The sequence below is a fragment of the Neopelma chrysocephalum genome, unplaced genomic scaffold (assembly GCF_003984885.1).
Source record: "Neopelma chrysocephalum unplaced genomic scaffold, ASM398488v2 Primary Assembly neopelma1_66, whole genome shotgun sequence".
Lineage (NCBI taxonomy): Eukaryota > Metazoa > Chordata > Aves > Passeriformes > Pipridae > Neopelma > Neopelma chrysocephalum.
In genome coordinates, this window is record NW_020897725.1 from 3,297,434 (window position 1) to 3,369,522 (window position 72,089).

The 72,089-nt window shown below is 40.3% G+C and overlaps 1 protein-coding gene and 1 long non-coding RNA gene across 2 annotated transcripts in view; both read right to left on the bottom strand.

The window, feature by feature from the left end:
- Window positions 1-24,156: 24,156 nt before the first annotated feature.
- Window positions 24,157-46,662, bottom strand: RAD21 (RAD21 cohesin complex component). The gene is made up of 14 exons (XM_027684370.1): window positions 46,529-46,662; window positions 40,380-40,553; window positions 38,870-38,999; window positions 36,640-36,739; window positions 35,566-35,672; window positions 34,481-34,684; window positions 33,902-34,027; window positions 33,585-33,707; window positions 31,719-31,942; window positions 31,241-31,400; window positions 30,725-30,876; window positions 29,088-29,237; window positions 28,545-28,628; window positions 24,157-25,938 (listed from the first exon to the last, which is right to left on the bottom strand). The coding sequence occupies exons 2-14, from the start codon at window positions 40,521-40,523 to the stop codon at window positions 25,747-25,749; spliced, it is 1,896 nt and encodes a 631-aa protein (XP_027540171.1). The 5' UTR covers window positions 40,524-40,553; window positions 46,529-46,662; the 3' UTR covers window positions 24,157-25,746.
- Window positions 46,663-65,397: 18,735 nt separating this feature from the next.
- The window catches only part of LOC113968111, a 13,056-nt gene continuing 6,364 nt past the window's right edge, over window positions 65,398-72,089 (bottom strand). Inside the window, exons 2-3 of the long non-coding RNA XR_003534377.1 lie at window positions 65,659-65,729; window positions 65,398-65,479 (exon numbers count right to left, since the gene is read on the bottom strand). This is a non-coding gene — a long non-coding RNA (uncharacterized LOC113968111). The remainder of the gene's footprint in view (window positions 65,480-65,658; window positions 65,730-72,089) is intronic.

Below are 72,089 nucleotides of genomic sequence, written 5' to 3' on the forward strand. Positions count from 1 at the left end.
CAGAGTCTCATCTACCAGCAGCAGAAGACATTTATCTAGACTGCCTGCCAATTCAATTGGCTGGATTTGTATGTTGGTGTGATCCAGTATTGCACCATAAATCACTCCCTGAGCATCTGTTAATGACACTAAATAGATGAGTTAATTAGAAGCTTCTGGAACCTGGGATGTTTATGAATCATTAAAGTAAATATGAATATGGTATGACTTGAAGAATAAATAAATGCTAGTGGGGAAAATAGGATGTCCAGAGCAGTCCTGCTCATTTGTTTTCAGCTACATTGATACACTGTGAACGACTTCTGCATCAGCTTTAGAGTGTTCCAGGAGTTTCTTGAACATGTTCTGTCAGAGACAAGATGAAGAACGTCGGAACAATACCATGATTTATACTCATTGCAGCTTTCAGATAGAAGTTTCACAAGCAGCTACTGTATATTTCATACCTCTGTGTGGGCGTAATATCTCACACAGGGAGCAGCCAGAGATACAGAAGTGAACAAATAAGAGCCCCAGCAGGTGTTATCATTTACAATTTAAGGGAGAAAGATTGCAGTGTTCAGAGAGAGAATGACAGAAAGCAAAAGCTTTTGTACGCAGAGAGTCAGTAGTGAGAGAGAGACTGCACCTTGTGATTTAGGAATGGCCTAACTAATGCCAGGAGAGGGGCTTGTGATGTATTTCTGATAATTATTATGTCTGTGCACTCCAAGCCCCAGATTTGTCTCAGAGAGCTCAGCTGTCTGCCCACAGAGGCAGTCATTTTGTAGAAGTTGCTACAGCTTGTTATGGAAGAGGCAGGCTGGGCTCTCTCAGGGGGACTTTATTTTCTGATTTCTTCTCCTGCGGTTGAGAGGGAGAGCATGCAGCTGTGCTCTGTGTATGGATACAGGGAAACAATGAAGCTGTTAACAAGAGTCCAATTAAAAACTACCCAGAGTCAAGAGCTGGAAGGAAGAAAAGAGTCAGTAGTCAATGGGATTTAAAGAAATCAAGGAAGAAAGAAAAATATATATAAGGGTTTCTGAGTATTAACTGGAGGAAAGAATTGGTCAGCAGCAAAAGGTGAACCAGAAATGGCTCAGCAGTCAAGGAGAGTAGGAAACAAAATAATAAACCATAAGCAAATAAAAAAAAAAATCATTCCAATTCCGTTAAGAAAACCTCATTGCTCTTTGTGACTCAGTTTCTGCCTTTTTAAAACAGGGAGCTGGATGGACTAAACCACTCACAGATCTTGTGTTGATAGTCCAAGAGTTCCTGCAGAATGTAGGTCTCATGATGACAAACACTCTGTGTCTTTATGATTTTTCAATATCACACACTTTGCAGCACTGGCAGGTTTGCAGCCAAATCATTCTGCTGTAGATCTTGCCTAATATTGCATGTGGCTCACTGCCCAGCACACAGATATTACATCCAGGAGCAACCAACTCATGCCATTATTGATAGGGTGAATCCATGCAGTTAATTGCTCCTGAGTGTACTCACAGCAATAGTCTGGGATAGCCAGCAGTTCTGGCTGTGGAGATCATGACCTAGAGCATGGTATGGGGTTTTTTTAAAGTCTAATCTCCTTCCAGGAGCTCAGTAAGGAACCTCAAAAGTTTCTCGTTGCAGTCTTGACGTCTAGTTGATCCAGAATGATCGTTTTGCCATGTTAATTCCTCTGGGGCCAAAGATGCTACTGATTAGACTCTTCAGGGGGGGTATTTTTTCAGACTGTCTTGGGGAAACACTGAGGAAATTTTTCACTCTGTGAATTGGCAACCATTTCAACAGGCAGGTTTTCAGAAAAAATGAAGAGAGAACATTTCTACAATTCCTGGCTCCCTCTTTCCACCCTGACCTCTCTTTCAGCTCCCAAGAATACAAGCAGGGCTCTTCTGGGGTGGTCCAAAAATCTGTCTCACCCAGCATCACACCTCCAATAGTGGCTGAAAGCTGTTTCTTAGGAGTATTATGAAAATTGACAAAACATCTTTTTGGTGCTTCCCCAAATGACTTTCCAACTTTCTGACAATTTGTTAGGGAGTTCCTGACCCCAGAAAAATATTTTGTTTTTAACAGCAGACAATGAATCTCTCTTTCACTAATTTAAGCCTCTAATTTTCTGTGGTAAGGAGCTGCACAACTTGAACATATGAAAAATACTTTCATATATGTTTTGAATGTACTACTTACAAGCTGGCCCTTGTAATGGGTGAAAGTTTAAGCAGTCATTCTTTAGTCACCCTTCCCATGCCACTCATGACTGCATAGTCATCTGTGATATTTCCCCTCATTCGTCTCTTTTCCAAGCTGATGTGTCTTCTGCACCACAAAGAGCAGCACCTAACAGGAAAGCAGATTTCAGCTTAGTCAGGCTCACTTGAAAAGACCAGAGAGTCCCTGCATTCTGCTGGATGTTCTTCATAGAAAAGCATGAACAGGAAAAGTCTTGTGAGAAAAGGCACAGGACAGGAACTCTGCATTCAGCTTTTTGTTTGCCACCATCTCCCTGCTTGAGCTGAATGCCATTGCTCTTGAACATGTGTTCGCTTCTTGCCTGTGCAATGATGGCGTACGTATTTCCCTGAGCTCCTAAGCTCTCCACAGATTGGCACCACAAGACAACTAGACAACAACATTCACAAGACAACTGGCTACTGTGCTGATATTGTTGGAAGAGCCCAGTCTTTGCCCAACACACAGTAAATCCTAAATAAAAGTCAGCTGCACACTAGGCTTATGATGGTATCCCTGTACCCTAAAATTAAGATGTAAATGATAATTTGAATATGATAGAATCATAAAACAGCCCGGGTTGGAAGGGACCTTGGAAGATCATTTGGTCCAACCTTTCACAGGTCAGGGAGCCTAAGTGAGATTATCTAGCATCCTGTTCAATCACATCTTGGAAACCTCCAGTGATGCGAATTCCACCACATCCCTGAGGAGATTGTGCCACTGAGTGATTGTTCTTACTGTAAAAAATATCTTTTTTTTATGTTGATATGAAACCTGTGACAGTGCCACTTGCTCCTGTTGCCCCTTGTCTTCTCTGTGACTCTTTGGGAAGAGACAGTCTCTGTCCTCTTTGTAGCCACCCTTTAAATACTGAAATACAGTGTTGAGTTCTCCCTGAGCCTTCTCTTCTTCAAGGAGAAAAGACCTAAGTCCGTCAGTCTTCCTTCACAGAGCAGGTTCTCCAGCCCTCTGATCCATCTTTATGGCCTCTCTTTGGACCCTCCCCAGTCTGTTCACACCTTTCTTGAATTGTGGGGAACAGAACTAGACACTCTACTCCAGGTGCAGCCTAACAAGCACAAAGTAGAGCGGGATGGTGATGTCTCTACCACTGCTAGTACTGGCCCTGCAGATGCAGCCCAGGATCTGCTTTGCTGCAGCAGCACACTGCTGACTCGTGGTCAGCTTGTCATCCACCAGGACCTCCAGGTCCCTTTTGTCGATGCTGCTCCCCAGGCACACAGATCCTGGCCTGTTCTGGGCTCTTTTTTATGTTGTCCCAGGTGCAGGACCTTGCATTTGTTAACTTCATACAGTTCCTGCTCACCCTCTCTTCCAGCCTGTCCATGTCTCTCTGTAAGATGTCTCTCCCTTCTCTTCACCACCCACTCAGGTGTCATCAACAAACTTGGTGAGGCTGCTTTCAATCCCATCATCCAGATCATTTATGAAGATGTTCAGCATCATGGGGCCCAGTATTGATCCCTGGGGTACCCTACCCATGATCTCCACAATTTTTCAAATATTGTAGGCAGTGGCCTGGCAATGGTCCTATATCTTCCCTGTGCTTCTGCTTATTGCCTATGTGTCCAAAGACTCATTTTTTGTTCTTCTTGACGTCTTTGGCCAATTTCAGGTCTAGCCGAGCCTTAGCCTTCTTGACTGCCTCTGCGTGTCCTTACATGGTTCTTGTAGTCCTCAAAGGCTACATGGCTGCATGTCTATAGCCAGAATCTTCCCCCAAGTCCTATGTCTGTATTTTTACCCCACTTGTAGACTTTGCCTCCTTTGCCTCTCAGAATATGTTCAGCCTATTCACATTAGATTTTTTTATATTAATTAACTAGGATATTAAAAAAAAGGAGTTCTACATCATCATCAGAATGCCCACAGAATTGCAATGTTTCTTTTTGCACTGTGTAGAGAAGAAGTCAGATTTATTGCTGCCCTAAACACAAACAACACCATTGGTGTCAAACTTGAGTCAAAGATAGATTTGCATGAAGATCAGTGCTATCAGAACCCAGGCAGGCCTGCCAAGCTTCTGAGATGAAGATAGTAAAATTAAAATGGGGATATGGCATTCATATAAACCACTGCTTTATGCCAGTCAGTAGAATTTTATTCCATCTATTTGGCCTTTTGCGATGTCTGGAGGATTTTTTTTCAAGTCTGTATTTACTTGTTAATGCTAGTGAGAACTAGAACATTGTTAATACATATGCTTGACAGTATCAAAATGGTAGACAATTAGCTTCAGTTATATAGGGTATCTGAGGGTTGTTTAATTTATTAGATTTTTAATTGGTCTCTGTGTGTAATGGACTAGGAAAAGATAAGAAATAAGGCCCTATAATTCATCTGAATAAATCTTGGTTCCTCCCCACATTCCTTCCTTTTCAGCTATTGATTTTTATTTTTCTATTAGTTGTTGCTGCTGTTGTTATTTATAACATATTTAATTATGTGCTTTGGAATAATTTTTGGTGGATACTTGCCAGTTTACTAATATTCACTGCCCACTACCTGATGGTGTCACAAACATACCATCTGTTCACTTGTGCCTTCCAGAACTCTCTGAAGTAGCTCACTGACTCAAGCTGCAGGTGGTGGGATTGCTCAAAATACATAATTACCAAACTTCTAAATAACAAAACTTTCATTTCATGTATGCTTTTTTAAAGCCACATTTGATTAAGGCTTTTTTACCCACCCTCCAGTTAAACACAAGCTTACCTCTGCCACAAACGTATCCGATACCATTATGCTGAAGAAGGCGGCTAACGCCTTGCTTTCACTTTTTTTTTTGTTTTTTTCTGGAGGATTTCTCGGCATCTTTTTTTCATGATTGGGCCAAAACTGTGTGTCCTGGTCCCGGGACAAATTTCTCTTGATATCCTACTATCTGCCTAGTGGTAAGCACCATTTGTGTGGTATGTCTGAGGGTGCCCCATCTTGGTTCACCCTTCTACCGAGTTTTGAATGGGAGAGTGGATCTGAAAGCTGGGACCACTGGCTCAGCCTCCCACTCATGCAGGTTGGTGCATGAGGCTCAGCTGTTTTGTGGCTGCTGTGCCCTTTCCTTTGGTTACTAATGAATTAATCCTTGTTAGAACAACTTCAAAAAAGAAGTCTCAGCAGGTTACAATAATAATAATATAATTCTACCTAAAGGGAAAATAAAGCAATATTTTTGATGGGATAGTGGATATCTCGACAGGCTTTTACTTGAACTCCCTGAAACAGCCAGTGTTATTTCTGTGACTGAAGATTAATTTCTGTGCCATTATCAAATGTAACCCTTGAGGAATTAATTGCATTCACATATCGAAGTCCTATTTATACCATCAAGCAATCTGGAACAGATAAGCTCCTTCTTGGGAAATCTCTGCTGCTCCACAATATTTGCCTTTGCCTCAGACAGGTTATGGCCCACTGGGACCTAAGGAGCTCACTAAAGCACCATTTGTAATGCAGCGTGACAAATCCCGGAGCCAGGGCGATAATCTCTGCAAACTCTGTACAAACAGTCCCTGTGCCTCAGCAAAAGTGATTAATGGGCTCTGCGGAATCAGCATGTGGCCCTCGGCATTAATTACTTCGGAGGGACACTCAGTGGAAACCCGGAGGTCTGCAAAGGATCCGGTGGGAGGCTGGGGGATTGGTGAGGCCGGGCTGGATGCAGAGCCCTGGACTCTGGCTGTGCTGTGGGAGCGTACGAGGCATCCCGAGCTCCCTGGGGAGCCCAGGGATGGCTGCAGAGCCAGCGTGGGGGCCCCAGGGTGCTGCTCCACAGGGATCCTGAACACAGGGAGCGGGGCCACACCGGCTTGGGGACACGATTGGGCACACGATAGACACTGAGCTGCACTGGCTGCAGCTCTTGTGCGCTGGTCACAGCATGTGCTGGTGGACAAGAGAGAGAACCTTCATCGAGCCTGGCTTTAGAGTGGGGTCAGGGAGAGCAGCAAGGCGGGGACCGGGGCCTGGTCCTTCAGGAGAGACTGTGGTTTGCAATATTCCTTTTCTCTCTGCTGTAATCTGTCGTGATTTAAAATTCACAGGCCCTTTGTAAATTATTGCAGTCCTGCTGCAATGAGTGAATCCGTGCCAGTTTATCTCCAGGGAAGATCTAAGCCTAAACGTTTTACAAAGAATGAAAGACGATGAGGAGAGAAGTGTGCATTTATCTTTCCAGTATGTTATCTGGGCCTCATCCAAGGGGAAAATTTCTACATCTTGTTTCAAGTCCTTCAAATCCCAGCTAGGGGACTCTGGTTAGAGACCCCCATGGAAAATCTTAATGAATTTACCATGCATTTTTTCTAATTCATTAAATATATGTCAAATCCAGTAAAGCCTGCCTGTATGTTTTCACCTTCTGCCATAGAAGTCTATGGCAGGGATATTATAGCCCACTCAGCCCTCTAGAGTTACTCAGTGGTGGCACAGCCTCAGCTGCTCTGCCAGATGTGATGTGTTTGTGCCCAGCAGGCTGAACCCTCAGTCTTTGTACCACAGCAGTGATTTCAGCTGGAAGCAGTCATTTGGTTATTCTGACTGTTCAGTGGATCCAGTGAACACAGAGGACTTCAGTGTGCTCAGATAAGAATTATGCTGACAGCACTACATCAGGTTTTGAGCCCACCCTGACTAGGATTTGACCCTCTCTCTAGTGTAATGGCCTGTGCCGATGGACATCAGGCGGGGGACTGTTCACTACCCTATGTTACACAGAAGAAAACAAAGGCAGAAATATCTTTTCCACTTTATATTTGAGGGATAAAAATTAGAGCACTTTGGCTTCTTCATCTTGTCCTTATCATAATATCCTAGTCCGTTCTTAAAGAGTGTGTTCATCTGATGGCCACCCTCCTAACTAAAACAATACCCCAAAATGGATAAACATAGGAAAAGATACCTACTGGGACACTTTGCACAGTGACAGGTGCTTAAGTAACAGGGGGGTTTAAAACATAGATAAACAAATAGGACAATTTTACACTTGCTCAAAGCACCCACCACCTCTTGGGTGTAATTTGGCATTACACCTGATTTCTGAAGGCACTGATCTGAGTGAGAGTTAGAAACTCAAAATCTTACAAATCAGCTGTGAAAATAGTACTAAAAATCGTGCAAACTGTCTGTCAGGATCTTCAAGCATCTTTAAAAATTTGGCTCTCAAAACTTCATCAGTGAAGCCTGAACCAAATCTCCACAGTTTCCACAACATCTCCAAGTTCACTGTTTCCCTTGCACTACTCTGTATTGACAAGAAAATGCATGAAATATTTGGAAAATAGCATGGCATTTGCTTTTACAGAGTATAACCTCCCAAAATTGCCAGGATGAAGACAGGACAGCAAGAATGTCACAAACGCAGCAAGGAGGCTTAGGTCTCTCTTCTGAGAAATAAGACAGCTTGAGTTTTAAAGGGACTTTAAATAAAACAAGCAATAAAATAAAGTCATTATTTCAAACTCTTCTGAAGTTTTGTCACTAATTTGGCTGATCAGTAGGCATAGAGGGCAGGAATGGCAGGGAGGGTGGTCCATGTAGGGACACTTAATCCAGAAGATGTGGAGGGAGGATGTATTGTGACATTCACGAGTGGTTTTCTAGGTGCCATAAACAATTTGATAGACATTTTATTCTGGAATAGCAAATTCGGAGTCATGGATATAAACAAAGGAAAAGTGTCTAATCTCAGGTAACCTTTCGACTTCCACTCATCTGGAGTCATTACTACAGGACATGTTTAGCTTGTGCTGGAACAGCCTCTCCACAAGGCAGATGGGTCAGAAGCACAGTGCCTGGAAATTTGTTGATGGGAAGAAGTGCCTTGGGAGGGGAACAAGCAGCCAGCCTCAGGGCAGTAGGTCCTCTTTGTACCATTTGTTTTGCACCTCACAGAAGGAGTTTTTAATCTTCCTTGGGAAGTTTCTAGCTTTTGTTGGTATTTCAAGTTAACCCGAAACCACTGGCAGCAGCTCAGCACTAAAAGGCCGTGTTACAGAGGAACCTCTGAGAACTCTCTAAATTGCATTTCCTTAACGTGAAACAGGGTGGGATTGCAATGTATCCTTGGCATGGTCCTGAAACCAAAATGATTCTTCACTGACTAAATAGTTTCATACACTGGTTAGACTACTACAGTCTACAGCCAGAGACGAAAGGGAACTGCCTTTTCCTTGAATTCTGTTCCTTGCTGTTGTGAGAGTTGGAAACAGGACTAATTTCATTGCCAACCTCAGGCTCCAGTTTGATTACTCACTGCAGTAATTTACTGATTCCATGATTTGAACCCATTGGTTTATTGATTTATTATTAATAGGAACACTGATGCACTCACAGGATTGTTCCATTTTTAATTAACTTTGGGAAATTGTAGCAAGTTTACCCTTGCTGCCTTAAAAATGAACTCCCTTGCTTATTCTTTTCAATAAACTCCATTTCAATAAAATCCACCACACCAGTTTATTCTGTTGGACAACTTCATGGATCAGGAGCGCACAATTAGAATGAAGTATTTCCAGGCCGCTTGATTCTTCCTTCACATTAATATGAATCCCTCATACAGAGTGAGAATGGCACAGAAGGGAACATGGAAAACGAAGCTGAATAGAGGAAAATGACCTTTTTTTTTCTCTTACTACTCACTTTTTCCTTAACATGCTATTCAATCTCATAATTATTTCTAACTTAATGACTGACAGGTAGAAAAGGTTCAGAAATATGACTTAGGCATGGGCAAAATAACTGTTCTCACTGGTAAATGAATTTCCAGGTGTCAGTAGGGTGGTTTTAAATAATGGCCATAGTTCATATTTGTACAGAACCTTACAGTCTGCTCTGCCTTCTGTCACATTTGATAAGGAAATAGTCCACTTAGTGTATTGAAATTTCAGCTGCAAGCCTCTGCAGAGTGCAATCATATGTTTTTAGGGCATTTTCCATCCTGGCTATCTGGTGCTATTATTGAACTTTTCAATTTGTTGCCCATGCTTCTTGCAGTGTGATTGTACCTTTTATTTCTTTCTCAGCACTCCTTCTGTTCACTGTTGCTCACAGAAATCTCCAAGACCAGGTGTCCAAGTACAAAGTAATGTTGCACAGTCCAGGCCTGTGGAGTTCATACTTTAGACAGGGAGCTCCTACACTTACTGTGTGCATCCTTCTGGCACTCTCAGAAAGATGCTGGTTTTCTCCTTCGGTTTCCCTGGTCCTACAGTTGTCTTATTTACATCTGGTACTCTTTTTTGTCTGAACTAGGGTCAAAACAACTCACTATAGGCTGAATACATGTGCTTGTAGATGAAGAGCTCTATGAGCTGGTTCTCCAGTGTGACTTTCTGAATCAAAGAATGCAGAGAAAGAAGAGGGATGAAAGACCTATTGTCTGCCTAGAAAAAGTAGAATGTCTCTAAATGAAAACATGGGTGAGAAAGAACCAGAAATTATCAGAATGTTGATGCATCTCAATTTGCCTCCAAAACTACAAGCAAGAAAATGAACTGCGTCTCAATGACCTCTAAAAGAAACTGTGACATTGACTTCTATGAGCTTGAAGCTGGTCTAATGAAATCATTCCATCAGATGTGAGCAACCAACTGGAAGAGGAAAACTACCGGTGTAAAGACCTTGGGATAAACTGTTCACCAAAGTAACAGCAACTACAGAAATATGTCAAATTCATTCAAGTTCCAAGAAGAAAAGACAACTGCTGACCACAGTGGTGCAAAGGAAAAGGTGGCTGCCAAAAAAATCAATGGTTATGAGCTGTGAAATATCCACAGCATCAACAAAACAGATTCTTTCTTCTCAGCAGCTCTCACTGGGACTTTTGCAACTTCTGGGAGCTCCCAGAATGGAGGAAAACCACTGACTGGAGGTTTTGCTGAGCTACACGTTCACACAGAAGGGAGCCTCAACTGATTACATGGCTGCTCCAAAAAAGACCTTGCTGGTCCTGTTGTTGCAGCTGGGATGCACTGGAGAACTCCTGAGATCTGCCCTGTGACTCTGCTGGGAAGGTGGGTGATGGGGAGGTGTCATGGTTTAACCCCATCTGTCAACTCAGCCCCACACAGCCACTTGCTCGTTCCCCTCCTGGTGGGATGGGAGAAAGAATCAGAAGGGTAAAAGTGAGAAATCTCATGGGTTGAGACAAAGACAGCTTAATAGGCAAGCAAAAGCTATGACACAAGCAAAGCAAAGCAAGGAATTGATTTACCACTTCCCATGGGCAGGCAGGTGCTCAGCCATCCTCAGGAAAGCAGGGCTCCATCATGCTTAGTGGTGACTTGAGAAGACAAATGTCATCACTCTGAATATCCCCCTCCCCTTCCTTCTTCTTCCCTCAGCTTTTTACACTGACAATGACACCATATGGTAGGGAATATCCCTTTGGTTGTTCAGAGTCAGCTCTCTCAGCTGTGTTCCCTCCCAATTTCTTGTCCACCCCCAGCCTCCTTGCTGAGTTTTTTTCTCCTGTATTTGAGGTGTTATTTTAATGCTGTCAATAATTGAGCTAATTTTTGATGGAAAATGAGCCCATCTGCTCTCTACTAATGTAAATATTTCATTTATCATCATACTTTTTCCGGCTTTCAAACTTATGCTGCTGAGAGAGCTCAAAGGTAATTCTGTGCATCTTGTGAGTGTGACAGAGCAAACAGAAAGGTCACAGCACTGCTAGCTCACCAACTCATCCCTCCACAAATCCGTGCTTTTCCTGATAAAGTGCTTTACAAAGTAATATTATATACCAAAAAGATTAAGCTTTTTAAATGAAGGAAGAAGCTGTGTAACAGCTTAGTGAGCAGTGGGTGAACTGGGGAAAAAAAAGGCCTGTTTCATATCATATACAATGGAAACTTTAGAGCATGTTGTAGGAGACAATTGGTTATTTTAAATCTTGTACAATGGACCACCGATACTCTATTCACATATACACACAAGTAAATTATATGATACTTTGTTTTTTCTATCTCTCAGAGAAGAGTAAGAGGCTGGGTCAACTCACCCAGAAGAAACACGATTCCCAAGAGTATCCACAGCTTCAGTTCAAAGCTCAGATCAATAAGGTATCCCTGTGCCTTAGAATAAAGACTTGTAAATATGTACTTGCCACCTGACTCTCTTTGTAATATAACCAGGGGGTATGTCTCAACAAGTGATAATTGGAAAACAACCACATGTGAGAAATCACCTTCCTTCAGAAAGGAGATAGCCAAAAATAGAACTGAGCAGATCACAGCCCAGGGCACTCCAGGATCTTTCCACGTGAATGAGAGTGAGTGAAAATGAAATGGCAAAATCAGAGCTGATGACAGTCTGCCTGCCTGCTAGATGTGACCTGAAAATGGAATTTAAAACATTTCCAACTACTATCACAATTCAGGCTGCATATCTTTGTTACCTGCACAGAGAAGGGCATTTTAGAGGGGAATGGGTGGCTCTTTTTCTGGCCATGCCTCTTAGTAAGCATGAGGTATTCCCAAACCCTTTGATTCAGTCTGTGATATCTGCTATGCATCTTTATGTGCCAAGCACACCCATTTCACATTGAGCAAATCATCTTAGGAGTAATGAAACTGCCATTTCCATCAGACATGAGTGCTGTGCCAGCCCTGGCTTGCTGCAAGAAAACCGGATCCACTGTACAGGTTGGAGTTTGGCAGGAAGAGATGGGCAGGATGGGTTTCAAAAAAGCAGCAGGTTTTTAAGAGCAGGAGACCAAAAGCAGGGTCTGTTTGGTTTGGTACCCTGCTTTCAACAATCATCAAGGCTGGGTGCCTGCAGGTTTGGGTAGGACAAGATATCCCAGGTATCTGGGACTTCTTCAAGGAAGAAGTCACCAAACTGACCACTACACAGGTCAGGTGTCTGTACATCAGGGTAGCTTATTTCAGCATCAAGAGCATTTTTGTTTTGCTTCTGATAAAGTATGTGAAGAATCATCAGAGAGCCCCACTGTACCTAGGTTACCTGCATACCTGGATGGAAGCAGGGTCCAAGGAAGGTGCAGTTTTGTCTGAGGTTATTTTAAGGAAGGAACAAACATCTCATCCAATTTCCTGCACTTTGACAGCAGCCAGATCCATTACTCACAGGAGCTTTTCAATGTACCTGTTGAGCAGGACAGGCTGACTAGAAGAATCTGAAGTGCAGGATTAGAGGACAGGCTTCTATTAGAGCACGTGCCCTCCTTGCCTGCTTTCACCACACCAATCACCATGGAGATTTCAACTGGGCATGGAGACAACAGGCGGACAGAAGGTACAATAGGACAACAAAAGAGGAAAAGAAAGTAACAAACTATTGAGCAGTGCTGAACCATGATATTCACCCAGTGGCTAATCCTCTGCCTGACTCCCTTCAGAGACCAAGTGGCTTCTGACTGTGACAGGCAATTTGTTCTGTCTTTTTTAAAACACAAGTACCACAATCACTTTTTCCTGTCTAGTCCAACATGCAAAAAATTAAGGGATAATCTTCCTTCTCTGGACTATGGCTTTGAGTGTAATTTGGAATTTGTAGTGGTCACTAGGTTTGTATTTCAGGAGAAAGAGATGTTTTTCTGTGTTCCTTTCTCCAGTAGGTGTGGGTGTGGGTCAGATGAGGAGGTTCCTGCCTGGACTCCCTCCTCCTCTGTCAGCTAAAGCAAAAAGGACAGCATGTAAGATAACCAAAATGGTTAACCAAATTGGCCAATGACCACATAATAATAATGTTTGAATGTTATTTGTGTTCTCTCAGTACAAGGAATAAGGAGAGAGTAAAGAAGTGGCTGACGCCAGTCCAGCACAGTTCTCTGGGGTGACCACAGTGGTTGGTTGCATCTTCCCATGAGGCAATGAAGACCATCTTTCCGCAACACTATTTCTGTTTGTTACAGCACTGGTGGTGAGCGAGAGTGAGCAGTGGCACAGCATCAGCTCCCATGGGACACAATTGCCATGTGCTGGCCAAGACCATCAACTGTCCCCTCACGACATCCAGCTCCTTGGTCCCAAACTCCAGGACCAAGGCACCAGTTAACTGAAATCCAGGGGGAGATTTCCTCTCACTTCAACAGCAGTGGCACTTCAGCATTGTTTTCTTCATGAGACAAAATGCCACACTTTCCCAGAGTGATTTTTTTTGTCCCTGTACAAAGTTTCCACTAGTATTGAGTAGACTTTCACCCACCTTTGGCCTAGAGTGGTGAAATCTCCGTACCTGGACAAAGAGAAAGAAACATTTGTCCTGTAGTTTGAATTTAACAAAGAAAAAGGAAAAAGAAAAGCATAAGCAAAAGCAAAGACACAAGAAATGGAGGAAGACAGAGCCACAGGTGAGGGGGCTAGGAAACGAGAAAGTCCTGAGGAGATGGAGTATTAGAAAGACAGTAGGTCAAAGCTGCACATTAAATTTATCACCAGGCTGTTATTTTTGTACAGTTGGGTCATCTATCCCAGGGACATTTTCTCTAAACGAGTGAAGCATATGGCAAGCTGCCCTTACAGTTATGTGCACATACAGGAGTGAAACACCTTTTCCTAATTTTTGCCAGAAATTTCTGGGTATACTAAGAACACAGGGAGATTTTTTCTGATTCCACTTACTGTAGGATCATTCTTTTCCCTGTTTTATAATAACCCTGCTATGAAGGTGGGACATCAGTTGAATTTATCGCACTTCATTTATCAAGTTTGCAAAGATACAGAGGAGACATCTCTTGAGGGATGGGAAGTCCTGATACTCAGAGAAATAAATGTTAATATCTACTTTGCTGGTGTAATTGAAATTTTTATTACTTTCAGAAACATATTTCAAGTTGGGAGGCAAAGGTTTTAGGCAGATGTTTTGGAGAAAATCGTGGTTTATTGAAAATGGATGTAAAAGTAGATTAAGTCTCTTCCCATACATTAATGAAACATTCTTTGGACTGCTTCAAGAGGTCTGGCCAGCTTATGAAAAATCTGAACTTTTATAGTCGGTTTACATGGGGACATCCTCCAGGTGAGCCCAATGTTTACATTAAAGCATCCTGAACTCTGGCAACTGTTTGTGAAACCAGGAAAAGAAAATTAAACTAGACAACTTGAAAATCCATTCTTACTGAAAAAAATATGTATGAAAAACACCCTGGCAAAAATCTCAAGTGCGGTGAAATACTATAGCAGCAGTAACTTCAGCAGACAAACTGGAACTGGTGCCTTGGAGACCTAAGCACAGTTTTGTCTTCTGCTCTTCTGGCAGTGCCCAGATAATCAGCCAAGATTTGATTCCATTGCCTGAGAGTTAGTTAATGTCTCAGAGAAAAATGCCATTCTCTGGTGTTAGCATTCTGCTCACTTGCAAGTGGACTTGCAAAGCAGGGAGGGCAGGACATCACCAGGCAACTTCAGCTGTGGTGAGTCTCTTACCCAGATAGGGTACCCTCTCATCACCAAGAGGGTCTGAAATATCCATCTCAGCTCTGTGAAGGGATGCAAAGGTGGGTCCAGCACAACTCTAAGAGGGGCTGTAGTTGACACCACCACTGAGGAGGTTGACTGTCCTGGATGCTGCTCTGAAATAGTGACAAAGCACATCAGACATTCCTGAGCCTCCAGGAACAAACAGGTTGAGAAATGACAGCCTCCAAAAAGGAAAATAATGTCTTTCTGAAGGATATCAGGGAGTGATGCTGTTTTGAATCTAGTACCATAAAAAAAAACCCCTTCACTATAGGAAAATTGTTGTTCCTCACCAATATTATTCTAAACAAATCTGTTCTGCCACATGTTCCATATGCTCTCCAACATGAACTCCTCTATAAAATTCTCCCAGCCCCACTGTACATCAGTGTCACTGTCCTTGCCTCCATCCTTCAGGTCAGCAAACATCTTTCTATACTTCACACACAGACAGTGCATGAAAGGCTCCCTACCCAGAAGGTTTTCTGGCACAGCTGTATTGGAGTGAGACATTTTCCTACCTACTGCTCTTAGGACCAAAAGCAGCAGGTTCTGCTATGCCCCTACATTCCAATCAACAAATAGTGTTTTGTACCAGAGATCAGGGCTAGATGGACCTAGATGAGCAAAGAACACTCATGTATGCTTACAACTTGATGGACGATCAAGAAAACTGGAATGTCATTTGAACACTGCTTCCATTGACTCTACAAGAGAAAACTAGGGACAAAGTGGTTTATACAGGGAAAATGCAGGAGAGAGTTCTTTTGTGCTACTGGAACTGGAATTGTGATGCTTCACTAAGCTAAGCATTACTGTGAATAGCAGATCTGTGGCAGAAGTGAGCTGGGATGGGAATTTATGGGCATAGAGAAAGAGAAATTCCCATAAATGATGGGAATCATAGAATCACGGAGTCGTAGAGTGGTTTGGATTGGAAGGGATCTAAAAGATCATCTCGTTCCAGCCCCTGCCACAATGAGGTTTGCAGAGGCCCATCTCTCAAGCCTGTCCAGGTCCCTCCGGATTGCATTCCTTCCCTCCAGTGTGTTGACTGCACCACACAGCTTGGTGCACCGGATCTCACTGTCCATGTCATCAACAACCTGTCCCAACACCAACCCCTGAGGAATTCCAGTCATCACTGGTCTCCCCATTAATAGTCCTCTATGGACTTCCTTGTAAAGAACATTCTCTGTTGGGTTGTATCCTACCTGGATAATTTTAAATGAGATTTTATATTCTCTGTCTGGAATATTTAGCTCTATTGAGTTGTCTTTGTCAATTAGGTAGTCTGCTAGTTGTGATTACCTCCAGGGCTGCTAGCCTGGTCTTTCCCGGGAAGTTTGTGCTCTAGTGCTGATCTTCCAGCTTCCTCAAGCCTCCCAAAACCTTCTGAAACCTCTCCTTGCTCAGAAGCAGTCCTCCGCTGTCCTGCCTGGCTGTAAACACCACCCTGAGAAGCACAGCTCCTTCAACAGGAAATTGGTGTCTCCTGTCACTGAGGGTTGCCAATACTTTTTGAGTGTGTGGATGACCTTGGCCTCTGGGATTTCAAATGAAGACTACAAAAAAGCGAGTTAACATAAATCCACATCAAGAAGGAACTGGGCAGTTAGTTCTGAAGTTTTGTTACATGTCTAAGTAGGAGCGTTGCTTAGATGTGGTCTGATTCTAACTAGCAGGTAGAAGGGACCCAAGAAGCCTCTCTTGCCTAGAAGACCTTTCAGATTTGAAGACAGAAGAGAAAGGGAACAAAAAGAGTCTCAAAATCTGTTTTCTGTACAACTAAACTTCTCCATGGCAAAGAAAGCATATGGTATGAATGCAGAAACTCATTAGTGCAGACCTTTGGGAGACACTACGATTAAGCAAAACAGAGCCAGATGAACATTTGAGAGAAACAACAAATTGCCAACACTGGAGAAAAATAACTGAGAGCCAAAATACTACAGTTGCAGACTCACGAAAGGGATATTCAGGAATGTGATTTCTGGGAAAGACTTTTTCCGAGGATGGTTTTCTGCCTCTGTGAGACCAATTTAGACATGGAGGGAGTAGGTTACCTCAGTCCTCAGTGGCGGTGCTGGAAGATATTTAAGTTGGTAGTAGAGAGATGATGACATTTTTCTATGGGCTGTTTCCACCTCATAGTACCTTAAATATTTTAAGAATTTAAGATTCTCCTCTGGGTTGCTTAGATTCTTCATCCTTTTTACAGTGAGGTCTTCTAAAATTAAAATACTAGTGCAGAAATGCCATGAAGGCAACTTTCCTTCTATTTCCAGAAGGAAATACAGAGTCACAGTGGAAGATAAATGCATATGACCTCACACACATCCTTCAGTCACCAGGAAATTACCTGCTTTAAATCTTCTTTTCTTGGACTTTTGCCCACAGTTACATGGCTTTCATCAAGAACTCATGCCTACCAGACTTTATCATGCTTCTAAACCCTAAGCTTGAAAAAGAAGATCTAATTTAATTGATTGAATGAAAAAATTAGAGAAAAACTACAGTTTGTAGGGAACTATTTTAGCTGCTTCTACTACATTTAACTGGGATCTAGAAGCTAGTTATAGGAGGGTGTGTTTTAAACATGTGCAAGCTCTGTGTTGTGGTGATGATTTATCAAATTATGGGTTCTGCAATCTAAAAGGTAGTGCCTCATAACTAACTTGTACCTTTTGGTTAAACAGGATTTCTTTATCCTGTGTTTGGAACAGAATTATTTTGAACAGCATTAATTAGAAGCTGAAGTTTTCAAATAATGTACAGTTTTTTGTAGCAGGCTTGTCCAATGACCTTAAAACACTATTGTTTTTGCTTTGAACGTCAGATCCAAATTTACTGTAATGTTTTAAGTTACATTGTTGGATTTAAAACCTGGTGCTAACTTGGTACTTCTCTGTTGGAGTAGGCAGAAAAGAGTCATGGATGAACATGATGTCACACTTGTGTGACATTCAGGTGAAACCAGCTTGATTTTTCTTAAGAGTACCTTTTCCTGGTGCTCTTGTCTAAGCCTTTCCCAAGTGATGAAGACCTGAATGAGCATCAGTGACTTGGGTGCAGGAACTCTGTCCTAACTGTAAGGCTCCTGGTGAGAGATGCTCCTTCCATCCTGCTTCTCACCTTTGCCACTGGCAGGTTGTGCTGTGCTGGGTAACAGAGTAGTGGCTTTCCTCTGCAGCTGTGATGTGCGTGAGGTGACGAGATGTAGGAGTGGTATGTCGGGGCACACAGCTCAGTCATCTTCACAGGGTTCTTTCACATGGGCTTCACCCTGGGTAAGCACAATCAAGCTTTCTAATAGGAAAGGCTAGGAATTTCCTCTGTCAGGGAGGAAGAAGAGTGGAACTTTGTAGTCCAGGTGCTTCTCAAGTGCCATTCAGAGAGGAGTGTCCTCTGTGCATTCTTGCACAGTGCATCCCTGAGGAAAATGTCAGCTTCTGTGGAGCAGGCAAACCCCGAGTTGAAGGCTGCCAGGGAACTCTTGGCAGCTCACAGTTGAGTACCAGACTTGGGGCCACTGCATAACATTTTCCCTTTGGGCAGAAGAACACTCAGGCCAAGTTTTCTCTCTCGGAAATGGTGTGTAAGCCAGTTGCTACGCTACAGGAATCCGACAGCTGTGGTACCCTTCTCGCATAGTGCTGCCTCCTTCAACCAGGCACAACCATTAATACATGTGCCCATTTTCTTCACAGTTAGATCACATGTACTGCATTGCCATGTACCCAGGCATTTTGCAGCTCAGCTCCTCTTACAATAAGGAAGGAAGTGTCAGTTCAAAAAATTACTGTTGTTTAGTTGTTAACTAAAACCACATACATTAATACAAAAATAGAAGTACCACACTTATGAGACAAGGGCATGTAACCACAAAAATCTAGAGAGTAAGGGTAGTCTCATCTTTCCTTCCAGTATGGTAAGCATGTTTTGATTGTGATTTTCCACTCATGATACCTTATTGTGCTTGTGAAATAAGGGTGTGCTTTGTTTCACAGTACAATGAGCACACGTAGCCCTGATTCCAGAAATCTGGTCAACAGAATCACAGAATCAATTAGGTTGGAAAAGACCCCTGAGATCATCGAGTCCAACCTATGACGAGACACTATCACGTCAACTAGACCATGGCACCAAGTGCCACATCCAGTCTTTTTTTCAACACCTCCAGGGAGCATGACTCCACCACCTCCCTGGGCAGTCCATTCCAGTATTTAATCACCCTTTCTTTCATTTGATGGAAAAAGTCTTGGACCTAAAATTAAGCAGAAAACTCTTTGTTCCTGTCAAAAAACTGGACCTCAGGGATGACAGAAACAGAGGGGTTTTGAAGAAAGACAACAGAGACAGCATGTTCATGTTTGTACCTGTGTACAACATGCAGGTAATTTTGTCATATCCTGCTTTTGTTTAGCGGGTGGGTAATTTTGTCATATCCTTGTCCTAGCAGCCATACTGCAGGCCCTGCCTCCCATCCTGCTAAATCCACGTCCACAGCTGGCAGACCTTATGTCTCCACCTCATTGCAATGAAAACCTACAGTTCTCTCACTTTCAGCCCAGCCTTAAGCATTAAGAGTCCTATGGCTCCACTGTATGTATGCCCAGCACATCTGGCTGGATTTGGTACCCACTGTGTTTCCCTCGGGGCGTGAATGATCTGCACATCACACTGAACCAGAAGGGCCCTTTCCTAACACAAATGGCATGACTAAGTCATAAGAATAAAGTGCTATAAATGCAAAATAATTTTATGTAAGGCTATGTGTGCACCCCTCTAGCTAGACCTGACACTGCTCCCTGAGGAAGGCTCATTGTCCTCCTTCCCAGCTCTGCCTGTTGAGAGCAACCTGCATCTGCCCTCCAGGGAACAGCTCTGAGTGACCAAGCTGCACTGAAACCTTCCTCCATGGCTGTGTGCACCAGGGACTGAGCTGCTTGCTCCATTGCACCTCACAAAAAGCAGCTTCTTGGTGATCAACAAAACCTGCCGAACACCTGCAACACTCTGATGGTCATGTCACCCTGCCAAGGGGATAGCACAAGAGAGACAGGGATGGCTTTGCAGCTGATGTGAGGATGATTCAAATATTCCTGATAGATTCCTCTTGCATGTGGTGGGACTGTTCTTCTTGGGTTTGGTTTTAAACCTTTTTAGTATCAGCTTTGAACAGAGCCTCCCTGTAATTCCACAGGCTCAGTTCTGAAGGTGAGAGATCCCAGGGATCCCAAGCCCAACTCACACCCCGGGGAGCAGCCTGCCACAATTAATGAACTGGAACTGCTTCTCACAGATGTGAAGATGAAAATTTGCACTGGAAGCACTGGTCTCTTCTGCACTTAGTTCAGCCTTGACACATGACCAAGGAAAACCTGCAGCTTGCGTTGCTAAGTAGCTGCCATCATAACAAATCTTTTTGTGCCTTTTCTGGCTCATTGCTGCCTCCCTCAGCATCATCAAGACTAGGTACAAGTTTGCATTCATGTAATTACAAAATGCAAAATTAGTTTATTTGCAGGGTTTCTCATCACTTATTTCACCAATCAGAGAAACATTCCTAAGCATCAAATTTGGCCTTGAAATCCAAGTACTAAGCTGCTTCTCTTTCTATTTTTTCTCACTACATTGACTGTGGTTTCTTATTCCTTAAACATCAGCATTTCTTTTGTTTTGGAGATTAGTCCCGTAGTCAAGGAATACGAGAAGCAGATTAATTTGTACAAAGACAGATTTAGCTGAACTTTTCTGCAAAAATGCTCAGCAGTGGAATGGTTTATGGTATTCTGATCCCTTAGTTTCAGAGTTAGCAATCCAGTGCAATGTGTGGTACAAGCTGCCAGTGGAGCTCACGTTGACACTAATTCTGGCTTACTCTCCAGTAATGTGAGGACTGGATATATTACCTTTCACAAAATGAACAAAAAATTAGTGCAGACACATCTGCTGGCAGAGGCTGGACTTGAGCTCTGTCATAGAAATATCTGATTTGAGGGAGTACTTTCTACTTCTGCCTTGGAAAAGCAGAATATTAATAGTGGTGTGCAAGTTGACGATGAACATGCCAATACACCAGTTTTAGCCAGGCCTGGGACACCTGAATTCAAATAGCAATATTGTGAATAATTTTCTTAGACTGATTTAACACACACACAAAGTTGGCACAGCCATCCAAAAAAACAACCCTCACTCCTTCCCTTCTCTATTCTCCTGCCTGGTTCTTCTTGTGTTATGCTGGAATAAGTTTCTGTATGGCTGCCCAGTGTGCAGGATGTGAGAGTTGATCCAGCTGGAGAAAAATAGGTTTCTTTTGGTGGGTTTTACCCTGAATCAGGTCCCACCGTCCTCAAACCTAGAAAACTAAATTGTACAAATAATTGCCAGCACTACCTGGGCACTGCAAGGCAGGGATGGGGAAAGTATTCCAAAAAAGTAGCAAGAGTTTAATTTAGAGAGGAATCCTTGCATGGAAAACACTACTGTCTTTAAACCCCCATCTGCTCCAGAAGGATGCCAAGTGTCATGACCAACTCTGTGTTTCTCATAATTTGTATTCTTGATCAATGTCAAACAACATTTATAAACATCCATAATTAAAGGTCAACAACAAAGTCCTCACTTATTAAATGTTAGTTTCAGGCTATGTTATGATGTTTGATGTTTTTACTGAAAAGGAAAGTTGGGCAAACAAGAAAAGCAGGGGGGCTGGGGGAGGGAGAACACCCAGCTTGTGACAACCAAACTACCTGTTGTATTCTTCCTGGCTGCTGGGGAATAGCTACGGCCAAATGAAATTGGAGGGTGTGTTCTCCCAGAAAGTTTCTGGCACTTCATTCTACTTATAACACAACATTAACATTAGTGTTTGGCTAATACAAATGTTTTCTCCTAGCTGACTTTTTGTATTGTTTTTTGATTCTACATGAAGATGTTCTAAACCAAAGAAAAAGTAAAACCAGCTCCTGTGACAATGACCAGGGAAAATCTTCCTCTATCTCCTGTTCTTGTCTCCTCCTATGGATTGTCATACAGAGGTCAGCAAGAAATGCAGATAACTGTCCTTTCTTCCTTGTGTGTCTTAGTCCTTCAGCTTTTCTATGTTTGTGTTGCAGAAGTTCACGGCATATAGTCCAGCCACTCCTTGGAGGTGTTAACAGAAGAAAAATATTTGGAAAAGCACAAAGATGAATGCAACCCCTTGAGGAAAGATGTGGCACAAGTAGTAGACACTTGAGAGCTTTAGAAACAGAAAAATTTATCCAAATCCCACTCGCCCCACAAGGAACATTAAGTACCCGCACACAGACTCAGGTGTAGCAGAGGGATGAAAATACAAAGTGAAGAATAACCCTTTGAAATTTGACTTTCTTTGCCGGTGTGGGACACCAGCTGGAAAGACCAAAGCAGAAAAGGCAATCTTGTGTCTAAAAACAATGGGCTCAGCTCAATATCCACAGCACTATTTATCTGAGCCTCCAACAAAGTCCCTGCAGCAAAGTTGCACACAACAGCTGCCAGGTCAGTTGCTTAACAAGTTGGTTTAAAATCATGAAGCGTGAATTCCCGTGATAGCTAAAATTATTGGCTAAAGGTAAGTCTTATGAATTAGGAAGAGTCCTCCACTCATACCCTTCCCAGAAACAGAGCACTATTTAACCTCCAGCTGTAGATAACATCACCTGCCTGACTTCTTCCCTTCAACCCCAGTTAAAGCAAGAACAGAGCTCTCTCAAGGGAGAGCTGGAGCAGTATGTCTTCAAGGTGGTCAGAGACACAGGGCAGGAATTCATTCAACAACTCGATCTCCTTGAAGGAATATTTCCTTAGATTCATGAACTGTTTTCCTTTTTACCCACCAAGGAGCAGTAATTTGGGAAGCAGGGCATGCACAGTACCCCTGCTGTGAACAGTTAAGCTTTGCAGACAGAACAAACCTGCTACCAATGGGAAGATGGAGCACGGAGAAGCATTTATAGCAGTTCCTTCCCCTCACTGCTGCAGTGCAACACTATAGCCAAGCACACTAGACACAGTCCAGCCTGACTGGGAAAGCAGCAAGGAACACATTTTACAGTAATGTTATCAATCAAATCTAAATCCCTCATGTGACAGCTTTCTGAAAACTAGATGTTACTCACTGAACTGCAAGAAAAATGGCTTCCTACCTAGTAAAAACTAAGTGAATGCTATGGCTAATTCCTTTAAAACCATTTAGACATTTGTTTGAGGAGGAACTATAATAAAATGCAGATGCTGTACTTCTTTACAAAAGTACTTTAAAAAAAGCCCAAACAACAGCAGTTATAGGGCAAACAAAGAATGCTGTGTAACAGCCTTTCTGCATCTCATCATCTGTGTCCATAACAGAGAAGGGAAATATACTTCTTGTGGATACAGGAGAAATATAGAGCACAAATGCCCTATAACCAATCCTTAGACCTCATTGAGCAGCTGATTGGTGTATTACCACAAAGCCTCCTTTCCAAGAAATGTAAGCCTGTCAGTACTACTTGCAGACCATGGTCAGAACTAGTAACAAATACTGTACATGATAAAGTGGAGCTTGCATTCAGTGCCCCGGATTATAGGGTCATCAGGCACACAGGTTTGTGCAAAATTTATTTGTCATGAGTGTTGACCACAGTAGTGTAATAGAGCAAAACTGATGATAAAAATTTACCAAATTTTTGATAGAAAAGGCAGAAGAGGTACCTTTCATTCTAGTCTGAGTGCCCAAGTCCCTGTACTTCTATCCCTTACAGAGCTTGAACCAAAGGAACATAAGTCGCTATTCTCCAGTGCAGGCAAGCTGTATCTACACACACAGGGGCTGGCTTAGCACAGGCCAGCCTGCATGCCACGGGATGGGCCCAGCTGCTTCCACAGGTCCCCCAAAAGCAGAAGTCGCTTGTGTGTGGAGCCTGGACTAAGCTCACTGGATCCAGGCTGGCTCTTCACCTTCCCAGGACAGCCCCTGTGGATCAGAATTCATTGCCCTGGCCTCTGTATAAGTTCTGCAGGTAACCATGTGACTCCATGGGAGATGCTCTGCGTTCATAGGCTTAGATCCAAGTGTCTGGATCTACCAGGAGCACATAACTTCAGAGGCACTGACACATCCACATGCAGAGGCAATTCCAGAAGCAAGGGAACAGCAGAACTAAAAGAATTCAAGCTGGATATGTTCTGGCATTCAGAAGGGACAGGCATGGAGATGAATCACATTTTACACACAGTCTCCCCTGTTTTTCCACAGACATTCCTACCACAGAATACCTGAACAAAAGCACAGTACAGCCAGTAGAATAACCCTTCCTAATGGTAAGAAATCTATTTACATATTCAAGCTTTAAATCTCTCAAAGAGCTAAATCCTTACACATTCACTGCTAACACCAAAATAACCAACCTGTAAGTGCTCAGTCCCTCGTAAATCAATGCAAGGTGTTCAAACAAGACGCAGAGATAACACATAACAGCTTATAACACAACTTTTATTAGAAAAGTTATACATAACAGCATCAACTATTTTCAATATTAACCTTGAAAAGCAACAAAAACAGACTAAAAATGTGTAACAAGAAACTAATGACCTTCTCTATAATTAAACATTCAAGTTATCTACAATGTCTCTTTTTACAAAGGGGAAAATTATGGTTTTACAGGCACATCATGTTGAAAATAAAGCTGCAGTAACTTTATACAATTAACTTTTTAAGGATTATTAAACCATGGTCATCATGTAGTCTCAGAGTTTTTCAAACATTCACATAATTTTACAGTTGAGTATACACTGAAATTTCAGAGTCCCAAAATTATTTCACAAAAGTGCCAACATTAAAATCAGAACCTTCAGTGTGAACAATTTTGCCCTAAAAAAAGTTAAGACAGGTCTCCATAATCAACATATTCACATAATATTTGGTGCTACCTGGTCTAACAGTAAAGCTTCATTCTTTAGAATTAAAATCAAATGGGACTTCTTTTGAAAAACTGGTAAAATGTTTTGAACATAGGAGTGTAAATTATCAGAACAAATTGATACTAAAACCATAAATATATCCTAACAGCCATTAATGTACTACATGATTAAGTGGAATAGTGCCCATTTGTACTCTGTATTCAGTTTGTTGCCCTTTTGGTACAAGTGGTATCTGAATTCATCAACTTTTCTTAATTCTTATCTTCGTATGCCCGCTTAATAAAGAAATCAGATAATTTACAATCTAGAAGTCTGTTTTAAAAAGTCTGGAGTTTATATACAGCTCTAACAAACCTAAAGCATTATATCTTAAAAGTTTAAATGAAATGACTAGTTTTCATTTATCACTTATTAACAGTAATTAGCCATTATCAGTAGTGGACCATAATGACGTGGTAAGTGAAAAGGAATGTTTTGTCTAAAATGCTTAACACGTTCTGTCCTTTCATGTATCACGTGGAGGAAGTGCCTTCCACAGACACTCGATTCCCCTTAGCATCAAGGGCTACAAAAATCTGACTGCAAAAATGCAGTGACACAGCAAGCTGACATATCAGGCACTACCTTTCATACTGGCAGCTTTAGGAGACCCACGGTATGCACAAAGATCTAGAGAAGGGGAAAAAAACCCACTACTATGAGAAGCAGGCCGAACATTTCAGACGAGTTTGGCAAAGTTTTTAATCAGACAATAGGTTGGCCATTCAGGTTTACTTGTATAGGTTAAAAATATCTATTGAATCAACTAGTCAAATTACTGTAAGACATTTTCATTGATACTCAACATCACATGCACCAATATTGCACACATCTGCTCTGAGGTGTTAAAACAATCTTAATCTGGGCGCTTGAGCAGTCTGGTTTCTGCTGCTGGAAGTCAAGTCACCCACCCCAGCAGTTTCACTAAAAATTTGAGTGGTAAAGTTAAAATACAAACCCCAAAATAACCCCAGAAGAAAACCAAGGACTTTATACAGACAATAAAATCTAAATTTTCTGCAATGGTCTTGTGGGCCCTACAGACAGGGCAATACGCATACACACTAGTGAGATGAGCACTAGCTCTGCTCTACGTAACCATTCAGATAATATGAAACCTGGGACCAGGTGTTGCAATGATGTCACTGTAGGGCTCCTCCTGTGTCAGCTCTATTGCTTGTTGCTTTTTCAGTACCAGGAAACTGTAGAATTTTGCAGCTGCTTGTTTTCTATTTGTATTTCTGCACAGCTCAAGCAAACTGATGGATTCTGCTCCAGTCTTAGCAAGAGCTCTCTGAAAAACACATTGACACCACAAATTAAACAGAGAACTACACAGAAAAAACATCTCTCTACCCCAGGACATTGTGAAAGATTCAGAAGAACTTGACATTGGATGGGCACATTACAACATGTACATGAAAATTTCTATATAGATCTTATCTAAATGAAACCAAGTATGCTTCCCAGAGACGTGTGAAAAATCACTCTTGAATCTGCTGAACTTATTCCAGAAACACTGTAGTATAGCATAAGATTTTCTTTTTGCAGCAATAACTAACCAGTCTTATTTTAATACAGGACAATTTTTTTAATAGGAGAAAAAAAAATCAGATTTTATTTCTCAAAATGAAAGTAACTCTAAAAACAATCAAATAAAATTTCAAGAGCTAATGTTCTTTAAAAGATACATAACTTTCCCAAGGTGAAAGTCTGTTTACTTCTAAAACTCCTTTGTTTGTCTGAAACTAAGTACACAAAGCTGCTTACATTTTCTCAAAATCTTGGCAATAATACATTAAAAAACAGTAATTGTGAAAATACATATTTTTTCTGGCTAGGACAACTACTGATATCATCAATTTAAAATGGAATCTGCTCCGGAATATCTACTAGATTTAAAGATATTAGGCTGGCCAAACCAAATTACTTTAATCAGATCTCAACTTTGAATCTCACTGCAGACTTAACGTTTCAGTCATCCAGAGCAATGCCCTTTTGGTATAAGGAAGAAAGAGTTGAAAAAGCTAGACATGGTCCAAAGAGAATTCTGAAGCTCTTTTCAGACATTGTGATGAAACACTCAGAGAGCAAACATTACACAACATTACCAACTCAACATCTGTGTACTTTAGATACTATTTTTAAGCTACAGTTTTACTGGTTTCGGCTGGGACAGAGTTATCTAAACTTCAGAGTTTCAGAGCCATCTTCACAGTAGCTCATGTGGTGCTATGTTTTGGAGCAAGTAGGCTGGGGGTGCACAAGGAGTTGGGAGGGGACACTGCCAGCACAGCTGAGCCCAGCTGGCCAAAAGGATAATCCTTGCCATATGGCATCACGCTCAGCACATAACACTGCAGGAAGGACAAGGGTGGTGTGTGAGCATTTGGGATTGTGGCATTTGTATTCCCAGTCACTATTACATGTAATGAAGCCCTGCTTCCCTGGAAATGGTTAAATGTGTGCCTGCTGTTGGGAAGCAGTGAGTGAACTCCTTATTTTGCTTTGCTTGCATGCACCATTTTCACTTTACTTATTAAACTATCTTTATCTCAACCCACAAGTTTTCTTGCTTTTACCCTTCTGCTCTTTCCCCCATCCCAGCAGAAGGCAGTGAGTGGCTGGGTGGGGCTGTGCTGATGACCAGGGTTTTTTGTTTAAAGCAGTCTTACTTAAACTACCAGTATTCCTGCAGGTGTGCAAAAGAACTGACTTAAATCACATTAGTTTACAATGTAATCTGAACTAAATTTAAGTGTATTAAAATATCATAAGGGATATTTAGGAGTTTGAAATTTAGGTTGTTTGAAGATATAAGCAAGTAATTCCTATGATAGAACTCTACTAACATTTTCCAGAGATTTAAAGCTTTTCCTTGATTATATCTAATTTTGAGAAACTTAACAGAATACACACTAGTACTAAATCTCAGTTTACTGAAAACTCTTCTCCCAAAGCCACCATACTGGAAATTCAGAGATAATGGAAGTTCAGAGATACAATACTGACAATGACATTTTATAAGGAAAGATGGAGCCTACCAACTTCACAAAAAAAGCAAGGATGGCTTTGGAAAACAGAAACAGTGGAGAGTGATGAAACTGAAGCACTCCAGTGACTGCAGAATCTCTGAAATTGCCAAAATGTTCACGGGAATAAAGGGGTAGGAGCTACAAACTTAGCTGAAAGGCAAAGGTAGTCCAAGAATACGTGAAGGACACACAGAGGCCTATAAGCAAATGAACAGTGGTTTGTGCTTCAGTTCAAGTGCTCACAAGGGGTGTTCAACCATCGTATCAGAAAAAAGCTCCTGAGTTCCAGTAAGCAAGAATCCATCCTACAGATAGAGTCTGTGCAGACTGAAGCCACATCCTGGAAATCAGACAAGGTCAGATTCCCACACTTGTTAGAGATTCAGCTTCTCATGGTGTGGAATTTTTCCAACTAGCACAGCCAGGAGTAAACATCCTGTAAAATGGTTTTAGCCCTAGACCTTGATGGAGTTTGCCTAGGGTCACACAGCACAAAGTCAGAGGTATTATAGTTTCATTAAAAACACAATCAAACTCAATAACTTTAAAATTTAAATTTCTGGGAGTCTTACTTGCACACCAAGTGTGGACATAAAGGTTGAATAACACCTAAGCAAAAAATTTTACTTCAAATGTTCTTTGGAATAAAATGACAATTATATGAACATAGATTTAATTTTAATTTAATTATTTTACATAGATTAAATCAACTACATGCATTTTTTCCCCTCTAAGACATAACTGATATTTTAAGCTGTAACATCTACTGCAAAGAAAGCTCTTTCTTAACTTTTTAACTCAGGTCAAAAGCATCAGTGGGCATACTCAAAAGGTACTTCAAGAGAAAGCAAATGATCGTGTGTACCTGAAGACCATGGAGCATTTGTTGAGTCCTCTTGTTCCATCTCCTTTCTTCTTGATCCTGATCACCCCCTGTGCCGTCTTCCTCCTGCAAGCAGGTGTAAAATAAAAGGTGTCATTGAAGTTTGTCTTGACAGCCACAGAATATTAAATATTGTAGCTAAGAGACAACTTAAGTTATCACATTTTAAGACGTGGCTGGTTTTCTTCCAAAAGGTACTTTCATAAGGCAGCATAAGCTATTTAAAATGAACAACAACATCAAGTTCAAAACTTCTTGTACAAGGCATGATAAATATATAGAGTGGTTTAATCCAGCCATGTGTGAGAACAGGAGAACCCTCTAACTCAAAACAGAATGTATATATAATTTATAGTACAAAATAACATAAATATTATAAAATGGTCATGAAATACTTTAAGAATTTACATTTCCAAAAGCAATTATTTCCCAAGGATAGACTAAAGATTTTTCTTATGCCATTTATTGAATCCACAGCCAAACACTTCTGGGAAACACAAAAACTCTTCTATACAGAGTTCTTACCTCTTCTTCTTCCTCCTCCTCTTTCTCCTTTTCTTTCTCCTTCTCTTTTTCTGGCAGAAGTTCTAGCTCTGGTATTAGCTGGCAGATGTTTTGGGGCTCCTCTGGAGGCATTTCTACAGGTGGCATTTCCAGCTGTTGTGACGGTGGATGCTGTAAAGGTACACAATACAGTTAAACCAAAGAATAATTCTGTCTGTGCTTTTACAATACAATGATGATGCAACAGACTAGTTTCACAAAATTCAAGTATCTAAATCTTAGCCATTTGTCTGAATTTTTCTTTTTTAAAAACCAAAAAGCATTTTTTTTGCTATCCATACATGTATTTTTAATTCTACTCAAACCAGAAATTATGATACCTCTATAAGAAAAAAGGCTTTCCAATAACTTCACCATCCAAACTACTGATCCCATTTCTTGGATTGGCACATTCAAATTTAAAATCCTACATAACCAGAGGCAGTGCTACATGAACACACTAACGTGGTAGAATAAGACATCTTCAAAGCATCAAAATGCTGTTCTCAGTGATATAAATGTGAAGGAATTAAAACACAGGTATCTCGCAAAGTTTCCTAAAATCTATGAGTGACTTTGGTGCTCAATTATCATTCTCAGAAAATATTTATATCAAGAGAAAAATCCAGAAAAGCTGTTTAACGGGATTTATGTAGTCAGTTTTAATAAAATTAATATACAGTACTCTCCTTGTGAATCTATACCCAGTTAAGTGTTTGCCAGCAAAGTTACACTGACACCTGAAACTGTTTCTACACAGTCTAAAATGGCTAAGCAACTTCTGACTTGGTCAAACAGCAGGTTAACACTACAGGTATGTTGACAGAGGCCTGATCTGCTCATGTGATCAAAGAATTCCCAACACACTCACTCCCCAAACTACACTGACTTCAGTACAGTTGATGCCAATTTCACAACAGGACATGGCTGAGTGGAGCAGCAGCTGCCACCCTTTTTAATAAGATAATGTAGCATCTAACAGTCTCATTCTACAGCAAACAACCTGCTGGCCAAGAAACATGAAAAGTGAGGTTAAACATGCACAAATATGAGACATAGCATAAACCAGGACTGTTCTCACCAGACAAGCATTCAGAAAAAGAATACACCTTTCATTTTGCCCTTTTTCTTCCTTTCCCCTTCAAAATATTGTTTCCTTTCACACTGCATCACATCTAGTTTCCAAGTCTACTCATAGCTCAGCTAGGAAATACCTCCAGGCAACCAGCCTTTCTTTGAAGCCTTAAGCCTGGAACAATAGGACTGTCTTAAAAAGGAAGTTTGTGCAGCTAGCACAATCCTTGCTTCAGTGGAAAATGTTCATATACACTTGCCAAGCAGAACCTGATAGCTTTGTAAACAATACACTTAATTCCTTGAAGACTTTTTCTGGAGGAAATAGTGTCATTTCTTTATCCTACATGCATTTTAAATGTTTCAGTAAGCTTTTCACTTAAGAAAAAATACCAGAATGACTACCCAGGGGCAAATGTTCTGATACTACTCCAGCGAATCTCACGTGACCATAGAAAGCTAGGGCCTCAAACCTGTCATTTCCTGCTCAAAGACACCACCCACTTCTCATTCCCCATAAAAAAACATAGTGAAATCTTACTCACGGGTAGCACTGGCTCTGGCTCTACTTGCTGCACTTTGCGTTTCACACCTGTCTGAGGTGGTGGGGGCGGCATAACAGATTCGTCCAGGTTGGTTCTGCTGCCTTCCATCATCGACTCCTGTAAACGGCTTGGTTCTTCCAGAATAGGTTCATCTATATTCCACAACAAACCTTGGTTTAGATGTATTAGAAACTATACCAAAGTCTAATCTGCTATTAATTTAGAATTGAGCACTCTTAACAGCCTGCACAGCTTTTGCAGTGACAAACAGAATTGGCACAGATGTGCATACAACCCAATCCAATACACATTTAATCCACTGGTTCAAACACTTCCTAAGCGCCCTCTATTTCTAGTAAAAATAAGTTATCTTTGGTCACAGACTGTACATCAAGCTAAACAACCATTACAAAGCTCTTTGCTCCATTCATAATCTTTGATGACTTAATACGAAGCACAAACGAAAGAGAAAAATAAGCTATGAAGGAAGCAGAGCATCTTTGACAAGACACAAACCAATGACATCTCGTTGCTGCTGTTGATGCTGCTGCTCCTCTCTGGGAACTTCTGGGTTTTCAAAGTCTTTAAGGAACTCATCAAGGTTGTCAGCTTCTCCACCTTTCCTCCTCTTTCTTAGGTCTTCTGGTACCAGAGGTGTAAGACAGCGAGTAAAGAGCTATAGAGGAAAGATTACATTATTCACTATCGCAGTTCTCAGTGTCCTTCAGTTTCATTTCACGCCAAGTAATTATGGCCTATCTTACTTTCCTATTTTTTAAGCTCCTCTCCACAGTACTAATATTAAAAAAAAAAAAATTTACTTCTCTAACTGGTAACACCAATGCTTAAAATAGTTATCTTACTTGTTTTAACGTGGGTTTTTTCCCCAATTATGAATATTACTATATCACTATCGATATGCTGATGTTTACTATATGTGAGGCACAGTCCTGAATACAGTCCATTTAAAAATGAACCTGCACAAAAACATTACCTTCAGTAGCCTGTTATTCCACAAAGGCTGTGCAGGCAGAGAGAAAAGCTTTTCAACTCCACCAGTTTCTTTCCACATCATCAGTTTCTTAGTAGGCGGTGCCAAATCCAAAGTAGTAACAATATCAGAGTAGTCACTTAATTGGGCTCGAATAGTCTTGCTATCCAGTTCTTTCACACTGTCCACAATCAGTTTTCTCTTCCTCTTTGCTTTGGTTTCTTTGACTGTTGAGATTTTTAGCAAGTAATGAAGGTTAGCTCAGGTACCACACCATAGAAGAATCTTGCAGGTTCTCTATAGATCTTATTTGCCCACATATAAAGCTACCTAAAGCATCTAAGGCAATGTCAGCTTTGGGAGAAGGACTGAAAGGCTATAAGCAGCTTGAAAGATCAAATACTAGGAATGCTGTCCCATAACCTACAAATTCTTTTGTGTAGACTCGTAGTTTTACTGAATCTACCTAAGCCTTGATGTCCTCAGCTGCACATGCCTCCCCCCCACCATGGCTTGCTTGTTAGGCTGGTGCAAACCCTGGCCATCATGTTGATTAGAGGGATGGAGCACCTCTCCTATGAGGAAAGGCTGAGAGAACTGGAATTGTTCAGCCCGGATAAAGAGAAGGCTTTGGCATGACATAATTGCAGCCTTCCAGCACCTGAAGGGAGCCTACAAGAAAGATGGAGGAGACTTTTTACAAGAGCATCTAGGGACAGGACAAGGGGGAATGGCTTCAAACTGACAGAGAGTAGGTCTACATTAGGTATTAGGAAGAAATTCTTCACTGTGAGGGTGGTGAGGCACTGGAAGAGCTTGTCCAGAGGAGCTGTGGATGTCCCAGCCCTGGAAGTGTTCCAAGGCCCAGATGGATGGAGCTGTGAGCAATCTGGTCTAGTGAATGGTTTCCCTGCCCGTGGCAGGACAGTTAGAATTAGATGATCTTCAAGGTCCCTTCCAAACCAAACCATTCTATAATCACAGAGTGAAAATACTACACCAAGTTTTATCTCTAAGCCCTGCCTGAGCTTTGGTGGAGTTAATGTGGGTGGTTATCTTACCTGTACCTCTCACCCTGCTCTAGGATGACCTTGCTTACAGCCTGGCACTCTGCAGCAGACCATGAAGCTCTGGCAACAGCTGTCTTTGCTGGTCCCAGCAGATCTGCTGGACCCCTGCTGCCAGCCTGCCACGAGAGGGCAGTGCCAGGGCTCTCTGACTGGCCAAGCAGGAAATCAGGGCCTGGAGCTCAGTCTGAAGACACAGGACAAGCTACTTTCTTTCCAGATCCTAATTTTTTATTAAAGCAGGGATCTGTTCACAATGAGCTAGATACAGTATCGGTTAAAGTAAGAAAGTTTCTTGCATTAAAGAAAAAGACAAGGAAATCACCTATTTAGTAGAAATTCAAATACAAAAAGATACATTTCCTGAACTCAGCAATTCATTAAAGCTACAAATCACTAGAAGAGCACTCAGTGTAAGCAGTCCCTCCTGGCTTTCAAACATAGTATATCAAGAACTGTGCTGCACTACAGATAGCATATTAGAATTAAAGACATGTTGAGTTCTATTTCAACTCCGTGCATTTTAACTAGCATGTCTACCAAAAGCTATAGTATTGTGCTATTATACATTTCGACTGCAGAAATTACAAACTAGTATCCTCCAAGACCATCCATGGAAGTTACCCACCTGGAAAGTACTGGAAGGCTACTGTTAGAATAAAAGGAATTCAGCACTTGATCCCTGGTTTCTCTTCCAGCTGAGAAGCAGAATCAGCAGCAGTTCTAGACATTCATTTCCACTCCATCAAGCTAAGGTAGTCTCTGACAACACAAGTAAAATATTCCCAAATAGCTTACTCACCAGTTATGTCAATAGGCTCCAGAGCAAAAGCTTCCTCTTCATTGGGAACAAGCGTTGTCTGATCAGTCATGGTTGGTAACGGTTCAACTGGATCCACAGAGTCTGGGCTGTCTGGGCCACCCACTGCCAACGAGAACAGGTACCTTGCACTATTTCACAGCATTGAGAAACTGTGCTACCCTGCCCATTCCCTCCTCCACAACCTCAAGTGATTTACCACATTTCATACTTTTGAGCTTAATATGCTTTTAAGGAATTAGAATAAAAATCAAATCAGTTGAAGAGTAATTCTAGATCTAGCCTTAGCTAATACTCACTTGATACATTATCATCATCATCCATATCATCGTGGGGAGGTTGCTCTGGCATCATTACTCCACTTTCTGAGAGCGCAGGTGGGTCATCAAAAATACCACCATCATTATTACTGAGAAGTTTGTCATCTGAAGCAACCATATGAAAGAATCAGTTTTGCATCCACAAATTCATGAAATAAGTACTGACAAATTTATAAAGAAGTACAGACAAGTTTATCACAACACAGATAAAGACAGGGCAAAGGTTAGAAAACTTCCAATGCTGACACAGAAGAAAGCAGCAGTGCTTTTTCAAGGTGCATGTCAGCTCAAATTTTGAGCTTACAGGCAACCTTTATTACAATACAATTGCCACGTATTTGCATCTTACTGGGTTTCTTAGAACTTCATTTATGCCAACACTTAACATCATCTGTACATCATCTGCACTGCTGTAGGACTCACAAACCAGAATTCTACTGCTGAAGGCATAACTTTGAGAGAGATCTTTGCTACAAGGAAAACAGCTTCCCCCCGTCCACCCAAGAACTTATGAATGCAGAAGATAGGACAGAGGATAAACAAATTTCTCAAACTTACCCAATATTCCACCATCATTTCCTTCTCCAAAATTATCATCTTTGTATTGGTCTTCGTATTCCAGGTGATTAGATTTCTCATTGAGGTGACTGGTGCTCTGTTCAGGTTCCAACAGGAGATTGGAAGCACTGGTGCTCACTAGCATGTCATCCTCAAATGCACTACCTTCTCTCATCATCTCACGATCATCCATCCCAAAGTCACCTGCAAGAATACAATTCCACTGCTATAAATGCTAAAGAACCAAGGTGCAAGAGACCTAGCTAACTGATCAGCAAAAGCCCAAATGTAAAACCAAACTTCATTTCATCTTAATTGCAGAATTAATGACAAGCTGTAAGAAATTATGTCCAGCAAACCCATGGCAAAAGTACCGTTCAAAAAATTATAAAAAAATAACTCTCTCTTCTTCAAAGCATTTTATTTTACTTATTTGAATTTATATTAGCAAGATTCTACTAAATTTTATCTACACAGAAACCAAAGAATTCAATGAAATTCAAAAATGTTGTACCTTACACCTCAAGGCATACAGGGAGCAAACCAATACCAAATGAACACCACCATAAATTCCTGTATTATTCTTTCAAAAAAATTACTAAATTATGGATTACAGAACTGTATGCTGGGAACTAGACATTCAAGTACAACTGTCTCTAGGCTTTGATTCATATTTTAGAACACTGTTTGGAAAAGATACTGGAAGTAGTAAAGTCCTTGCCACTGACTGCTTCAGCTTTAGAAATCTCCTAATGGTTTCTGACTGAGAACATGCTTATGATTAAAGCAACACCTGACTTCATATTCACATACTTGAAAATTACAACTGACGTAGTACTTCGCTAATTAACCCGCCTGAATAATCTTCAGCTTTTCTTTCTGCCTTTTCTAGGCAGCTAGAAGTTTTCTGAGCATTAGAGGACAGACTTTCTGGAAAAACTGACCCAAAAATTAAATGTACAAAAACAAATCATGTTTGGGCTAATTTGTTCTGTGTTTAGTGGGCATTCAATAGTTATTGCAAAACCATATCTTATAGTTACCAAAAGTAGTTAGTAACACATAATAATGCATGAGATCTTTACCAAAGTCATTATCCTGGAGGATACTGATGTTGCCAACTTCTTCTCTCATTGTAATTTCTTCCACTCTACTCTGGTTCAAACTGAACTGTTGGGCCACATCAATATCACTTAAACAAACAGAAGGCAATTATTAAAAATCTCCATTAAAAAAAATTAACAACACAAAGTTGCTTAAAGAAATGTGACATTAGCTCATAAAAAGTATATTTTACACTTCAGTCAATTACTGAAAAAACTGATGATAAACACTGAATAGAAAACATTACTTAGAACAGTAAGACCATTAACGATTCAAACGTATCATCCCAATTTGTTAGCTTCTGGAAATGCATCGAACATCTCTTACTCCTTGCTATATTTGGGTTACTAATTTTAAAGACCAAATTAATAATCAAGAAAAGACTTCCTCCCCTTCAAAAGCTATTAATATAGTTTATCAAAAGCTATATTTAGAACCAGTACCAAGTTAATACTCTTTGTGGAGTATTAAGGTATGTTTCTTAGAAGAACACAGAATTGTTATGCAGTTTCAAATTAGTATTTACTCTAATTTGAACACAAACTAAATAGAACACTGAATAATACAAAGTAAACTGTATTCTAGAAATTCCATTATGAGTAACCCAAAAGGGTAACATCAATTTTTTCAAGATAAGAACCCTTCAGGTTGTATACTTGTCATGTTTACAAGTAACCCATCAGCAATAAGAAGTTTTAAGAATTAAAAGAAGGAACATTTCTGTAAAACTAATCTCGTCTAACCTGAGAACATATGTGACGTAGAGTGCCTTGCATAGAGGAAAAAAGAAAATTATAACAGACACATGAGTTTTTCAAAAGCCTCTCTAAGGACAGCTTAAACTCTGGTTAAAATTACATGCTACTATGAACCTGAAATTGTATTAATAATAAGATGGTTGCACAGTTGCTTAGTATATTAAAAGATTTAAGAATACAAGTTACCTACAGACTCTCTTTCTTCACATTCAGCAATGAGTTAGCTGTTTAAAACCAGGTTCTCCTCAACTAAAACCTAATACTATTTGTGTGGAAATAAAAAAAAATCATGCTTACTCCAGATCAGGAAGTGGTTGGTCAAAATCGTGAAACTCCTCAGGCAAGGTAATAGCATTGTAAGCAGCCTCTCTGTTTTCCTCAGGCAAATCAACAACCCCTGCAGAGAAGAACACCCAGACATGAGTCCCCATTCCTTACAAGGACAGCATTTTACCCTGTGCCTTCAGGATTGTTCACCCTGCATGAGCTTCTTGTCTTTAAATGTGTTGAACTGATGGTAAGAAACCTTAGATAATGTTAGTAGTGAGATTCAGACTAAATCCAAAATATATACCCTCAAGCCCTTGCACTGTTTGTATAACTCTCAAAGCCTCAAATCACTCAATATTGTTTGTGTGACACTATGCAGAACTGTGCAGCCAACACAGGCATCTATGTCATCACAACACTACAGGTACCCGCTACAAAAGACTTTTATCATGATGCACCATATGAGCTGGTGAGTTCTACATTTCAGTTTGGGTAAAGCAGTGGCAGGACAATTATGACTACTTTGCTAATGGCCATTTATTCAGTTCCATTAGCCCCAAAAGTCCCAGAACAGTACTAACTGTACTTGGGCCACACAAACTCTTAGCATTTTGCACATAAAAGAGCTGAATTACCTAAACCACATACATACCTTTTCTTATCCTCCAGAGATGCTTAATCTGTTATTCAGCAGGCATTCTCAGAGCATGACTATCAGACTGGGCATCACAAAACCAGTGCCAGTAGTTGGTACCTCTCCTTCATACAGAGTCTTAGAGTTCAGGACACTTGAAAGTGCATGGGAAATGCAGGTTCAATTCCTTTTGTAACTTGCAGAAGATTTGAGCTCTATGCTCTGCCTTCTGAACCACACACAACATAGGCAATTCTGAGGTATAGACACTTCAGAAACACACTCTGCCCACTGTGCTCCCCTCCACAATGGATAACCAAAGAACCACTGTCCAGAGAGACTAGGAACAAGCATGAGCCTGTAGCTTACTCATCATGGTACTTGGCTAGGAATGAAGAAACCTAGTCCATCCTTTCAGGGCTATTCCTTTTACCTGTACTTTTACCTGTTGGCTGCTTAAAATGAAACATATAAATGATTCTCAGAGCAGACAGAATTAAGACAATGCCTAAGTCACAAAGCTGATAAACTGAGAACAAAGACAAGTGTCTCAGCTTGTTTCAGGTCAGCATATCACTTTTTGCACATCTCGATTTTAAGGTGCTTCACCTTCTACATGCATGCTGTTGGGAGTGGGAAAACTGGAAAAACAAATTGCCTTGTGAAATGAAGACACATTTATCTGTTCTTATCACCCAGGGAAGTTAAACGCAATAGTAAACAAAAAATTGGCAACAGTCAACAAATTGCCACTGAAAGCTACATAACGTTCAATGCCTGAATCACAACATGAGGATCAGGAAATGAAGATAAAGGCATTATATACCTTAACTTTTCTCAAGTGACTGCTGTACTGGCTTTCAAGAGTTGCCTTTTTAAAAAACAAAAGGTTTCCTTTAAGTTCAGTTTTTAAATCCATTGCACTCACAAACTTAAAAGGGTAGAATACGATTCAGCAGCTGTGAGCATCCAGCAGCATCACTGCCACAACTACACTACAGCTGGAAAAATTTTCCCAGGCTAAAATTAAAGAAAACTATCAACTGTATGTAAGCCAAGTAATTAACTGCTGGATGGAAAGTCATTTCACATTTAAATATGGAACCCCATCTCCACGAAAAATCTTAAGGTAAGCAACAATAGAGGGGGAAATTATGTTGCACAGGTTACAGTTCACATTATTTTCAGAAACTAAAACATAAAAGTGGTAAAAAAAAGCTTCCTTTTGTTTCTTTTGTAACTCATGGCAAAGCAATCCTCACCCTTGATGGAAATAAGACCCCTTCTGTGCTTCTATTCAGTAAGACACTGGCCATTTTCAGCCAGAAGGTAAAAAGCATGCAGTGAATTTCCATTTAACATCATCCACCAACAACAGCCAAAATCATAACTGAGATTTTACTGAATCAGCATTAATAGGAAACGTTTTTGTTCAGAATTCAGTTAGAAGATGCTTTTCAGCAGGCAACTCAGCCACACAGCCAGCTGAAGCTGCACCAAAGAAAATAACCTCGCCTATTACCTTATGTAATTCTACGGACAAAAGATGGCAGAATTGTATGCCTTCTTAATAAATATATTTATCAACATAACTTTTTAGAGTGCTTAGATAAAGACAGATACCTGGACGAAAAGCCATTTTAATCTTAATGAAAGCCTCATTACAGTCTGCAAGAAGATATTTTGCTTTCCTGTGGTAGATTCTAACAACGCCTAGTAAGAGATGTCCTGAGGTTCGAAGTGCCATCTTCACCTAAAAACACATTGCACAGTCAGTGAATTAGATGTAGCCTTGCTTTTCCCTTTAATGACATTTCAGTCATCTTTACATGATTTTTTTCAATAAAATCAAATATCCAAAACAAGTATAAAAATCAGCAGAAATATGAAGAAAGAAAGAATGCAAAGTCTACATCTAAGATGATGATCTATATACTATTCATGAATGGCCTGGCAAATATCAGTAAGTTAATAGCAGCTCAGTCCAGGAATACCCAAACACTGCTCTGTCTAGTGAAAAAAAAAGGGACAAACTCCATTTTTACCACATGTTTTTCTAATATTTTGTTACTTTAAGTGTGGAAAACGTGAAAAATACAAAAAGTTGGACAGCCATAAATAATGATTTGGTTAAGTAAAATCTGATTATAAATGGTTACTTGTTATCTCTCTATCTTCTGTTCTGCAGTTAAAAAGAAAATCAGAGAGAAATACTCGAAAATGTGGAGTGCCTATAAATAAGCACTGCCACATTAAAACAATTTTAAGTTCCTTTCCTCTTTAATCTCACTGCTTTACTATGTAATCAAGTATCTGCTGTGGGAACACAAAACTGAAAAAAAAATCTAGGGAAGGACTCTTCTTAAGTTTCCAGGCTGAAAGAGCATGAAACTTGTGCTGAAGGGTACATGGACTAATTGTCTCACAGAAAGATTAAGCCATACAGGATTTAACCTCAAACTGTAAGAATTCAAAATTTGTATTGACTACAATGTCTTTCTAATATACCAGCCAATGAACATGTTACACACAGTTAAACACATGAAAGAGTGTCTATTAATTTCTCCTTTCTCTAAAAGAATGCTACACTCAATAGTGAGTCTATGAACATTATCTTCTTCTTTCTGAATTCTTCCAGAGCTTACAATGAAGCAAATCACTGCTCTGGAACAGTAAGTATCTCTGTGATTGTACTATACACTTTTTGCTTACATTCAGCAGTCCTTCTAAAATCTAGAGTAGCATTTTAGAACTGTTAATATTTGTATCAACCAAAATAAAAGAGAAAGAAAAATTTTTTTTTCAAATAGTTACTTTTTGTATAAGACATTTTTGTCACCTGTTAAGTGACAAAAGTCACAACCATATCACTAGCTCACTAGTTCAAAAATGAACTATTTAATTGTCATGAGTAGCAGAGGGAAAGAAAACCAAAAACATTTAAAAACATCAAGCAACTCAAAACTTCCTCCGGTTTCCCAGTAGAGTATTTCACATTTGAACAATCATTTCCACCCTTTAAAATAGCAACGTTAAGAACTTCATCTGCTTCAGTGACCCAAACAGTAACTACCATCTTACGTACAAGTTCTTTTCACTACAAGGTAACATTACATTAATGTAAAATAAATACCTTTGGGGAAATTATACTCTCCACGCTGCTCTCCAGGTTACATTCAAAAACATGGGCTTTGGTCAGCTTCTTATCCCAGTGGGCCGCCAGCCAGATTTTGGCCAGCGGCCCACGCTTGCTCAGGACAAAGTGGGCATAGAACATGGTCCCAGATGTCTAAAACAAAGTGCAAACCTGTAAAGAGAAAGGCAAATTTTTTTTTCTAGATTTTTTTATTTTATGAGGAACATCCTTGTAAACACCCCCTTTATCCTCAGAAGCAGTGCACATGTTTGCTTTTCAACCACTAAGGTCAGACTATTTGTTTAAAATATTTAAGAAGCCAACATTTACAAGTGGTGTTCATGTAATGGCATATATATTTATTACAGAGGAATTATAAACCAGAAAGAACAGCACTTAGACAATTTAAAAATGTTTACCATCCCTCAAGAAAAAATAACCTTGAATATATTAAACCTTATGGTAATGATACCAAATTCTCATAATGCAAAGAAACATGTCTCAGTTTTCAGTCCACAGTAGTTTTCTACCTCTTCCATTTCTTTCTACTCTTAATTCAGTAGCTACCACTATACTATAGCAGCGTATATTCTACATTGTTTCAGTAAAGCATTCAGTGCTATAAAATACACAGCCCTAAACTTTTTGGACTTCACTGTATTTTCCTAAACAGGAAGCACAATTATCTCTTCATTTCTGAATAGACTGCTTTCCATTTCATTTTTTTTTCAAGTGTTGATAAAAATGGTGAAAAACTTGACCACTTTATTCCAGAGTTCTTAAAGATTCCATTTTCTTTCTCCTTCATCAGAAAAAAACCCTTCCTTATACCTACTTATCTACTAACTACCTCCTCATGGCTGATGCCAACACATCAAACCATGGGGAAGCAGGACAACAGGATGTCTTATGATCTAAACATGCCAATTTCATGCATGATGTAACCATATGATTCAGCTCAACTACAAGCTGAGGAAAAAAAAATTTGCTTTAAAGAAGTGGAAGATTACTCACAAATAGTTTTTATAGCAATTTCTATAAACAGGGAAAATGAATCGAAAGAGAAAAACAGAAAAGATATAATGAGTGCATTTCAGTTTTTACCTCCTCCATGCCTACAGAAAAACTGACAGAGGAAGCACAGCAAGTCACAACTGTGATTGCTAGAAAAGTAAGTACAGGGGCAAGAGAAGCATTGGCATTACTCATTCAGTGGAAGCGATGCCAACCTCTAGACATCTGGGTAAACACTGAAAAATTGTACATCTCAAAGTCAAGGCCAATAATTATCTTCTTTCTTCATTTGTGTGGGGTTTTGTTTGTTTTAATAAAAGAGATTTGAAAGAGTATAAAAGGATAGGGAAAATTATCTTTGTAGTGGTATCATATTCCATACTTGTAACGCCACTCACAGGTATCATTCAACATGCAAGATGAAAACTTTAAATTTCAGCTGCATTAACAAGAGAAGAATTATTTGGATAACAGAACTAATCATCAAGCTATCTCTCTTCAACACAGACTGGCCACCAATTCCATTCATAACCAAGAATGGACACAGTGGAAAGGATTTAAATGAAGTAAAAGCAACGTTCAGCTTCAGTTCTAATTAACTCAGTATACAGGATTAAAATTACTCTAAGGAGTGAGGTGAGCTTTGAGTCATAATGAAGGTGAAAAATCACAAAAAGTTAAAATGCCATTTTTATTTGTTGAGATTCTGTGTGGGCTAAGGACAGCACTGTACAGACATGGACACAAGCAAGCTTTTCTAGGAAGCACAATTAAATAAATTTTGGAAGTCTCATTGATCAATAAACATTATCTAAAGGAAGGTATTCTACTTCTTTTTATTTCCCCAGTATTTTTTGAAAGACATCAAATTCTCTCAAAGGCCAGGAGACAATTCAATCCCTTGCATATTTTCAAAGGCCTCAGTATTTTTGTGTATGCAGAGATGTAACTTAGCAGCACAGCATTTTGGTATCTTAAGTTGTTGCCACAACCATGCAGTGCTCTGGTCATAGTAAGTCTGTAAATTACCCCCGAACATGAGGAACAGGGGAAAACACAAATGTACAGTTAACAAACCCAGTTGTATTAGTCTACCAAAAATATTCAACAACAGTTGCAAAAGAATGTACTTTGATTAGTGGAACTTGGCAGAATTATTAAAATACGCAGCATGGGTTTCACAGAAGTTCAGACATACTGTTAACTGTAACCCTGAAAACATAATTTAAGTTTTCCTGTTAAATGGGAAACACACTATCTGGACAACTTGACAGAAACAATTTATCTATCACTTTAAATCTGTTCCTCTTCATCCATTACTGAAGCCTTGCCACAGTGAAATATATGAAGAAAAACAGTGACAATCACACTGCACACAGTTTTGAAGTGTGTTTCAATCTTAACTGTTATTAACAAATAATAATACCGTAAAGCACTGATTTCCTGTCACGATGTGGGTCTCTGCCACTTCCAAATTTCAGCAGTATGGTATGGTAATACCTGTGTTACAGCAAAGCCCACCTTTACAGTTCCGAGTTTTTAGTGCCTCAGCACAACTGTTCAAAGCAGGCCATAATGGTTGCTCCCACTTCCTACACATTTTCTTCTTTCTTTTCAGATACTCCTTTTCTGTATTTCAGGCTTTTCATCTGATCTTTAATTCACAGGACAGTATGCTCATGCAGTGGCACAAAAGGAGAAATTGATTTCCTGGCATAAGTTGGGAGCAGGATGAATGTTAAAGGAACCAAGAGCTTCTTCAAGCAGCAGAGTGCTCATGCAGACACACAGAACATATGTCGTTGCCTGAAAAAGCAACTCATAAGAATCCACAAAAGGGTACCTGATGGTTCTTAAAAAGCTTGAAAGGTAAAACACAACTGTCAATTTTTGAAATTGACTGGATATGAACCAGGATCTTAAAACATGTTCTAAGAAGTTATGCATTTTTCTGTTATGCATCTTGCTTGTGCTCCTTTAAGGCAAAAAGAATATGTACTCAAAAAAGGCCAAATCCTGATTTTTCCGAGTTTTAAAATACACAAAACTTAATTTTAACTAACTTTGAATTTGCTTCAATGTGCCACCATTGTCCTCAGGTTCCTCTGCCTAAACTGGTCAACAATTTCACATTTTAAAAAATATTTTTCTTTCTACAGAAGTGTAAAAAAGGCTGTATTTCTATACACAAAGCAAGTGAACATGCAAAGCAAAATTAATATAATACTGGTTCTACTCTGGTAATCGATCCTTTCAAAGTAGCAACAAGAAAATTTGGTAGGTGCTAACTATGAACTTTATCTTACTTAACCCTCAACATATTAAGTCTTAAAGTCCTTCTGTATGTTAGAATGGCTAACTATCTAAACTGTAAAAAGCGTGCTTGCATAGTTAGTCCCACCCTTCAAGGCACTCAGAAAGGTGCTTAATAAATGAACAGTTGACAGTAACATTGCAGATGAAAGACAAAATATTCACTGTATTTTAATTTGACCATGGTTCACGCCTAGCCCATTAAATCCACTTGTCTGCTGTTCTCCATAGGTTAGGTTAGGTTTGGACACACCAGTCCATAAGTAAAGCTCAGTCTTCAATTGTTTTTCACTATCACCTACCTTTGTTCCTGTTGTAAGGCTACTCCAAAACCACAGTCATACACAGATGAGTAGACAAATTCCATAATACAGTTAAGAAATCAGCCAGTCATTTAAATTCATTTGTCCTTGTGCTATCCTTCAATCTCTCTTCTCTGCTGGTTTCCCCCTACGCACATTTTCCTCCTATACTGTTTCTGCTCTGCTAAGCCAGCCTTGGGTGATCCAGGGGGATCACCCTTTGCACCTGCAACAGTCCAAGTTGGCCCTACCAGACTTCAAAAGTTCAGAAGAACTACCCTGATCCTGCAACTGTACTTTGAATTCTTCAATTTTAACTCGCAAGGCTTCACTACACAGTCCTTCTTACATGACTGAACTCCCCTGCTGTGGGCACTCCCTAGCAGGTTTCAGTAGCACAGTGAACACCTGGTGCCACTGAAAAAGAATTCATCACCAACAGCACTAACAAGACCTTACAGCTCCATGCCTCTTCTCACCACTACTTTATTTGATCTCCTTCCTTCATCCACCTTTATAATTGTCTGGTTAACCCACATTTTTCTGAATTTTAATACATTTCTTTGTGGCACCTCCAGCTTTACTGAAGTTCAGTGACAAGTCACCTCAATTTCTTATGTCCACAAAATCATTTATCAAAAAAGATGAAATTGAACTAGTTCAACTTGACACACCTTTGATAAATGCACAGAGCCTTTGCCATTTGTCTCCAGGTCTTGTTTTTTCCATCAACGTTTTTTTTTTAAATTCTATGGCTGAGGTTGCTGTACCAGGTCTACTAATTACTCAAACCACACCACTCTGCTACAGGAACTGCATTCACTGTTCTCCAATTACAATATACTACACACCTACATAATCAGATACAACCAGAGTCCCACTAAAGTTACTCATTCAAAAGGCAGATCACTCACAAATGCTGTACAGAGTTGGAGATTACTGAACTCTATGAACATTGTTTCACTCTGCCCACAATTCCACATTCATATCTAAGCCTCAGCAGGTATGCTGCCCTTGCCCCTAGATGCAGAATGTTCACTCAACCATTAGAAATCTTTTTAATTTAAGGTGACCTTTGATTATATCAACCTTTTCCAGGCAATTCCAGTTCCAAGTCAAGCTAATAAACTTGCAGAAACCAGGTACTAACACACTCCTTAAGGGTACGCAGGTTAAACAAAAGAATAGAATTCCTTATGTTACTCCACCTTTTGCAGCAGTTACTCCTCTGCACTGTTCACCCGAAGACCCCAAATGTAAACTAACTTTTTAACATTTTGCCTCTAAGAAGCTAAACTGATGTAGTAACTGAGGCAACTACTCTCATTTCTGTGGGAAATCCCACGATATCAGCAACCCTGATGTCAAGACATGATTAATTTGTGTGGTAATTTAAGTTTATTGTAGGTCTCACTAACTTTGTGCTCCTTCTTTTATTCCCCTCAACACACTTCCTTCCTCTCTAGTTAAAACTTTAGATCAGTGGGCTTTGCTTTTCCAAGTTTCTCAGAATGTCAAATATTTACAAATGAACCCTCACAAAATAAAATACCAGCCCGGCCTTACTTACTAATGCTTTGATGTCCCCCATTTTTGATGACACAAGTTTTACTGAGTAAGAGATTAAGGAAAGCCTGCTTACTGCACACGTTCACAGAACGTGGGCCTAAATCGTAACTTCTCCAAGTTTAAAATATTTTGTTTAAGTGTCTAAATTTAAGGAAAAGCCATTTTCACTGAAGCAGTGCCATGCCAATAAGTCACAGTGAACTTAAGTCTCCTTTGCTATTGATAGAAACACAATACCTTGGTTTACATTTAACAGAAGCCCTTCTATTCAGGATCAGAGAAGTCTTAACAACTGCAGCAAGATTTATAACAGAGCATCTATAAAAGCTTGTTCTTGGTTCTTCAAGACGCTGGCATTTTTAAAGCGGCCTTTATATGCAGCTCAACAGCCTCAGCGCCCAGACGGTAGTTCATGTTACTAGCCAGGACTGCGAGAACATTCAATACCCTGCTTCACCTGTGACAGAAGGTAAGTTACACTAAATAACAGGAGGCTAGCAGATCAAACTTCGCTCCTCTCCCCTCCCCAGACGGCAGCAGCCCCGCTGTCCCTTTTGCGAAAGCACAGGCTGGGATCTGTAACAGCGGTGCGGCCGTCGCACCTCGCCACAGACCCCTCGGCCGCCCCGGGAAGCGGGAAGGTCCCTGCGGATCCCCGTGTGCCCGCTCCAGGTGCACAACCCTCGCCCCGGCCCCGGCCGCGCTCCCCCGGGCCCTGCCCGTTCCGCCGCCAGGCCGCGCACAGGGCCCGGCTGAGCCCCGCACACCTGGCCCCGCGCAGCTGCCTCTCCCGGGGAGCCCCGGGCCGGCTCTCCCCGCCCGCCCCGCCGGAGAACCGGCCCCGAGCCCGGGCGTGCCAGCAGCGCCCCGAGAGCCCCGCTGCGGCCGGGCCCCGCCGGGCGCCTTCGGGCCGCGGCAGCGACCGGGGCGGCCGGAGCCGTTCCTTACCCTGCTCCGGGCCCGGGGGCCGCTCGCTGCTCCCGCCGGGCCGAGCCCGAGCCGAGCGGAACCGAGCCCGAGCCGAGCGGGGCCGAGCCCGAGACGAAGCGGAGCCGAGCCGAAGCCGAGCGAAGCGGAGCCGGGGCCGACCCGCTCGCTCACTCAGACAAGATGGCGGCGCGGCCCTTCCTGCGCGCGAACGCGCCGTTCAAACCGCAGGATGTTTACGGTCAAATTCCCCCCCGGCCCCGGCCCGGGCACTGCGCATGCGCCGGGCCCCGGCAGGGGGGCGGGGCCGCGGGCGTGACGAGCGGCCCGTGATTGACAGCGACGAACGGGCCCGGGGGGCCAGGTTCACTGCGCGTGCGCGGGGGCGTGTTCAGGTCTTCAAACGGGACTTTCTGCTGGGTTCGCTCGGTTTAAAACGCAACAAACGCTCTCCTCTGAAACAAACTTTTCTTTTTTTTTTTTTTACAGTCTGCTTCCCATAACAAGGTGACTCACCAGGTCCTTCTGCTCTCCGCAGCGTCCCCCCGCTGCCAGGGGCGCTGCAGGTGTTTCCTACATGCTGTGGGGCAGTTCGTTCACTGCACACGGGGAACAACTGCACACACACCACCCGTTTGCTTTGAACTAATTGCAGCAGTAATTAGAAAGGTTTTCTTGATCCTAATTTACTAATCTATGATGGCCACCTGGGACATAACAGAGAGGGAAGTGTAGCTACAACTGGGCTTAAACAGGAGTCAATGACTAGGTAAAAGCAATGGAAAGGGACAATAAGGAGGTGGATTTTGGTGATAGGGCTATTTCTGGTCTCTCTGAGGCACTACGAGGTCTGAAGGTATGAGTGTATAACATTCTGGATCAACAACAAACAGCCTTCAGCCCAAAGAGACACCAAAGACAAAAACCTCATTAAAGTAACCTCTCTCTGAAATAAAACTTCTTGTGCAATGGAGCATCAGTTTGCAAAGGTAATATGCAAAAAGTAATATGCAAAGAATGCCAAGAAAATTTGCCTCCAGAGGGTTTAAGAAGTATTGCTGCTATTTGTGACATTCAGATAATGTATCTTAGTAGATGGTAACATCAGCTAACAATATGTAAAAACATGCAGGCTCAGTCTCCTGATTCTCTTCCCTTAGATTCAATTTTGAAGATTTCAGCATTCATATTTGTTCATAATGTCTCACTAAAACCTCTATTCTGAATAAACATTGATTCTTTGTATGTCCCACATGGATTTCTGCTATATTACGTATAGTAATATTTCAAGGGTTTTTCCTCTGCAAGAAAACATCTACTGTATCACCACTCTCCTGTATCTCCATATAAAATGAGTTAGAGGTCCAGGCATTGAACCAGGGAGTGTCCAGGCTATCAGCCATTGGACCACTGATGAGACTCTTCAATTAGTTTAACAGTGCTCATATACTGGATTGCATCAAGTCCACCAAAACTGTGGACCAGCAAAGATGCATCATTTGCTCCTATAGCAAACCAGCCACTCATAGTGGGGAGAAAAGACACACTAGGTAAAGTAGCAGCACGATGGTGTGAGTCAGAAACCTCAACTCTCCATACCCTGACCCACATTACTGCTGAAACATCTATAGCAAGGCCTTGCTTTGGCTCTTGCCCTGTTGAGAGCTTATCTTGGTTGCATGCATTTTAATGTGAAATCCTTCTCTCCCTGTCTCAGCAGACACTGGTTTTGTGTCTTAGTGGGTTTTGGCCAAAATTGCCTTTCTAGCTACTATGGGCCAGGGTGTGCTAGTTGCCTCTCTAGAAGCCTTGCATCACATTGCCATTGACTGATAGCAGAAATTAATGATGAGATGGAATTGTGATTATTTTTCTTTAATTGTCACTACCAATTCCTTAATAATTGCCCATTTTAAAAATAAAATAATAAAAGTGGATCTCATTGTTTTTCTCATGCTCTATACTGTTTGAGCAATCAATTCTGTCTATAAAAGACATACTTTTTGAAAACAAAACTAGGAGTAATAGTTAAGTTTCTGGTAAAACCTACCATATAATTAAAAGCATAAACCTAATACATAGATCCAATCCTTTATGTATGACAAGCCAGAGTTTGCCATTTTTTCAAAGTTTAGTTTCCAGTCTCTCCATACTTAGTTAATTCAGGACTTTAAAAGTACATACTTCAAAGAAGCAAGTATATGCAAATCCCAGCGTTTATAGTCTAAATTTGGCTCAGTTTAAATCTAAAGGATTTGAATTGTTATCACATCTGTTTCTCATGGCAGTATGTGACTACTGCAAAGATCAGTCTGTAAGCTTGTCCTCTAATTTATTCTTGAATGTATTCTAAAAAAATGCCAGTCTAATGTAATATGATTTATTTTTTCCAGTGTCTATTAGTTAAATATTTTCCTGTTTCATCTAAAAAGAAAGCTTCTTTCCATCAAAATTAAAAATGAAGACAATTCATTTGCATGGTCTAAAACTAAGGTTAACCGCCCAATATAAAAATGTTTTATTTTTACTATGGAGATGAATGCACTTCATGAACAAGTTGATATTTAAATTTCAGCACAATTTTCAGATATCCTGCTAAGAATTAAAGCAATTATAGTACAGTAAATAAAGAAGATCAGTGTGTGTTGGAACTCATGTCTATTGAGTTCCACCCACTGGCCTATCAATTTCAAAGAACAAAAATGAGCTCTCATTAATATTATTAATATTAAATAATTGCATGGCTCCTTCAAATGTTTTGATTAAGTTGAATATTTTTCAAATTTTTGCACTTTGGTCCTCATGAAGGCCATTTTCTAAAAAAAGAAAAAAAAAGATTCTCCATTACTAATGCTTGTTTATGGTTTTGTTTGGGGTTTTTTTTTCACTCAGATTGGAATGAGCCCTGAATGCCCTGGCCTGAGACAGGCAATGTAAGTCATCTTCCTGCCTCATTTTTTTTTTTTCCTCAAGAACTGCCACAAGCACTGATTTGTATGCAGCACTCTGTACTTTGCTGAATTTCTCCTTGGACTGTGCTCAGACACACGCATTCCAGATGGTACTTAAAAAAGCAAGTTTGTGACTATGATGTACACTCTTGCTAGCATGTAGCAGATCACATTATGCAGTGACATTTAGAAAGAAAGTGAGGCAAAACGCCTCTTTTTGCTTCCGGCTTTGGTCAAGAGTATCTATCAGACAATGAAACCATAATCTTCAAGTGCAGAACAAATTAGTTCACATATAAATAACTTAGGAGAAAGGGCAACATGTTGTATTTCCTTTTGAATAACTGAAGTAATTGGTTTTGCCTGGCAAACATTCTCCCTTGAAATCTGAGACACAAATCCTCTTGTAAGTCACACATCCATCTTCCAGTTCCTTCCAATCTAAGCTGTTTTGCCCAATCGCTTCAAAGTACTGGCAACATGGTTGCCAGACAAGTTGCTTTTTTGAGCCATCAAAAAAGAAATTCAGAACAGTTGAAGTCACACTTCTATCAATAGAAGTAGAAGAAAAAATACCATCATCTCTGATTTGATTAGAACCTGTGTATTCTAAAAAACTTGATCATTTCACAGTAGATAATCCAAAGTTTGTCCAATATGTTGGGTCTTCTCTGAAGAACAATTTCAGCCTCTGTTTACAGCAAGTCAGCTCTGCTGCAGCCATATGGAAGAGCAGGAGGTGCTGGAAAGGGACCTGCCCCTGCAAGTGCACACAGACAGAAGTTTTCAACTGTAAGCCATGACTGCCCTGAGGTGATCCATAGGTGTAATGGTTTCTAAAACTGGCATTCAGCTGCCACCATGAAATTACTCTGTTACTCTGTTCTGAACATTAGAATACAAATATTTGCACTCTAGCTGGTAGTTCAGGCTCCTGATTTCAGTGTGGGCCACCTGGCACAGATCCCATGTGAAGTACGTGAAAGATGTGAAAAATTGAAAACATTCCTTTCTTGCCACTTGGCTCTTTGTTCACAATACATCCTTTTACCAGTAGCTCCAAGCAGAAAGGTTTTATATTTCCTGGGAATTCTTTTCATGGCAAGTCAAAGATGTTTCCTACCACTATATTTCATTTGAGGATGTCCTGGTTTTGTCTGGGATAGAGTTAATTCTCTTCCTATTAGCTGGTACAATGATGTGTTTTGAATTTTTTTGAGATTATGTTGATAACACACCAATATTTTAGTTGTTGCTATTTAGTGCTTACTCTAAATCAAGGGTTTTTCAGTTTCCCATGCTCTGCCAATGAGGAGGTGCACAAAAAGCTGGGAAGGAGCATGGCCAGGGTGGCTGACCTGAACTGGCCGAAGGAATATTTCATACCCTAGAATGTCGTGCCCAGTATATAGACTGGGAGAGTTGCCCGAGAGTCAACAGTCATTGCTCGGAGACAGGCTGGGCATGAGTCAGTGGTTGTGAGCAGCTGTACTGTACATCACTTGTTTTTGTCAGGTTTTATTCTTCTCTCTCTCATTACAATTATTATTATTGTTATTATCATTATTGTCATTATTATATTTTCTTTTGTTTCAGTTATTAATTACACTGTTCTTATCTCAAACCATATGTTTTACTTTTTTGATTCTCCTCCCCATCCCCCTGGGGCTGGGAATGAGCAAGTGGCACTTGTGTGGTGCTTTGTTGCCAGCTGGAGTTAAACCATGACAGAGATACACAAAGAGATTTAACTGAAGCAAAAATGTTTGGATTTCTGAAATTACAATGAAAATTCAGCTCTTGACATTTGCTAATCCTGGATAGATGGAAAGTTGTTAGAATCTGACACAGTAAATTATGCACCACATATTCAGTACAAATAACCTTTGTTTGTATTGGAGTTTTCAAGGTTTCTATAATTTTGTTTCTTAAAATGAAAGTTTTTCCCAGCTACCGGGAAATGGTATAGGAATTTTCAACTATCTATAGACTTAGCATCCTTGTAATGGCCTTTTTGACTCTGTTACGTATCAACCCACTTCTGCTGAGCAATTTTAAAAAGATTTAAGCTTGTTGTTATGCAAGAGGAAAACTTTAAAAGCATCCTTCCTTTTTCTTCCTAACACATTTTGTTTCCAGTAAACTGAACTATGTGTTTAGTCATTTGTAATATTAATTTTCTGGAAAGGCTGCTTTTTTTTTTTTTTTTTTTAATAATTACAGCTGATCAGATGAAGTTTTTCTGGCATACTGGACCTTAATAGGTTTCAAATTTTAGCAATAAACACCTGTAAAGCTTTCTTGGGCCTAAATATTTCAACTTGCTGCTCAGTTGCAGTCTTTCTTCTTTGATGTTACACTCATCCTACCATTCCTGTGTTTCTCTTCCCAACCTGGTAGCCTCACAATTTGTGGTGATTTTTAACTTCCAAAGTTGATTGGAAGGGTGGAACTGCAGAGGAAACTGGCAGGTAGTGAAGGGTCCTGGAAAAAGAGCGCAAGGACAGCTCTGCAGGGAAGACAGAGATTGAAGGCAAGTGTCAGAAATACAGAAGAAACATTGATTTTTAAATGGATTTTCAGTCAAATCCACCAGCTTTATACATACTTTGAGTGCTGATGCTCTACAACGTTTTAATAGAGAACAGTCTTACAGTAATGTAAACTTTGCAGAAATGAAAGTATACATTAGATCTCTGTCAGCATGTAGTACTTGCCCTGGGAGTAGTTCAATACTAAAATGCTGTTAGGATAATTTTATCTGATCTGTAGAACCAGAATGGCATGTATTGCTGATGTATATGAAAATTATCTGTTATTGATAATGTCTGAAAACATTCCCAAAATACAATGCACAAGGATTTTCATCATTTCTTACCCATTATAACCCACCATACACTTCTCTAAACAGAGAACTTTTTTAAAAAAGAATACATAATTAAATTCATTAAGTGATCATTAAAGCTTCTTTAACAGTGGCTCTGAGGCTAGTACATCTCCAGAAGATAAAATACAGATTAACTAGACTTTGTCACACTGTAGCAATTAGCTGGATTAGAAAGTTTTAGAATTCATGAGAATGTTAAGTATAGAGTGTTAAGTACAGATTGTTGGTCCAGTTGTCATTAGGCAATTTGGTTTTACCTTCCTTTTATCTGACTTCTCAGGCTCCTATGATGTCAATTAATATGATTATTTTGTGTGTGTGTTGACATAAAAGCTGTATTTACCTCAAAACTATTGTTTTACGTATCTATTCTGCTTATATCATAGTTGTGCTGTGTTGCTAGTCATAAGTCTTTTGAGTTAAATTTGTCAAAGAAGACAAATCTGTTTATTTGGCAAGTGCATACTTGTAGGCTTTCCATATTATGCTTTCCTGCATTCCAGCATCAAACTGGTAACTAGTGGTGCAGGCAATAACCATGGTGTGATCTTCCTTCTGGTTACATTACAGCTACAGTATCAAATGTACCTGTCAGTGTGTTTCACAGGTCTGGAAACAGCGTTGCACAGAATGAATCTGCTCCAGCAGCTGCTCCCGCTGTTGTCCATCTCTGACGCTACAGTGACAATATAGGAGTTACAGATTATTCCAAGGTGGAAAGGTCTCACAAGGATCCTCGAGTCCAACTTTTAAGTGAATGGCCCATACAGGGACTGAACCCACAACCTTGGTGTTATTGGCGCCAGGCTCTAACCAACTGAGCTAATCCCCGGGTTAATATTTAGCTGCTGTTTTGGAAGCCACCATTGGCATCTGTGGCTGACCCCCAAAGGTGCAGTCATACACTGGTAACATATTGAAGACAGAACGTACAAACTGTACCCTGCTCTCAGACACTGTTGTTGCAGAACAGAAGACTCTTTTGAAAGAGTATGAAAAATTATATCAGGATTATACTTTGATGCAATTATATTATAAGTTGTGTCTGGAAACAAATCCTGACACTTTAAAATTTTGATTTCATACTCAGAATTACATGGACTTCCAACCTAACTAGCTTCTGTTAAGTGTCCTCCAAGTCTTCCTAGAAGCTGTCCCCCAACACATGATGTTTCAAAGAGGAGCGAAGAGGGCAGCAATCTTTTTCTCAAGTTGATCTTATCATTCAAAATAAATTCCATTCTCTGTATAGAAGCAATCAATGTGTCACGGTGAAGAAAAATCAGCACATTGAACATGGATGAAACATTCCCATTAGTGTAACATGACTGTAATGAATATTCTTACTGCAAGGTAACCTTGTAGGCAAGGCTGAAGTCTTGGGAAAAATTGTAGAATAGAGATTCTGAATCAAACTTTGTAACATTAATGGATGTTGAGCAAGGTTGCCCAGTGGTATAAATCAGCACGCCATTAAATCAAGTACTGGAAGTTAGTAGAAATACAGTATTTCATATCTGATGAGTATCAGGTCTTAAAATCTTTAAGGAGTAAAAAGGCATTTTTTTCACTGAACTTGGCTTTTTTCTTAGCTGTGCTCTTTTCCTTTGTGTGTTCTTACATTTCACAATTCCTGTTTGCATTTGCTTTACACTTCAAAGTGGTCTTTTAAATATATTTCAGTACAAATTGCCTGGGACTATCTATCTGTTGAAATTTTCTCCTGTATATTTTACTGTTACATACAGGTATGGCTATATTTGTTTCTTTGATCAAGTAGGACAATTAATTACATCGTTTAAGTGGGTGACTTGATTTATAGAGAGTTATAGAAGTCAGAGCAATATGGTGGATGAAAATAGTTACTAAATAAAGAATGAAGCCAAATGATGTTCAGCCATAAAAACCTGTATATTATATATGCAGTATAATAGCCACACTATCCAATTTCTAGTACTATTATGTCAGCACAGTTTCTCTGTCTTCATAATCATGAATGATTTTTACAGGATACTGTAATTTCATTTTGTTAATAATAAAGATGTTTGATATAATATAACCTCACAAACAATAAATTTTTGTAGATGAATGAATCATACTTTATACGAAGGATGCATTTATAAATACTTCATGTAGAATTAATAGATGATCAATAAATGTGATCAGTAAATTACAGCTACATATAGAATAAGCCAGCAGTGCCTGGAAGCATGTAAGTGGAAGATGTTAGCGATTTTCATATACCAAGGTCATAAAGAAGCCATAGACATATTGGCTCTTATGGCCATCTTGAAAAGTGACCATGATGTAGTTTGATGTACATTTGTAGACTGATGAACAAGAAAAGTCCCCTCTGCTTGTCATGCTTCTGTGGACAAATGACCTGGAACAGATTAGGGATGGTAATGGCAGTCTAGGGAGAGATGCTTGGGAAGTGGAGTATCTCTTTCCATTTGCCCTCTACACATTTAGCCTTCATTTACCTTCTCCATTTTACCTCTGTTTAACACTGGTGAGGTCACATCTCAAGCACTTTATAAAGTCTGGGCCCTGCCTCATGCCAGGGAGTTGTCACCAGGCTGCAGAGGACTACTAAACCCTTTGGTGAGAGAGCTGGAGTATGTGGCATGTGAATAGAGACCTCTGTGTGGTCACCCTCAGTTCCTGGCTTGTCTCCCCTCACAGACCAACTACGCTCTTGCTGTCCCCCGAAAATGGGACTGGACGGTGATTCACTTTAAAGCATTGCTGATTTCACACATGGTCTCTCACACTCCCACACAGGAGCACGAGGACATACATATCCAGGTAGTCAGTCCAGCACACACACATCAGGATACTTGAGTATAGGCAGTCTGCCCAGGAGTCCTGTTGGAGGATAGGGACACAGGCTATTGAGACCTCATCTTGTCTCCTGGTCTCTTAGGTTGGGAGCTAAAGCTGATTTTTACACATGCCTTTTTCTATCCTTTAGGGCATCTCAGTGATGAGTTTCTCCATCCTATCCCACATCTCACCTCCATGAGTTGTCAGCATTTACTCACTCTTCTTTGTCTCTGATGGGGGTGTTCTAAGAAGCTGCTATCTCTCTATTAGGATCATGATGAACTGATAATGTCTAGATGCCTTCAATACAGTCAATGCACAGCCCTCTGGGGTATGAGCCACTCCCCTCAGCTTTGTCTTGTCAGCAAACTTGCTGAGGAGGCTATTACAACCTCCTTCTGAGGCGGAATAACTGAGGTTCTTGTTAATAGATCCCTTGGGGTGAATTAGAGTGAAAGGACACTGAACAGAAAGGTGTATATATTCAGCAGGTTTATTTTAAAAAAATTTGGTTGCAACATATAGGAGGTGTGTAGCTATTTTAGTTCTTTTCTATAAAAATATAAACAATATCATGAAGAAAATATATAAAGAAAAGAGAAAGAGACAGAAGGGACAAGTGTAGATAGTGGAAAGGAAAAATATCACCACCTGTCAATCCAGTGATGACGACTGATGCAATTTCAATGTCCATGGTCAGAGTGATGGTCACAGTCTTGAACTCTTGGAGGTAGGTGCCCACACACAAAGGGTTCAACTGATTATATATGTTCAGACTTAAGTGAGAATTGTCCTATACCTCCAGTGTGGGGGAGTTTTACACTGTCAGGTGCAGATGCGTTATCAGGAGGGAGGAGATTGGTGTGATAAAAAGCATTACTCCACCTCTGAAGGATCTGCTTCTTATCAGTCTTTTCCTTTATCTGGCACAAAACCACTTTGTTTAAGTCACCAGCCTTATCAGAGAAACAATAGATTGCAGGGCTCAACCAGCCCATCCAATCAGTTTGGTCCATCAGAGAGGCTCTTTCATCCAAGTCACTGATGAATAAGTTAATACTGGGCTCAGTATTGAACTTGGGGAACACCGCTAGTGACAGGTCTCCGACTAGACCCTGTGCCACTGATTACGACCCTCTGGGATCTATCATTCATCCAGTTCTCAAGTCACCTCACTGACCACTCATCCAGTCCACACTTCCTGAGTTTGTCTATGAGGATGTTGTGAGAGACAGTGTTGAAAGTCTTGCTTAAGTTGAGGTAGACAATATCCACTGTTCTCCTCTCATCCATCCAGGTAGTTGTTTCATTGTAGAAAGCAATCAGGTTGGTCAAGCCTGATTTACCTCTAGTGAATTGATGCTGACTACTTCTGATCACCTTCTTGTCATCCATGTGGATGGAGATGGCCTCCAGAAAGAGGTGCTCCATTCCTATTCTTAGGTCATTCCTATTGCTCTTCTCTCACCTTTGATACTTCTGGTGCTGCTTCCACACCCTGTCTTGAGCAGTGGGGCTGAATCTGGTGATCTGGTTGGATTTGGTGATCTGCAGCAACTCCTACAGTTTGCCTTTCCTATAATTCTGTGACATAGTCATAGTAATACAATGCAGCCAAGGACTGTCTCTGTGAAAAAAAGAGATTTTAGGATATCCATTTCTTAGAAGACTTTTATGATAAAAGTACTGAGCACCAGGGATATTGGCCTCTTGGGAATCTGTTATGTGAGTGATAAAGTGAGAGGAATTACAAGGAGTGAAAAAGACATCTAGTTTTAGCAGAAAGAAATCAAAATTTGATTAAAAAGTACACAAACAAAAAAAAAAAGGAATAACTTAAAGAGTAGGAAAACATTCTTAGCTAAAAGGATATATTTATATTAATTTAAAAAAGATGTAACAAGTGTGAGAAAAATCTCATTTATTGAATTTAGAAAGACGGCAAAAGTTTGCAAAACAAAAGGAATAAAACGAAAAGGAAAAATTACAACACGTGTTGGGTGTCCTAGGCATGCAGGATTCCCAGGAACACGCCCTTCAATTCAAAAGTCCCGCTTTTTAAACATTCTTAAGGTTCAACCCCGTTTACGTCATAGAAGAGGCGTTCCCCTCTTTCTGGTTGGCTGTGTCGTGCTGGGAGGTGGAGTGTCCAGCAGCATGGCAGCTTCCAGGACCAGCCATGTGATATAAGGGGTTTCCTTACCAATATTCATTTACAGTTCCCTATTCCCATTCGCATGTTTCCCTGACACCGGTTCCAGGCTGAATCCGGCGTCTTACAGCTCCGCGATACACCCTATAGGTTAGTAAAGAAAAACTCTTATGTTAGTGATTTGCTAAATTCATTTGCTTGTAATAAAACCGATTCTTTATTTCTCACACAAGGACTGTGGCTCATCTGTCTGAGAAATTGGATATAAACAGTAGAAAGCAATTGAAGTATCTATACAGTAATTACAAGGGGCTTGTACGAAAGAAAGAAATTAGAACAACCAGTGCAGAATATGAAACTAGATAGGAACGATGTGAATAGTGAATAGCAGTCATCTTTGTAAAGCATAAAATGTTCAGAAAAAAGTAACTTGAAATCATATTTTCAGAAGAAATATTAAAGGCAGTTTGGAGTGGTAAATACTAAAGCCTATAAATGGGTATCCCCTTTAAGAGGGAATACAAAGAGAAAAAAATTAGTTTTACTATCCCTTTTGATGATTGATTCTTAAAAACAGACAGAAAGTTTCCTGAAGGGAGTGCAGTTTGCCAGAGTTTTCCCCCCAGGTTTCAATTTAGAGATTGATGCAATTCATTGTAGCGTTTGTCATTCTGGTATAGACTGGAGAACAAATGTTTTAAAATCTAGATATTTCTGAGCCTGGTATTACAAAGAACATGCACCAAACAGCCACAGAACCCAGCAGCAATGGGTAACAGACTTATTCGTGTTGTGATGTTATTGAAAATGTGGTCATTGAAGAGTACTTTGAAATGAGTAATCAGAAATTAGTTTAGCTATGAATAAATGACGTGTAAACCAAAGCAGATTCTAAGGGCCACAACAACAAAAGGTCACATCATACATGTGATATGTCCATGAAAACAGAAAATGCAATCATCAACTGTGTTAGAGTATCTCCAGCATCTAAATGAAGTGTCATTAATGTCTGAAAGTCTGTGGCTATGTCTATGTAGGAAAATAAATGGCTCATAAGCCTGAATTGTATGCCCCCTTCCCAACTGCCACACCTAAAAGAGAAGTCCAAGATCCACCTCAAAGCATCTCCTGGGAATGCCCTTGACTTGCCCTGTCCTTCAAACCATATGTTGCCCAGAGGAATACTGGATAGTGTGGGCATAAGTTGTGCCAGGAACTGGCGGTTTGGTGCTTTGGATGACCCTGTACTTGTGCCCTCATGCCACCTCTACAGTTTTTGATTCCTAGAAACACAAACTTGACTTGCAGCACTGGGAGGTGGCAGTACTGAGAGAATCAGGAGAACAGGGAACCTGTTTCTGTCAAAAGAATGAAAAGGATCAGTGTATTTAAATTAATGAAAAGAAAGTAGTGAGGGACACAATCAGGTTTCCTTTTTGCAAGAGAGGTAAATGCCAGAGAAAGTGAAAGTTCACTTCAGCCAACTGGCAGTAATGACTCAAGGACAAAAATGTGTGACTTTTACACAGGAAAACTGAGTCTAGAATTTAAAATTTCTGAACATGAGAAAACTATGACGCAAGGATCAGAAATTTAAGAGTCAAAAGAACTCCTGTACTGTTTTTAATATAAAGCTTGGTTAATTAGTGATGAAAGTACTATAACATGATTGGTAGACTGTTTCCTATTTGACATTCCTGAAACCTGTGATTTTATTTCCTAAGTCTTTACAGATAATCTCTATTCAGGAAGACCATTTCTATTTCAAATACAGATATCTAAAATGTGTTTAAGCCATTTTGTTATTGTTTCGCTAAAAAAAAATCAGTAATTTTTCTGAGTTGTAATTTTTTTCTATATTCATACTGTTATGGGGATGCTTATATTTGTTCCTAAATTATACTCTGATGGACCTAGTTCTGAAAGACTTTCTCAATGACAGCTCTCAGTAAGATGTGAAAATCCAGTGAGCAAAGGAGCAAAGCAATCAAACTGGGATCAAAAGACAGAGAGGCTGGGTCTGAGTGGTGCTTAGGCAAGGTATACTGTAGGACAAGTGACAAAAGAGGAAAATAAATACCATTAGCCTACTGGAGACCCAGGGTGCCAGGAAGCAGAAAGATTTTTTCATGCCTCCAGCCACTATCCAGAAATATAATTGGATAAAGTCTTATTTACATCTTTGGGATTTTAAGTTTCTGGTGGAATTTATCTTGCTTAAGTTGTCCTTGTCTAAGTTTGTAAACTTGGCCTTCTAGCCTTAAATGAACTCAATAAATGGGCAAGATTGAGAAAGAGATGAAAATGTAGCCTGCCCCTAATCTGTAATAGGCTGCCAAGTGTAGCCATTAGCAAAAGCTTGCAGTGCAACCTCCTATACAATTAGAAGGCAATATTTATAAAATTAATAAAAGAAAACATGAAGCATCTAATGCAGGACTGACCCATGGCCCTCATGGTCAGACTCAGGTCAAGGGCTAAGTAAGCTATATAAAAACCATGATATTTATGTAGGTAATATCCCCCCATTTAGACAGATTTTTTTTCTGCAGCAATATAAACCCTGTATATCATTGCATAAAGCCACTACTACTGTGCTATGAAAACAAGGGAATATTTTCTCCTATATACAGGTTCCTCTCCAGATTGTCTGCCTCACAATTCTTCACTACAGGGCTTCCAGCATTTTCTATTGACATCTATTACTGGTCAATGTTTTATTCTGTGATACTGTGATAACAAATTTTAATACAGAAAACAAATTTTAATATAGAATATATATTGTCTAATGGAAATAGCAGCAACATGAATGCAATAGGAGAAAGTAAGATATGATGCACTGTAATAAAGGCTGTGATAAAATAAATTGGCATTGCCATACTGGTCTCCCTTCCCTGCGTGTCTGAAATCTCATCTCATCATGCAGAACATTTTTCAAGCTTGCTTTCTTTTGAGGTGACGCAAAAGATAAAGGAATTCCCAACTCTGGTGATACTGTAGGTATTTTAGAGTCAATTTTAATTTGATGGAAGACCTTTCATGCTCACTATAATGGTTATATCAAAAAAGCTGCAAGTATCAATTTCAAATCCAAATACTGCAACCCCAATTTTCATCTTACAGTTAGAAGTGAAAAAGAGAATTTTCACTTTTTACTGTTCTTCCCTTTCCCTAGAGCGCCCTTCCTGTTGCCACCAGAAATATCTTCATGTACCTGATGTTGAGACAAAGCGGGGTTAATCAGATCCTAACACGTAACATGAATAGATGTATATTTGCAAAAGCTCAGTTCAGAGAAAGTGCTTACATATGGCACCATGATGATTATTTTTAATAAGCAGGAAGCCACAATAGCTGCAGAAATACTTGAATCTCATTTCCTATCAATCTGTGCCTCTGTTACTGCATGTTCCCTCTACCTTCGCCTGGGAGACCACTAGCCTCCCTCTTAGCCCCTAACTAATATTTTCTCAAAATATTCCTTCCTGATTTCCTTTAAGCCTTTTTTCTTCCCCTGCTTTGTCCTCAGTTTTGTCCCATAGGCAGGGCAAGAGAAAGTGTGTACTGTGTGGCTGATTCTGGGCTGCCAGGATGCTAGTTCCTTGGATGTACCGGGATACTAATTCCTTGAATAGTAGTGTAGGTATTTTAGCATCAATTTTCATTTGCTGGAAGAGCTATCGTGCTCCCTTGTAATAGTTATATAAAAAAAAAGCTTGAAGTAGTAATTTCAAATAATTCAAGTAGTAATTTCAAGTAATTTCAAATCTAAATACTGCTGGCAGGCCAAACACAACAGGCAACTCACTTGAGCTCACTTGTCTTCTCCACCAGGTTTGCAATATTTAATTCTTCCTTCTTTTTGCATTTTCTGCCTGCTTTTCTGAAAGCTTTCAGGAACTTCAGGCTGCAGAGACTTCAGTTCCCTTACCTTTTTTTTTTTTAACTGACCATCTGGTTCAATAGTTATTAGGGAAGGATTGACAGAGAACTTAATTAAATAAGCCTCATTTCCTTTCAAATTCATGCTACCAGCTTGCTCTGCTGTGGGCAGCATTTTACAGATAAAGCCAAACACAGATCGGTAGAATCATGCTTGTATAATGTCAGACTCCAAATTCCTGCTTCAAGCCACTGGAAAACTAAAGCTTCTAAACCCATCTGAATTGCTTAACATGTAATAAATAACTATTTTTCCCATCTTGTGGATACCTCTATTCCAAGAAAGAGACAAATTGACTTTGGTTGAGATTTGGAAAAAAATGCTACTATATAATCACCTACCTATTTACCTACCTGTGTTCTAGTTTCAGTCTAATCTCCTGCTTATCTCTAACCAATATACAACAGCATCAATATCAAGAGCTGTTTTTTCAGTTAGTAACTATATCTATCAGTGTGAACATTTAACAAGCTAACCGGGGGACAACAATCCCAGTTTTTTTCTTGCCTTTATCAGTATAATGTTTTGAGAATGAAAGCCATGTACACACCTCCTCACATCCTATTCTGAGGTCTTTATGTATACTCAGAATAAGGTTTGCATAAACCTTATACAATCTTTCTGCACAGTAGAGAAGTTCACCTAGTCAACACATTATGTTTTTTTAAAATGAAGTTTTTCTTATATTGGAACAAACAAGTACCATTTGCCTTTAGTGTAAAAATATTCCTTTTGGGATAAAATTGATGTCACTATGTGATAGTTTCAGGCTAGGCCTTCCTGGAGACCTGCTTGTAACCAGGGAAGTACCCTATATTTCCAGTATTCCATACGATTTTTTACGTAAGCAAGAGTATAAAATAAGAAGGAAAGGGGAGGTTCACTCTCTTCTCTTTCCGGCGAAGCTCAAGGCAGCAGTGCCCTGCAGCCAATCCTGCTCTTGTGGGGGGGAAGTGAGGCCAAGTGAGGCCTAGTGAGGCCTTGTAGACCTTGAGAGGCGGCAGTTGTCTGGCACGATCCTGTTTCTCAAGGAGAGTCGTAAGATTTTCTTTTCCTAGTTCTTTGATGCAATCAAAGGAGAAGGAGAAGAAGAAGGTGAGTATCTGGTTTAAACTAATGAGGTTTGTAGAATTAAGCTGAGGGGTTGGACTAATCTGGCCTTGGGTCTTTGCATGCCGGAGTCCAGCCTAGTTTAGCACCAGTGTTGACTTTACTGTGCCATGATCCAACAGGACTGAGGTAACAGCAGCTAAACGGGCAATAGCAGAAATAACCAAGGATTTGCACTTCAAGAGTAGGACTTGGACTAGGGAAGATTGGTGAAAAAAGGGTATTTCTGCATTCATCTGAGTCTGCTTACCCCTGGGAGTAGTGTTACAGGTGAGCAGAGTTTGTGTGGTTGAGAAGAGTGCGAGCTAAACAGTAGCAACTTGAAGTCACAGGGTTAGCCAGACTCGTGGTGTGCTAGTTTGGATACTTGTTTGGACTCTTGACCTTGATGCTTTCCAGGACAAGAAACAGTCCAGCAGCTTTGGTCTGACACAAGATCTGTGCATATCTCCATGCACCACACTACTGCAAGCAGAAGTACTGGGGAATATGGTGCACAGACATCTGAATGTCAAAAAACAAAGCTAAAATGGCTCTGCACTGAAATTAATAAACATAGCAGGAGATCACTTGGCTCCAATACTTCATGCTGGCTGATGTTTTTAAGCTGCCACTTAAAAATAAGCAGAAATATAGTCATTAAGAGCAGATTTCTCCTTGGACATATACAAATGACTTAGCAGAATCTGTTCAAACAGCTGAAATCCTATTGTACTATGGTTTTTAAAACAGTTTATCGCCTCCATAAAGTCAACATCTGGTTTGCTCTGCTATAAAAAACTCTAAGAGCTACTATTTCAGGCAACTATGGATTTGCCTTAGGTATTTATCTTAAAGTAAAGTATGACATTACAGTTAGTGCTGTACAGTGCACATGCAAATCCAGTTTAATGGGGTTTAAGCTGGGATTCATCCTGCATTATGTTAACTGCTTGTCCAGGTTGCCTGAAATGGAACAGGGTCACACTTGGTTCCTGCTGCAGTCTCTCAGCAGATCTTTAGTGACCTGAATAGAATTTGAGAGTGTTTTTCTCACATTCTTCTGTGCAGCCCTGGGGTATGGCTTACTCTCAGGATGTGCCTGTCATTCTCCAGTCTTTATAGCAGGTCCCTAAGGCAAATGACTCCTCCCATAGATGCCTTGGAAGTGTACCTAAACAAAGATGGAGTAAATCCGAGCCTTACAGCAGCCCCAGTACAGTGCAACAGTACATTTGTGGGGAGCTTTATCTCACCCATATTCAGTCATGCAGAGGCTGTGGTTCTCTAAGCTAGCAGTTTTCACAGTTAGTGGGCTGACACAGGTACATCCAGAAAGCAGTTCCTCTTATTAGTGCTGAACACACTTCTTGAGGTATGTATCTTTGCTGCATGAAGACACTTGTCTCCCTCCACTGGCTGCAGATGTTTCCTGGGCAACTGGTTTGAACTAGATGGCCAACTTTTAGATGAAAAAATGTGAAGATAAATGCACCATGGATGACCACATAAAAGTCCCTCTGGAAAGTTTAAGGAGACATTACCACTGATAGCACTGGGTACAGAATTACATTTTAGAAAGAGATCTGCATGACAGGCCATGAAAATGTTGTAGCTGAGGAAGATAGTTCAATGTAGAAAAGGACTTTTCCTATAGCAGCTTCATTTTCTTCATCTAGATCTTGATTTGAACATCTACCAGAAAAGACATGTAAGTACAGAGGAGAACTTCCATATTTTTGGGCCCTTTAACATATTTTTTTAGTATATCTTTACGAAAAAGTATATATCTCTACATTTTATTTCTGATGATATTTTTTTGTATCTTGTTTTTTTTTTCCTTTTGTTTTCCTAAAAGTCTATAACAACACACCTTTTTAGATGATTGTTGAATATAAACTAATATCTGACTCCAGCTCGGATGATTCCTAAAACTGTAGTGCAGTAATATGTCACATCACAGAATAATTTTGTCCCAGACATGATATTGCACTGCTAAGATATCTCTTCCCATATAGCAGAAACAGAGCACTGGGAAGACCTGAGACATAAGGGATTTAATGGGAAAAAAAATGCAGCAGAGTCCTTTTACAGAAAACTGCATGTTTTTAAAGGTGACTGGCAGAGAATCCTTTCAATGTTGTTTGTAACCTTACAATTGTTGTTTGTGTTTCCTTACGATGTGCAAAGAAATCTTGAAATGTATTATTTTTCTCAAACCCAGTAACAATTTCAAACAGGAAGTGTTTTTTCAAACCGTAAATTTCATGTCTGCCAGGAAAAATATAACAGCTGCAAGAAATGTATACCTGGCTCTGAAACCCTCTTTGTGCCAGCAGTTTGTACTTCCAGCTCACTCACCAGTTTAAACACAACCACTCAAATATCAGCGTATGTTTGTTCGGAGGGGGAGAGCATGGCCATTATACTTGCATGTGCTGTTATTTTGCAGCATGAATAAGAATAAAGAGAAATAATGTTTTCACTAAGCATCTACTTATTTTTCATATAACTTAGATCTGGGAAACAAGTTCATATCTAAGGTTATACTTACATATCCTTTTAGAAAACAGGAGAAAACTGTGAAGTTCGGGGCTGGAGGGAAGGCATGAAGTCAGCATTATGGGTCTTTTTTTGGGCAAAGAGAAGTGGTGATGGGAGAGCAGAGGACAGAGCAATAATTTAGCACCCTTCTGGGCTGTGCTGCTGGAGACTGCACATGTGCAACACCCACACCACCTGCTCTACTGGCCATGCTTCCTGGGAATTGTGGACCTCTGCTGAAGGCTTGTTGACAGGACTTTTCCCAGTGATTGAGTTAAAGTCCTGTCAGAAAGGTTCAGTGCTTTTTCTTCAGTAGTGCTGCTCCCAGTCACAAGTCAAATAACCTTAAGAATTACATCCAAATTAACCTCTCCATCACCTCCTATTTCTTTTCAAAGTCTTCACTGAGGATGCTTTTCTTCACACATTGGATATTCTTGGATATTATTATTGTTCGGAGTTTATTTTATTGTTGAGATTACTGTGTAATCTTGTGATCCAAGAAGCAACAAATATCACAAAAGCTGAAAACACATGGTCTTTTCTGCTCCATAGGGCAACTATCCAAATGATTTGGCCTCTGGAAATAAGAAAGACAAGAAATATGTAACAGATACTCTGATTTATTTTCTTCTGTACTCGAGCTAAGGTTTGGCAATTCAAAAACAAAGGCTGAAGATTTGGTTCTCTATTATATCAGTTTTACACTGGAATAATACTGATAGAGTGAAGTAAAGAAGCAGTTCCAATATACATTACACATGTCAGACTGGTGCCAGGGGTCTCTGGACTGTTTCAGCCATTCCTGATGAAAGAAGTTCAGAGAATCCCTGTAGAGCTGAAATAAAATGGGGGGTATTAAATATTGAAGATGATGATAATGTTAGGGATTAGTGTCAGAGCCTATGCTTAAATCCTTGCATAGTGGAACAAAGTTGGTTTTAAAACTTCTTTGGTCAGTGGGAGGCTGTACAGCATTATAGTGAGATTTTTTTCAACCACACAGTGTCTTCACATGCCAACTCTCCCTCTGCTGAAACCTTGGCAAACCTCACCCATCCCCTGTCATAATGTCCTGTGCACACACCCATGCTTTGCCCATTGCACTCTTCTGGCTCTTCCCTGGCTCTCCTTGGGAATAAATTACCTTGATCCCAAGCTCTGTGATGCCGATAATCAAGTGCAGCCATTCTCTGTGATGAACCTCAGCTCCATTAGCTCTGGATCCCAAGCTTAGTGAGCATGTAGTATTTCTGCATATTGTATCTGTTACCAGCTAAGGATGGAGGGAAACCCCCACACCGCTAGCCAGCTGGGTCTGCTGAGCTGTACAACCCTGAGGGAGAATTTTGTGGAAAGCCACTTAAACTAGCCTTGCAGAAAGCCTTTGGTCTGGCATTTGCTGTCCTTCCGCTGGAGGCCTCTGTCAGCGTGACAGAACTGGCATAAGTGGTTTGGTTGTGATGGGCAACAAAACAAGGCACAGTGGGACAAGTGATACTAAGTTTATCCACTAAGCAACAGCATCAGGATCATTAGATGCCAGTACCCATATGGTATCCACAGTCCTGGTCCTTTGCCCAGCTCTGCACTGCTCCGCTTGGTCCTTCCTCCTGTCCTCACGGCATGCTAGGAGTGTTGTAGTCTATCCGTGTCTCTCAGGCTACCCTCTCTTTGTCCTCTCTCCTCTTCTCTTTGGAGAATTCCACTGGGGTCACATCTCCAGTACTCAGGTGGAGGGTGGGGAGGGGAGCTCCAAGGCCACCTTACAGGCTGAAATCTCCCTGGGATAGATCCTAACCCCAGCCAGGTCACGCCAGTTTGAAGAAAGGGTCAGTAATAGAAAAGAAACTATATGCATGAAGAACAAATTTGTAGCTTTCACAAAGTTTAGGATGTTAAAAATAAGTTTTTTTTTTTAAAGTGTATAATTAGACTTAAGTAGAATTCTAGTTTTAAAATAAATGAAATGTAAATCCCAAAATCCTGAGTTCCATTTGTTCTCCCTGGGTTTCTTTCTTCTCATTTGTAAAATGACCACGTACAGAATTTTTTCACTTAGCTGCAAGTTAAAAGTTGCTAGCATAAGGAAGAGCAAAATCTGATGATGATTCGTAGAACAAATACAATGAATGTTTCAAAACTTCAAGTTACCCTGCACCATCAGTACAGTGCCTTAGTAATATTTTGACTATGAAGATCTTGCAGCCTTGTAGTCGTGTGGTTCTTAGCTCCCAGAGAGCCACAACCACATGGTAAAATGCTATTTTGGCTTTTCCATGCAGGAATAAACTCACAAGGACTTGCAATTGGACCACAGCTGGTTTTCTACTAAACAGCCATCCATTATTAATGAATTGCAGGGATTAAAATCCAACCTGGATTTGTCCTGGGTTTGTGGTGCCCACGATATTTTTCTGCTAAGATGACTGGATTCTGAATCATGGGAAAAACTACAGGTTTGTGAATTGTATGCAACGTATTTTCTTCTCTCTAAATTTCTGATGGATCTCAGGATGCCATGTCTTTTCATCAGTCATATCTGCCTTTGGTTTTAAAGCATTTTGTGCCAAATCTCATCTGCCTGATTTTATCATCCTCTTATAATTCCTTTATGCTTCTCAGAGTGAGGATTTCAAAAGCGAGTTAAAAGTTCTGTCAACATCTATATGGGAAACAAGAGTAGGGACATTATATCTTTCTATATTTCCCCCTAGGACAGACTAGTGCAAATGAGAGAAACTCGTTTTTCTTCTGGAAAGAGATTCTGGGTCTCCTTCTCACTAGAAGTTTTACAAAAATTCTTGCCTCTTATTAGATATGAGTTCATCTGAGTTGTGAGAAATTCATACACTATCAATCATCAGATGTATTAATGTATAGATATGTATAGATTCTCTGAAGTTTTTGTCAACTCAGCTTCCTAAGGAGGCTAGGCAGTCTTTACTTAAACCGTAAAGAATATGTAATCTCTGAAAAAAAGAAAAGAAGCAACCTGAAAGCCTCCTCCTACCATGCTGTTTTAAAATAGAAAGCTGACTACTGTGTTCCTGATTTTGTGCTGCAAAAAAAAATTATTTTCAAAGCAGATAAAATTCAATCTTTTGTTTTGAGTGATTTGAAGAGTGATTGCTTTTTAAAAATGTATTTTTTGTTTAACATCTTTACCAAGATCAATCTGCAAGAGGTTAGGTAGAGGAGGTAAGTCATTGCCCTGTTAAATGAACTTAATTATACTAAGGCATACTTAAGCAGGTGGACTTTTTTAAAATACATGTTTTATTCTCATGCCATTTATTATTTGGTACTCTTCTACCCAAACAAAGGAGAACAATACATTTAGAACAGTCTTTTTACAATGTTTTTATCTTTTCCTGCTGCATGGGAGTTAGGTGTGATCAGCAAGGATATATTTCTTGTTGGTTATAGGGAGAGTGCTCTAGCATTTTCAATGCTGGATACATAAATTAATTTTTATATTTCAGATTAAGACATGACAGCCTTAGTCAGTGGCTTACTGTGGGTCAACAACTTATTCTGCTGTTGCAGTGCTGTTAGCACTGCCAATGCTCCACCGCGGACCATGTGAGGATGTGACAAACAGCAGCCGCACACTGTGCTGGCACTGGGGTGATCCCTGTTTTCATGTCTGAGGCAAACTTACAGAATTTGTCAGGGGCCTGTAGCCTTCATGGCAGTACAGGTACAGCATCCAAGTACCAGTACTGCACATTACATCATTGTCACACCTCGCCATGGAACCAAGGCATAAATAGTCAGTGCCAATGTGTAAATAGAGTCTATCTCATCAGCAGCCCTTCTGAGCAACATCAATTGTTTGGTAAGCCACAAGTAGCTTGGAAACTGGGAGATGGCCTCCTTTGCCATGATTACTTAATAACTGGAAAACCATGGAAGATCTGTGCTGACTTCCTAAACTAATCATCTAGGCACAATTTCTCTATCCAGACCATGCCAGGTAAGTCAATCTTCTGGTTACTGAACAAAAGCAGCGTGCATGGATGCTTCAGCCTCAAGGCTGGTACAGCCCCCGCAGTCCTGTAGCCTTCTCAGGAAAAGAAAGCCTGAAAATGGGGGTCCCCATAGAGTTTATTCTGCAATTCATACAGCAATAAATCTAGTATTCAACCCTAATCATTCTCCAAAACATTTTCACCCCAACACTAATAGCTAGATTGCCCCATAACTGAGGCAGATTTTATGAAATTTTGTCTAGTTCAATTGTACTTTTAGTGTCTGGATAGCTTCCAGAGAAATTAATCTCTCATCTCTGCTTCAGGAAACAAGGTTAACTGTAGCATCAGTTTAATATATGGCTCTACATCTTTAGAGACTTCTGGATCTTACAGTTGCTTTTCTCACATACAATTAGACTCCCAAGTATTCATTTCTGTCTAGTATTTATCAGACTTCCTGTATTATCTAGTTTCAGTATCTGCTGAGATCTCCTTCACCGATTGCCACAGTCCGCGGGGGAAAGGGAATTGGGACGCGGCACTGCAATGAGGGTCCGGACACAGGTGAAGGTTGATGGAGCAATGCCAGTTTATTGAGGGAGAACAGGGACTTAAATAGGGTGAGTCTGAGGGGAGGATTCAGAACCGGGGAGGAGCTTGGGACTGACAACCCAGGGAGAATCAGGATTGGGGGATAAGGGAGAGGTAGGTGTAACTCTGGGGTATCTAGGGGAAAGGGCCAATGGGAGCTCACTCTGCACTGCGGCAAACCTCAGCCAATCAGTGTCAGAGGAGCGGGAAAGCAGGGGAGAACAAAGGAGTAAACAACTTGAGGCGGGAAAATCTGAGGGAGAAGGAGGGCTAATATGGAGGTACATGAAATTTCATAAAAAGCCAGTAGCAAACAGGGGTACAATAGTAAAAGCACATAACACAAGACAACTGGGGAATAACAGTCAATTCGTGGTATGAAGTCTATTCCGTGTATTCAGAGTCCATAGTCCATTTAATTTCCGTAGATTTCTCTCCATGCCTTGTACCTTTCCCAGTCAGACTCCTGTTTCTCCACAACCGATGTTCTTTCCTAGCCAAACCAGAGGGCTTCTTTCAGTTCATGTCCCACTTAATGCAGTGTTCAGGACCACTGGCAATTCCCCAAATCTTCTTCCTTTTCATCTTATCCTTTGGTGAGCCTGTGCCCTCTGCTTTCTACTTTTACATCAAACACTGTTCTTTCAGCACCTCTGGTAGATCCTCCCACTCCCTCTCCACTACCTGTTGGCACCCTTCAAATTTGCACCCTTAGTCCTCCTCCTTTTACCTTTATAGTCTCTATTTTGACTACCTCATCCTCCCCAACAGTTTCTGTTGCTTACTACTTTTTTTTCCCTCCTGTTGTGAATTTTTGTCTCTGATATAGCTTCTTTGGTGTTACCTTACCATTTCAAACTCTCTTCAAATGAGACTTTTTAGCTGTCTCAAAGATTTTCTTTTCTTCCATTTCTGTTTGTTCAGAATTTTACTGTCCTTGTCTTGTAGCCTTCCTGTTGCCTTTGATTCCTCATTCTCTCCGTCTGTCCATCTACTCACTTGTTAAATGTAATTATTTTATTCTATGTGACATTAGCAAGCCTAATCATGAGCGTTTATCTTTATTGCTAAAATACTTGTCCATTTCTACCCTCATTTCTAATCATCCTTTTGCTGAATCTGAAATGAATTTGCTAAACTCATCTTCACCTTCTCTTCTCTAAGCATGTCTTCTTCCAATCTGAATCATTTCACCTGCTTCATGAGTCTTAATATGTAATACTTTTGAACACCTTGGATAATCTGTCTGTCCAAGAAATATCTGAATTTACCTACAAACCACTGCACCCTGTTCCTCTCTTTCCCCCACTTTTTTTGAGTCCCTGGGTCTTCATTTCATTGTCCTTTTTTTCCCAGGCTTCATTTGGGGAGGAGTAAATATTCTAGGTCCTGTTTTTTCATCCTATCTCTGACATGTGTGGGCAGATGAATGCCTTTAATGCTGTTATGGTGCTCACACTACCACCAGCAGACATACTAGACACTAGAGAGACCACAGATTGATGCAGTGGGATGAGGCTTCTGAACTGAATTTACTATGCCCCTTTGATTAAACACTGATTTATTTACATTGCCTTCCAGAATGTCTCATATTAGTGCTAGTGATCTGCAATTGGTATGCTTCTATCTCCAGGGAGAGATGGGGAGCAAAAAGATAATAGGGAGAATTTTTCTATATTCCCTATATTAATAGTGTTAGATGAAGGCACAGTCTCATTCCTTCATGAGAAAAAGTAAGCACTTCCCTGCAGAAGCCAGCTGGGAACATTAAAATAGGGCAATGAGAACATGTAGCCAGCATTTTAGCCTGAAATAAGCAGTGTGACAAGTAATGTCTTTGTCTTTTTATGTATTGTTTATAGGATAGGCCTTCAGCAATAATGTTCATGGCATTCCAGAAAAAATGGCTTTTGCAGTTATTAAAATGCTGAGGTGTTTACTTTCAAATTACATGCTGCAGCATTTTTTTTCTCTTGGGCACCAATCTTTAAGGAGACACATCAATAAAATTCATCAGTACTGACTTAATTATGTCTCTTTCTAATTCTAATTGCTCAGCTAGGTGTAATATCCTCCTGGGGACTAAGCTTCAACTGCATTTTTAGGGACTGTGTGAACTAGCACCTTTCTTAGGTATCACCCTGGCAGCACCGGAAAAAGTTCAGGTTATTACCATGGAATATGCACAGTGCAGATTTCCTGATGCCATGTTGCCTTACTCTGACCTGCAAATGCTGCCACCAGAGGCTAATGTAATAGTTATTGGATTTACTGCTGAGTTTGCCAACCAGGCTGTCAACTGTATATCTGCTGTGATACACAGTTTTGTAGAATAGACAGCAGTATGCTTTAAACAAGACAACACTAAAACCTTTTGGACTACTTGAGGGACAACAAGTAACCATAAACCAATCATTTCCATTAGCAATTAAGTCTGTTCTGGAATTTAACTGGTGTACCTCAGTGGAAGAACACTGTTACATGAGATCTCTGGCCACATGATTTCTCCATTTTCAACTGCATTAATTTTTCTGTACCTTCAGATATTGCCAAGATCATATTGGATTTGCTTATGGGTCTGTGTTAAGTTGACGTAGCAGAAGTGGATTATTCATACATTTT

Excerpts from the sequence above, each read along its gene's own strand:
- RAD21 (XM_027684370.1), bottom strand. The coding sequence starts at position 40,523 with ATGTTCTATGCCCACTTTGTCCTGAGCAAGCGTGGGCCGCTGGCCAAA. Across the intron at positions 31,943-33,584 it reads GGAGCCTATTGACATAACTG|TCAAAGAAACCAAAGCAAAG; the intron begins GTGAGTAAGCTA and ends AAATCTCAACAG. Across the intron at positions 30,877-31,240 it reads GCAGCAACGAGATGTCATTG|ATGAACCTATTCTGGAAGAA; the intron begins GTTTGTGTCTTG and ends TGTGGAATATAG.